This window comes from Capsella rubella, unplaced genomic scaffold (genome assembly GCF_000375325.1).
Source record: "Capsella rubella cultivar Monte Gargano unplaced genomic scaffold, Caprub1_0 scaffold_5, whole genome shotgun sequence".
Classification (NCBI taxonomy): Eukaryota; Viridiplantae; Streptophyta; class Magnoliopsida; order Brassicales; family Brassicaceae; genus Capsella; species Capsella rubella.
This window is the reverse complement of record NW_006238919.1, coordinates 11,758,863-11,819,810: the sequence shown is the minus strand read 5'-3', so window position 1 is coordinate 11,819,810 and position 60,948 is coordinate 11,758,863. Positions and strand designations below refer to the sequence as shown.

The window sequence follows — 60,948 nt, the reverse complement described above, 5'->3', positions numbered from 1 at the left end:
TCATGGTATAGAGTTAAAGTATCAGATCAGTCGTGTTACAACGAAAAAATTGATAGATAAAAGAAAGAAAAAAGGAAAACATATATACAGATAGATACGATTTATTTGGATAGAAGATATGTTGGTTCATTTTATATTTACACGAGTGTTTAACGCATGCATGTGTAATAAGTATGATGATATGATCTAGCCTAGGTCTTAATTAATAGTTAATGGATCCCTAGAAAATTCAAGTGATCCTTTCTAGATCGATAGGACTGATGAGGGAATAACCAATATATAATAATACTATATGCAAGAATGTGGGTGGACATATATAGGAGCAGGTCCACAATTAGAGTATGTAATATACACATAAAATACCATATTCTTCACTAATGGATCCCTTATTGGTAATGGAGAGAAGTTTTTTTTTTTTTTCAACATTACAATTAGCCTTTTGAAGAATTGAAGTATTGAGTCTCCGCTCAACCACTATATCACCACTACTGATCGAGAATTGAGAAAATGCTAAAAATATGACACTTATAAATGTAACAGCAACACATCAAAGTTCTCAACAGAGAAAATTATTTACGAAGCATATAATTTATGTAGATAGAATAATTATTTCTGCTTCAAATTGCTAACTAACTGTTCTAGACGGTTATCAGTAAAAAGTAGAAGGGAAAAAATTGCCTAAAAAGGTGATTACCTCAATTAAGCAGGCTGAGATACATTAGATTATCAGATATGTAAATAGTTGTTAATTTCATGAAAGATGAACACAATTTGTTGATGTATTTCTTTCTTAAATGAATGTGTGATACAAATCAAAATGAATGTGTGATACAAATCAAAATGAATGTGAGACTGTACTTATTTTACTTTTACTATCAAACATTTTAGAAACCAACGTATGGTATATATATAATTTTTTTTTTGTTCACAACTGATTTGTGATGTATATTATAAAAAACATCAATTTAGTAACTTGAGACAGAATCAGTGATGATGAGGATGTCATTTTAAAATGGTAAAAATACTGTTGACCACCAACATAAAGAGTGGGTAAAAATATCTCATGAATTTTTAATAAACGTTGCATATTTTCATTGCCAATCAACTCAAACATTCGTAAATAAATTTGTCTCAAATGTTGGAAGGGTAGGTTAGAAGTTCTAGTCATTTTGTGGAGCCATTAGAAGTTCTAGTCATTTTGTGGAGTCAAGAACAAAATACAAGGTCTATTGTGTCGTGTGTATTCTTTATTGCTTTCTGTTAACCATTTTGGTTTAATCAGTAGAGAAATATACATGTACACGTACATACATTCTGATTCTACTATGCAATATCTTTTTCGCTTTAAAAAAAAAAAAGAAATTATAAATCCAAGCCTGGTTTCTCATAATTAAAAAGAAAAACTAAATCTCTCGTTTTTATGCATACAACAATCCAAAAGGATTGTCAATTTCTTTAACAAGAAAAACAAAATAGTACTAATGCAAAAGGAATGAATAAAAATAAATAATGAGAAGTGTAGACCATTAAGCAGACAAGAAGAAATTAAACAAATATAATATATGTAACCCACCTTCATCTTCACCTTTGCCTTGTTTATAAAATCTCTCTCCTTAAAGCTATACCTCAAGGTTAGATCAAAACCTAATTTCAACAGCAAAACAAACACAGTTAAATCACAAAATTAAACTCGACCTCTTATATATATATATATATATTATCAAGAATCATCACAATACCATATCATCATCATGAGTAGCTCCAGCTCTAGCTCTAGCTCTGGCTCCCCTTGCGGTGCTTGTAAGTTCCTTAGGAGGAAATGTGCAAAAGGATGTGTGTTTGCTCCATACTTTTGTCATGAACAAGGAGCTTCACACTTTGCAGCCATTCACAAGGTCTTTGGAGCTAGCAATGCTTCTAAGTTGCTCTCCCATCTTCCCATCAGCGATCGCTGTGAAGCCGCTATTACAATCTCTTATGAAGCTCAAGCTCGGCTTCAAGATCCCATCTATGGCTGCGTTTCTCATATCTTTGCTCTCCAGCAACAAGTAGTTCCTTTCAAAACCTTAATCATGATTCTTTTACAAAACATATTTAACTAATCAGTAAATATTTTGCCGGCGAATTTTTTGTAATTAGTTATTTTTGTTTGGTTATAGGTTGTGAATCTACAAGCACAACTTGAGATTCTAAAGCAACAGGCAGCACAAAGTATGATTTTTGCTGAATCACCAACATCAGAAAACCCTAATAGTTACTATGGAGACACTACAAAGACTCCTTATCATCATCAAGAACATCAAAATCTTTATCATCATCATCATCAAAATCATCATGATCCGACCCATTTGGTTTACCAAACCGGAAGTTCTGGAACGGTTCACCACGGGGATGCCGCTGAGAATAGTTACCACAATGAAACCTCCTCTGGAGTCATCGGAGAATTTTCTATGTACTCTGACTTGGAACAACGCTTGAACACTTTCAATCAAGATAATCTCAAAGAGCTTCAGTCAGAAGCTTTTGGCTACATCTCCTTCTCGTAATATGGTTTATATATGATCAAAAAATGGGTTGATTCTTATAACTATCAATATCCGATCTCTCTATATATATATATAGAATATATAGCGCTTACATATGTTTCAAGACTTTTTTGATGGGTTTAGTATCGATTGATGATGTTGCCTAGCTCGAAGAACCAGCTTTGTTGTATTCATAAATAAAAAGCACTAGATGCCCTAGAAATATATAAAGATATTGATGATATCCTCAATATCTATATATATATATATATATATGTTTCAATTTTTGCATTTTATATAAAATATATGCACAATAATCATGCTTTGCTTCTCCACTGCGTCCCAATTTTGTCACGATCTTGATATAAAACGACACGAATCCCTAGCTAGCTCGTTAAACTCTGTCTGTCCTGATTCTTTAGATTCTGCTAGTACGTAGGTAGGTACGTACAGTCTCCTGGCACACGCAATCGAGTTGTTTTTCCCTCAATATTGGAGAAAGAGGATTTTTTATCACTAATCATCTTGAAATTTCTAATTCTCTTGAAATGAAATTCTGTTTCAGTATTTATTTAAAATAATTTATTTTGTTCATTGATATATCATTTACGTAAAACGTGGCTCTAGAATTAACTAATTGAGTCCAAAATCATAAAGACGCAACTACATTTTAAGATTTTTATATACAGTAAATTTAACATAGGACTGTATATAAATCATACTTCTTAGTTTTAAAAGTAGCTCATATCTGGATATGATGGATTTAGGGTTCATCTATAATTCATTCACGGAACTCGTACATACTGTATATAATAATATATATTTTGTTATGAAAAGTTGTACTATATGACTATGAGCATACGACAATCCACTTAACAACTAGTTTGAACTACTGATAGAAAAAAATGAATTAAAAGTACAACCCCAGTTTATTATTTTGCCACGAACTTTATCTTAATGTATATCAACTTGTTTAGAATATCATTGGAAAGTGTTTTTATCGGTAGAAGATATACAATACAGGAAAAAAAAAAAAAAAAACTAAATTCATCTCATATGGTCTCAATGATTAATAATCCATAAGAATAAAAAGGTAGAAAAACATTAACCCAATTAGGCCCGTAATATATCTACAATTGGACTTTCTTCTCTAAGCCCAGTAAAATTTAGGGGTTATTTTAATTCGATTTCAGAACTTATAGTAAAACAAATGGGCTTATTTTATTTCGTGCAAATAAAGTTTTGGTTGCACGTGTGAGCTATTTTATTATTCTACGGTCAAAGTATACTAAAGTCGACCTCAGCCGTTTCGCTACTCTTTATGTGCCTTTTCTTTCTTCTTCTTTCTTTTCTTGGTCAAAACTCTTCGTTGTTCTTTTTGTTTAGTCCTTTGATTACAGAAAAATAAAGTAAGAACCGAGAAGAGGACAAGAGAGTTCGTGTTCCATTGGTGTCACTGAGCTAATCAGTTGGGAAATCTGATGAGTGATCTTGTTGGGAAATTCCAAATTGGATTAGATGAGACTAATTCCAAAATGTCCCCTAGCTACACAGATGAGTAATTTAAAGATAATTAAAGTATTTTCAAAGTGATAAAAGAACAAAGTAGTTTAGTACTTGCATCCTATTTAGGGGACATTTTGTCTAAATTATATATATTTATACCAATATCACTATGTATTTCTTAATTATCGTTAGGTAAACATGTTAAATCTTTTGATATATTCTAAGGTTGAATTGAAGTGTGGTCCTCTTATGATTCAAATTAGATATGACGAATAAAGAGATTCGTTTTATTTATTTATTTATCTGCTTCTTCGGAAGACAGAAGACACATTATATATAGGACATTTCGTGCCATCTATGTTGTTGTCATGTCTCTTAGGTAAAACATTGGTTTTATTGTTGTGTGTAAACAAAAGTTTAGAAATCTATCACTTTACAGCATATAATTCGATGTTTAAAGATTTTCCATATCATTTAAAATATCTATATTAATATAATTGTACCTGTTATAGCATTGCATCTTGATTAATTAATATTAGAAGAAGCACATGATTATATTTTTCTCTATGTCTTAATAATTACATTAGTTTCTCATCATCCTAAGAGCCAAGGCTTGAAGCTCTCCAAGATCGGTGTTACAGTAACTCACCGATCTCTTCTTGTTTGGATAACCTTCCTGGTGAAACCCAAACCGACGGCCTGTTTGAATATCTTGCACGCCGGTCGTGACTTGACTACTCGTGTGGCTGTATTCCAACGATTCAGTTGAGCTCACTGGTGACACCGGTTTATTAGGGTTTTCATGACTGTATGGCATGTACGGTATCGTGTAACCACTTGTACGTTGCCACGTCATTTCTGATCTGTTGCTTAGATCCCCGGCGACTGTAAAGATTGTCTGGTGGGCGAGGTTCGCCTTTAGTTGCATCAGTTGTGCTTGTAAGAATGCCACCTACATGTTAAACATTCCTTATGTAAAAGCATAAAGCAAAATGTCAAACAGTCTAATTAAGTCAGAAAGAAAAAGACTGGTGGATATAATCATAGAGTACCGAACGCTACAAATTTCTCTCTAGATTTTGTATCGATTTATTCATTAATTCATTTTTACCTGCTGTTGAAGGGCGAAGACATGAGAGACACAACCATAGACAGGATCATGGAGACGAGCTTCAGCTTGGTAGGCCATTGTGACGACAACCTCATGCCGGTCTTGGATGGGAACGTGGAGCAAGATCTTAGACACGTTACTTGCTCCGAACACCTTGTGAATGGCTGCAAATCTCGCCGGACTTTCTTCTGATGAGAAGTACGGTGCAAAGACGCAATCGAAGACGCATTTTCTCCTCAAAAACTTGCATGCGCCGCATGGTGAACCTGTTCCGGTACCGTTAGATGTCATTGGAACAAAAGAAAGTTTCCTTTGTGTAATACAAAAATATTATTATCTCTGTTTTGCTCTGTATATACACTCTATTACTGAATCTTTATGGACGGTATTGAAACGGTCGATTAAAGAATGGGATCGTAAGAAGTATACACGAGCAAACTAGGAAACGGTTAAAATGTAAAGATTGAGAAGTACTAGAGCAAACACCATACGATGGTGGCAGTTGTTTGGTTTGATTTCCTAATAAATGTTACTTACATATATATATATATATATATATATATATGTGTAGAATTGCACTGTATTCATATGATAGTGTTATCAACTAGTTTGTCTACCATTTGCGTTACCTTTACCCCAAATAAATTATAATAGTTTTAAATGAGTATCATCACTAGAACTTGAATCCTATTTTGTCTTTTAGTCCATAAATAGTATATGATGAAGCAATAATCGTGATTCGAATAAGTTTAGTCTTCTTATAAGCTATATGACGTAAATGGAGTATACTATGTATCTCATTGCCGTGTTCATTGAATCAGGTCTTCGGGTTCATAAAACAAAATTAAGTGATCGACCGACCTGTTGAGATTCTTTGGTAGGCTATATACGAAAATGAACGATTTGTTTGATTAGTGTGTTTTTCTCTTACGTTAGATTTGATTTTCTTAGACATGAAGAAAAATGTGCATTTATTGTCAAAAACTTTTGATTGAAGCAAAAGGGTGCATGCGAATGGGTTGACAATGCAATGTCATTGTGCAGGCTTCTACGGAGACAAATCCATAGTGGGCAAATTCATTTTTATTTGTTCTCTTCTAATTCTATAATTCTTTCTACATAGATGATGTCAAAACGTATGTCGTCGTCGTCAGATTTGTTGTCTCCGTTGAAAGAAAACACATCACGTCTATTATCATTTATCAGTATGCTCTTAACTAAAACTCAAATCGTATTATATATTTTTGATTTTGATAAAACTTGATTTTGTTAAAGGGTTTTGAATGATTAGTCGACTGAACTCGAGTCAAACTGTTAAGACAACTAGCAGTTAATAATAACGTAGACGGCCGATTGATAAAGCTCCAAAACAGAAGTTAGTGTTCTTTTCTTTTTATATAATCTTTGATTTTGACTTATCCCGCCGAACGCCGGACATTAGAAGATGTTGCCGTTTGTCGTGTTCTGGAGGGCCGGGTAAACCGGAAAGTGATCGTTAAAGGTTTACCGACATACGCTGATGCCATGTAGTAATTTCGAATGTGATCAACTCAGTTGAGTACAGTATACTTTTTCATCAAATTGCTTACTAATTATTAGAGTTTACAAAAAACACTTTTTAACTCAATATTAATATTAATGATCGTGCTTTGGTTTTCGTGCTAGAGCTTTGACCGATGTTGCTAAACAACTCTTTTTCTAACACGCATCTTTTCAGTTCCGTAACTACAAGTTTCTTAAAACAATTCAGTCATACGTCTGTATCTATCTATAATCATAGAGAACCAAAATATAGCTCAAAATTTGACCAATGTTGCTAAACAAAACTTTATTTGGATTTGGTTTACAAATATCGGGTTAAGCAATGGAAAGCTTTAATACCCACAGACAATGTATATTAAGTTTTTAACCTTAAACACACAATGACGACAATTATAACAAGTTAATAATAATCGTACATAATGAGTTGTTAAAGTAGCATTTTCGTCTCTCTCTCTCTCTCTAGAAAATGTTTGCTTCCTGCTATAGTTTGTGTTCCTTTTGTTTGTTGGTAAATGGTTGAAGAAGAATGGTTAAGATCATTGAGCATTCTTAGTGAACAAGGGGGTCTTGCGTGAAAAAGAACTGCAAAAAAAGTTAAAATATGGGTCGTTACAGATTCACCGTCCTAAAGTATTCACCAGATATGTGGGCAAGAGTCTGAGATCATAGTGTTTACCTCAAACGATTTTCCCGAATTTTCAAATTCCAACATGCTTAATGCAACTTCACAACTTTGTGCAACAATAGGCTCAGGGTCCCTTGAGAATTCTTGTAGCAATGCAATGCTCTGCTCATCTGAATAGAGCCGAGTATTGTGAAGTAGTTAAGTATAGACAGTCGAATTAAATTGTAGTCATTCAAGCAATGAAGCATATTTTTAGGAAAGATACCTGCAATAGAGCCAAGCGCTTCTGCAGCCTCGTGTCTAACCATTGGGTGCTCGCTCACATCTTTAAGTACTTTGCTCAGAGTGGCTAAAGCAGTTTTATTTTGCAATTGGCCCAAGACATACGCAACCTATGGAAAAATTGCATCAACAAAGCAGCACTTATACGATTTAAGGTTTGAGACCAATAAGGCAGAGATTCAAGGTTAAACATCTTAACAAAACAACTCATTCAAGTTCATGAACATCTTCAACGAGTAAAGTCTCACTAGGAAACAATGATCAAACTGAAAATATGTAATGAAGGAAACTTGACAAACCTCGTGACGAAGAAGAGCACTGTTAGCACCCAAAGAATCAACTATGGCAGAAACCGCTTCCTCCCCACCATGATTCCGTAAGGCAAAAAGTGCAGCATATCTCTCATACATACATTTTGTCTCATCCAAAAGAATTTGCCTATAGTTCAATGATATAAATCAGTAAACTGTGACAAACTGGAAAATAAACTAAAGGATTTTGAATTGGTCAATAGTAGAAGAACCTGAGTTGTTGGACAGAAGAGAAAGAAGCAGCTGGGCCTGCTGGGTCAACAGACATGAAAGGTGATTTATCTGTAGTGGTTGACTGGTTCTCGGCATCAACATTGCCCAACTCTTCAATCCTTTTGAGAGCTAATTCACATGTTTCCCGAACCTCCTGAGCTGGATCCGAACTCAAGCTTTTCTTTAAGATGTCAACATTACCTGCTAAACCAATGGCTCCAAGAGCTTCTGCTGCCTGTTATATAAACAGCGAATCAGAGATTTGAAAGGATAAACAAGCTTATACTAATACAGAGGAAATACAGATGATCTGAGATTAACTCCACCACAAAGATCAAATTGTACTCAACTCATGTCGTACTATTGGATGCAAAGACATATCATTAAGAACCGATTCAAGAGCAGGAATTGCTTCAGCATCTTGCATCTGACCCAATGCAAATGCAGCTTCATGTGCTAACAGATTAGAAGAGTCTCTAGATGCTGCAGGAGAAGGAAAAAAAGATAGACGCGAAGTTAGTCCCAGTGCAATGATCAATAGAAATCTCCCTACTGAAACTAAATAAACATGCTCTTGCTCTTCAGAGTTTCAGAAAATCCAATTGAGAAAATCAACAGTTAAAAATGTCACATATCAAAGCAAGAAACAATCAGCAATGAGAAAGATGGCTCAAAAACCAAATGATGGAAACCACATCCTGATAACCAAAACTCGAATCTATTAATAGTCGCATGGTAAACAATCACAAGCAGCAACAAACCATATCAGCACACAAATTCTGAAGAAATTTCGTCCAATCACTAACTAAAAGGAAAATTTTGAACTTTTGTAGTTCCGGATACAAAATACCTATAAAGTTACAGAGCAAAAGACTTTTAATTTAGCCTTATACACAAGTTTTAAACGAAACACTAATCAAAGAGATAAAGTTTTCACATTTGAAACATTCATCAAGCGCCAAGACATCTTTTAACAACTATAAGAAGTAGGATTATTTTTGGCAAATTCAGTTTTAAGCAAAAAAAAAATAACTCAAATGTTCTTCCTAAAGTACAAATGAAATTTAAAACAAGAAAGAGAAGAACTTGAGAAGCAGAGATTGAAGAACAAACCGAGGATTAGAGCGTTGCGAGGTCCTGGTCCTTTCAAGTTGCGAAGAGAGAAGAGAGCTCTAAATCGCTCCGATATCGGCTGTGACTGGTCAACCAATCGCTCGCAGAGAAACTTCTCCAAGTTAACCGTCGATGAAACTGACCCATTAGATTCCATCTTCACTAAATCAGCTTCGCCGTCGTTTGAAAAAATCTGGTTCCGACAAGAGGACGACGGAGTTAGTAACAGAGCCGACGACGACTAGGTTTTTTTTAAAATAAATACAAAAGAGGAGAGAATCCGATTCGAGAAAAAGGAAAACAACGCGGGACCTAATCTGTTAATAACGTAATTTATTGTTTGGCCCGTAACAATCTTAAAATTATAAATTTGACCGCATAGTTTCGATTATCTAAATATGTACTACTTAGCGTCGACACAGTACGTTGTTGATGATTTAGCTTCTTCTTTCGACATATCAACCGTTTCCTCCCTCAAATTTGCGTTCTGAAACCATAGATCCAGGTAGGTGAACGTTGCTGCGAAATCGAGAAGCCAGGACGATTAGATCGTGTTCTATTCGATTGATCGATGAATCCTAGAAGGTTAGCTCTCTGAGTCTCTTTTTTGCCAACACATGTTTATTTAGAATTTGGGGGTAAAGATCTGAACAAATCTGATGTTGTTTCGATGTCTTCTCACGAGCTCCGTAATTTTTTAGATTAGTTTCATCAGGTGGATCCGAAGAAGCGGTGAATAAATATAGAATAGGACTGTTGCTTTGTGTTGTTGTAGATGTAGATCAGTCCCAATTCAGCTTATAAACTGCAAAATCGGGATCTGGAATTACCAGGCATCTGAGTTATTCATATTTGCTAGTGAGTCATGTTGTTTGTATAGCCTCTGCTTGAGCTTTTAAGGCTTTGGACATTAGTTGCTTTGAGTTCTTTATTGAATCATGAACGAGTGAAAGATGGTGCTGTGTCCTTGCTGAGGTATAATTTTTGTTATCAGGGAGCCGCGTGGTGGTAGAAGTTCTCTCTTTGATGGCATTGAAGAGGGAGGAATTCGAGCTGCTTCTTCTTACTCTCATGAAATCAATGAACATGACAATGAGCGTGCGTTGGAAGGATTGCAAGACAGAGTCATTCTATTAAAACGAGTAAGCTTGCCTGCATCTGGATTCTATTTGAAGACGAGCATAGCATCACATCAAGCATATGATAAATGACATTAAGAATGGGATAGCCACAAACTCTTGCAATACCTCGTTTGTGATTTACCCGTAGCTGTAGTATGGAAACCCGAAACATAGTTTCAAAATTTTCTGCACGACTAGGTTTGTACCAGATTCTGATATGTTTCTTTTGGCATGAACAGCTATCTGGTGATATAAATGAAGAAGTTGATACTCATAACCGGATGCTTGACAGAATGGTATTTCCCACAGTTTTCCGATACTATTATAATTTTTCCTTTCTTTCTCACAGACTTTACTGTTACTGAACATTTTGGATGATTTCTATTTAGGGCAATGATATGGATACATCAAGGGGATTTCTCTCAGGAACCATGGACCGGTTTAAAACGGTAAATCCGAGTAGAAACACTTTCTCAGATTCATTTGGCTTATAGCTTGATTATGTGATGCAAAGTGTATTTGATATGTTGAATCAAATCCTTGCAGGTATTTGAGACAAAGTCTAGCCGAAGAATGCTGACGCTTGTGGCATCCTTCGTGGGTTTATTTCTAGTCATATACTATCTTACTCGGTGAAACTGGCAAAACCCGGAGGATTCCTGAACCATCCATCCATGATCTCATGTTTACCTGTTTCGCTCTCTCTCTATGTTGGCTCTTACAATCTAATATCCCTCATCAGTGTAATGAACGTATGCCTCCAATGTTATAGTGTGATCTAGTGCTTGGGTTGAGGTCAAAAATTACATAAACTTTTATAAGAATATATGATGGATTATATAAACAGTAGTGTTACTTCCTTGATGTGTAAATAGCATATATGAAGTAACAATATACAAAAAGTAATTTTGCATATTGAATATATGGTGCACCAGCCGGGCAGGGTACTATTCTACCACTAGACCACTGGTGCTTGTTGTACAGAAGTTCATAAAAGAAATTATTAACACGTTCTTAACTTAAATTCATGAATATCACACTGCCTTCTTGTTGGAGACAGCAACAGCCTAACGATTTATCTTACTCATGGATCTAAATTGCAGGAAGAAATTAGTTATAACAGGGATCCAAACGCATAATGCGCAATGATGAGGACAAAAGACAGCAAATTAGGAATTCTGGAATTCAGCTACAATTGTATTAGTTGAAGTAACAAACACACATGGAACTTGACATATCTTGATGACTCTACATAGTTCTTGCAGAATTTACTCCTGAGGAATCTACAAAATGAAGTTTGAACTAAGTGTAAACACTAAACAATTGCCCTGTGGTACAACAATGGAGTAAAGAGATTATAAGCACTCCAAATATCTGGTGAAGAGATCAAAACCGTGCTGCATCATCAAAAGTAATCTTCAAAGCCTCCTTCCTTATCACTGTCATAATTCTCTGTTCCTGCAATATTATTGTTCTACAACATGAGAAGAAGGATGATTCAATTAACAATGTATACCTTGTGTAAAATGATTACATTATGGTGGATTTAGAGGCAGGTGTAACAAAGAAACGGAATAGATTGAAGCTATCTTTCTAGGTAAAGAAACTAATCAAGTGTTTCAACTTAACCCACTGAAAACCTAGGGCCCTAGCTCTTATTTCATAGACAAATAACTTGCAATCTTTCATGGGATTTAGTGCTATTACCACTGACCTTTGCCTTCTGTGGTCGAGAGATCCTGAACAATGACTTGCAGCTGATTCGTGTTATACGTCGAGAAATTGTCTGGGGAAGGAGCAGGAAAAGTGAAATCAGAATCGGTTGATGAAGCTTCAGAGTTCTCAGAGCTGTCACCAAGATCATCACGCACAACTGGCGCTGAGGCCATTGTTGAAGTTGACATAGAAGGAGATCTTAAGATGGACTTTAATTGTGAGAATTGGTCCGACATAGAATATAACAACCTGGAATACACTAAACAAGACTTAGCATCAGTAAATGTACAGAGTTTGATACTGAAGCTTTTAACGAAGCAGTCAAAATTGTTTGAAGGAAGATACATCAAAGATAATTCATGGTTGTTAAAATTACGAATCAATAATACCTGTTCAAAGAGTCTTGTAGTTGGTAAACTCTTCTTTCTGTTTCTTCTAATCTTTTACGCCTTCTCTCCCCAAGTTCTCGGGCTTCAGCACATTTTCTTTCGGAAATGTCAGCTCTTTGTTTCTCTACTTGCAACAAGGCCTGAAGAAATATCCAACATTCCAATTTATCCTCCATGCATTTGATGAAGATGATAGCCACAATATATTTTGTTCACGATATAGGGTTGCATATCAGGTAAATAGATCAGTGAACAACTTCCAGAGATAATTAGCATACACATTTCTAAAGCTAGTCACAATGTTGGTGGGTATAGAAACATTACCTTCAGCATCTCAACTTCTGCAGTGAGGGATTCAATTTCTGTGTCACGAATAGGTTCCGTTATTTGGCTAACAACAGAAAACGTGTTGTAAGGCTTCTCTGAATCGAGAACCAAGGACTTCTCATTTCCATCTTCTGCTTGGATGGAATGTTTTGTCTTTCTTTCATGTCCTATCTCTTCATCATCACTTTGATCTGAATGCATTACAAAGGACTTCTCAATTCCATCTTCTGCTTCGATGGAATGTTTTGTCTTTCTTTTATGTCCTGTCTCTTCATCATCACTTTGATCTGAATGCATCACAAAGGACTTCTCAATTCCATCTTCCTCTTCACTGGAATGTTTTTTCTTTCTTTCATGTCGTATCTCTTCATCATCACTTTGATCTGAATGCATTACTAAGGTCTTCTCATTTCCATCTTCTGCTTCGATGGAATGTTTTGTCTTTCTTTCATGCCCTATCTCGTCATCATCACTTGGCTCTGAATGCACTACAAAGGACTTATCACGTCCATCTTCTGCTTCGATGGAATTTTTTGTCTTTCGTTCATGTCCAATCTCTACATCATCACTTTGCTCTTCTGTTCTTTTGGAAAGTTCCACCGTTCTTTCATTTTCTATCTCTTCTTTTGTGTCAGCCTATACCCATGTTTTTACATCAATTAAAGGAAACCAAATATCTTGTTCTACGTAACATGCTGAATAAATTAAAACATCTGATACTCATACAGCATGAAGAGATTGCTTTGCAATACCTGCTTTGACTGTCCTAACTGTTTTCTGGCAATTCTTCCTCTCAGTTTACTTTGATAAACAAGAGAAGCTCTTTTCAATTTCTTGTAGTCAGATATAGCACTGTAACCACGCCAATATGCCTGCAAGTTGAATAGAGTTGAAAATCGTTTCTAGTTCGTGAGATAGAACGATTCCAGGATATTTAAAGTACTATAAGGATAATAAGATAAGGACCTGAATCACAGTTGCTGCTCTAGTCGTTAATTTAAAACGGTATTCATGACGTGCAGCCATTCTGCGGACTCCACTCTGCAAGGTGAGTGCGGAAGATTTGGTCTGTCCGTAATCTTTCTTGGCAATCTGTCTACGTAAGTTTTTCTGGATTTTAATGGCAGCCTCCTCCCTTCTCATGTTATGGGATATCTTTCGTGCAAGATTTCCTAAAAGATGAAAAAGAGACTTTATCGCCGTCCCTAATTTTATCTGCATATCGATAAAACCTTAACACCCAAAAATAAAAATCTAAGGCCCTTACCTCTCCAGTTAGCCTGTATATGAACTGAAGCCCTCCGCATGAGAACAAATCGTTCTCTTGTTAGACGGGTTCTAACTTGTCCCTGTATCATCCTCGCTGATTCGCCAAGCACTCTTATTCTGTGTGCATCTAGCTCGGCCATCTGACCAGCTCTTAGGAAAACTTTATTTTTTCCAATCTGCAAATTAGATTTACATCATCAACATGCACCTAGGGCCCTCGGGGAGTTATGCTATCTGGGGAACTCAACTTCCATAGAATACTGAAAAGACTACACGTATTCGACTTATGCAAAACTGGATTCCTATTAAATTTTTAGTGAACTTCGTAGGAACCTTACCTGGTAACCTGTAAGCCCCTTTTTCTCCAAAATCCATTTGCATGCAACATCTGCTTCATACCTGGTTACATTGTAAGTTTAGGAAGCTGTTACGAATAGAATTAAGGAGCAATAAAGAAAACAAGAGCAGAATATATTGCAAATTTAAAGGTAGAACTGATACATACTCTCCTTTCAGAATTTCCGGTGCAAGAATGACAAATCGATTTAAGAACTCAATGAAAGTCCTATTTGTTGGATATCCAGCGCATTTCACTCTAATGGCCTCAAGAACACCCTGCATAAGACAAAGATCATAAATCACCTCAATACATGAAACATGTTAATATGAAAAATTCAGCAGAAACACTGACCCCAGATCGTAATTGATGCAAGACATTGGCATTGTCAAACACTGTTGGTTGCAACACATTGTTTGGCTTAACACATCTGATGTAGTGGGGTTCCGTAGAGTTCAGTGTCTCCATCAGCTGTTGCAATTGTAGCTGCACCAATTAATTGAACATGTCAGCTCGTACAGATGATGAGTGTGGGATCAAAATTTCAACAATATCATATATGTGCTCCAATCATCCAGTCCTATCAAGTAGTCTTCATGGATTCGCAGGCAAGTCACCTTGAAACGAGTACCAATTGAGGAAAACTTAGATTTGCTACTCTCTTTAGGAAGAGGAGGAAAGAGGCCTGACACAAAGGAGCATTTAGAAGCATATAACAAGTCTTGATGCTCAGCAACAACATAGTCTTTGTTTTTGTCTAAAAATTGATCGGACTGGTATTGAACCTGAAAAGAATAGCATTTAGAAAATAACTTTATCTACTTTTAATACTAAAAGCAACAGAGTATGAGATGCAACTTACATCCCCTGCATAATGAACTAATGTAAAATCTGAACGAGTCAATTTTGGTTTCATGAAGCGCTTATGATCCTTGAATGTGTGATACAGTTTCTCAGAAAATGTTTCAGGAGTTGATTTTGGGAGCATGCTGCAGAGAGAATAAACGCTTATAGCACATAACAATGGTGATGGAAAGTATAGTTACTGTGTCAGAAAATAGTAAATTTTATTATACCATGCTTCATCTAGAAGAGCAATGATACCACCCGGTTTCTGCAAAAGATTGAAATCATATTATCAGGGGAAAAAAATGCAGCATGACGTAATGGAATAACAGACTCCATGAATAAAAAAGCCCCGCTACTCCATGTCTTTTTCAAGCCAGAACAACGTATAGTGAGCCAGGACACCAGAGCAGATTTGAAAACAGATAGAACTCATGCAGCTTTCATGATTATTTAAGGGTGTTCTTATATTTATTAATTATTATATAGTAAAGATATAAAACATGGATTTTCGGGTACAGATGCAAGCATTTTCTGTAAACACATAGGCTGACCTAGTGGGCTGTAGTTTAGATGATGTCACACTGCTATCTAAGAACTTCTACTGTCTACTGTTTGAATTACCCACATTGGTCGCAAATATTAAGGCATGAATCTGTCTTTATACCAGGGAAAACTAGATAATCGGAGAAAAAAAAACCTTTTCAATCAGATCCACAACATCTTGATTATCAACAAACTCCACATAGCTCCAATCTATTTCTTCTTTCTGATATTCACCTTGTTCCATTTTAAATACATGCTGTACAATATTAATGAGTTCAGATTAATTAACAGAATCTTGAGCCAAATCAGCAGCCATAACCTACGACTGACCTCATACCTGGTTGAAATGCTGTTGCAGCTTTTCATTCGTGTAATTAATACAGAATTGTTCAAAACTGCACGGAAAATATTAACAAGTCAGTTTCAACTGAAGTAGAGGTTAGATTAGGTAATATCATAGATATCTCTTTATTCCTGGAAAATGGAAACTTATAAAAAGACATCATTTCTAAGATCGCAATATTAAGGAATATCGAACATAAATAATATCTTTATCATATACATTGTCCTCTTCATACTAAAGTCAAAGGGAAAGAGAAATTGAAAAATAATCTATTAGATGGTAGGACACTGGGTGTGTCTTAACAATTAAGAACTACCCCATGCATGCTCGCAGCCATTACCTGTTGGTTTTGAAGCTCTCAAAACCATAAATGTCAAGGACTCCGATCAAGCGCCTAGAGTGAGAATCTTGCCCAATAGAGATATTTATTTTGTTAACCAACCTGGAAAATAATAATATGTCACCCTCAGTGGCATATGGTAAGAAAGGATGTTTGAACATTGACATAGAAACTTTACCAATCAAAGAGTCTAGAATATATTGTTTTTGCTAAACCATCCCTGCTAACAGCAGCGCCAAGAGGATCAAGACTTCTCTTGATAACTTCTTCTGGGGTGACCATCATACGCTTACACAAAGCATCCTCCAAGGAATGGGGATCACACCTAAAATAACAAGTTATAGTTACATGCAGTTTAAGAATTAGTAAGTTGGAAAAGTAGAAGAGCCATATAATACATGAGCAGTTCTGATGTCATTTCGAGATGAAACATTGACTGTTCATCTTTTAGAGATGATGAATCAGCATCTTCTCCCTTCGAAAATTCAATATTTCCAAGATGGAGGATGGCAGCCACAACTCTGAAAATTGCATCCTGAAGAGACCAAAAAAAAAGAAGTTAAGTTGTTGCTATTAGCAATCAACAGGTGATAGGTAAATTGGCAAATAAATTGCAAACCTGTTCTTTTTCACTTATTCCAACTACATCCATAGCCCTTCTGGTAGCAAGATACTCTTCTGCATCATTTACACCATCAAGTTCGTAGCAGCTAGATTGATTAAGATAGCGAAATGACTTAGGATCTCCCAATTTAAACCTCTCAACATCCTGCAATTTTTAATATCATCTATCAGTTCAAAGATTCATCGGATAGAAGGTATGGAAAACTTAGAAAACCCTACCTCTGGAGGAGCAGCACACAGGAGATAAAAGCAGTGATAGTTACGTTCAGGATCTGAAACTTGGCAAACACGTGACCTCTCCAAAAGGTAAGTTCTGATGGCTGCCCCTGATATTCGGCCCACGTCATCAAATTGAATCTCCACAAATTTCCCAAAACGACTGCAACAAGAAAAGGCATACATATTTATAATCAGCAGTAATAAATCTCAATAATAGTAGGTAAAAGAGACAGGTGGACAAGCAAAGCGAATTAAGGAGAAATGAAAGCACTCGATGATAAGAGCTCTAAGTTTACCTAGAATTGTTGTTCTTAACAGTCTTCGCATTTCCAAATGCCTCGAGAACGGGATTTGACTGTATCATAACCAAATTGACATAAAGAATTAGACCAAAAACCAAAAAAAATGGTATCACATTAACGAGAAAGCTCCAATCTAAGACTATAGGCTCAGGAAAGCTTAACAAACAAAAATGTCTTGTCTGTTGAGCAGATAATTGGATAGAAAGTCTTCGACATAGCCTTCAAATTTATATGATTTAGGCAGCATTTTAAAACCTCTCCCCTCCAGTGTAGGAGGCTCTGTAATTTGAAATACTAAACTAAATCATCACAACTTACTTCTAGAACTTGGTTTTCAACTGTCCTTCCTTCAGCTGCAGTATGCCCTCCAAAGTATGCATGAGCATCTTAGTCGTTTCTGTCTTTCCAGAACCACTTTCACCACTGACCAATATACATTTGTTCCTGCCTTCATTAATCATTTCCCTGTAGCAAATTTTCTCAAACTAATAAATAAACCCTTTTCTGCTATTTTCATAGAAAACAATAATAAAAATGGACAAATAATCACCTATAGGCGATGCCACCAATTGCAAAAACATGAGGACTCAGCTCTTTGCACGAGGCTTCCTTGTACTTTTCCATAACCTCAGCATCATAGAGATGGGGGAGTCCTTGAAAGGGATTGACAGCAATAAGAATGAATCCTGTATAAGTCTGTCATGATGTCAAAATACTATAACAGACTCGGCTATCACTGCATTAACTAATGGTTTTTACCAAGGACCAAAAATGAAAATATTTGGTTCACAACAAGAAATGAAATATTCTTACATAAATTTCATTGAGTTCATATCTGGTTGCCAAATTGTCGAGAACTGCAGGCTCATGCAGATAAGATAATCTAGTCATATCCTCTACTCCCTCTGAAGGACCTTCAGTGTCTTTTGGATAGAGTTTTGATAAGTTAGCAATAATCTGACCAGTAAAAGGAAATGTGAATCAGGAGTAAGGAAGGCAAATCACTAAAAGCTTGAAATGGCATTAGAACTAAAAACAAAGTAAGACAGAGAGCTGTTTGTGAAGATCCAGTTATTGGTTTTTGTATCAAACGACTGAAAGCAATACCAACATTTATAGTACGTCTTAAAGGATGCAATGTATGATGAAAGTCATTAAATATTTAATGTGTAGAACATCTAATTCTGGGAGAAAAAGAATCTCTACAAGGCAGGATAATATATAATCCCATGACTATTTCTCTAACATGACAAAGGACTACAAAAGAACTTTCCTTGAAGATAACTAAGTGATGAATCCTAAACAAATGGAAGCAATATGAGCTACAAGAGCATTAAATAACTGAAGGGAAAAAAAAAAAGTCCTATACCTCTCTGCCATCATTGGTTTTAACCTCTGCTTCATCTCCCTTGATATTAAGTACAACCCCATCAATCCATGCTCTTTCTGGGTCTTCCACCCAAACATGAGAATCCACTATGATGTTTTCAGCCATCCCGTAGATCTTCCTAGCATTTCACCAAACACCAAAAGCTTTAAACAATACTTCAAAAGGCTAATTGAGGTTATAAAATCTTGCTTTCCCAAAAAATCTCTTCCACAATTATTACTAAGGTTCGAAAACCATTCTCCCATTAATGAATCAAGCAAAAGCAAAAAACCCATGAACCGGATTCATTCTTATGACAAAAGAATCGAAGTAGACGGGAAAAACACCTGTGGATGTAATGTAACTCCCGCAATCCCTCTGAGAAACGGGTAAAACTTCAGCAACCCTTGTCGACGGAGCTATAAGACTTTTAGAGAAGACGGTGATTTCGATATTCGTATAGCACCAAAACCGTCGAGGCTCGAATTTCATGGACGTGATAGCTTCTTCTTCTTCTTCTGGGTTCAAAGGCAAATGTGAGAAATGAATTTCGTTTCTCATGGCGTGTGATCGATTTCTGCAGAGTGAGAGGCATAAACTCCCCTTCGATTTCGCCATTCCTGTGGACGCCATTGTCTCTCTCTTTCCCTCCCATTTTTAGCTCAAAGGAGAAAAAACACCAGTCCCCTTCTCACCTTAAAGACCCGGAATTTGACCCGACCCGACAACAAAACCCGATCCAGGATTCGAATCTAAAATTTGTAAATTTTCAGGATTCGAATCTAAAATTTGTAAATTTTCAGGAAAATTATATAAATAAAAACGCAAAATTGCCTTGCCCGGCAAGGTCTGATTGGGTCTTAAAAGTTAAAAGCTTTAAAAAAAAAAAGCCTAAACACCAAGGTAAAACCTTAGTTTTGTCTTCCTCTCATGAGCAAGCCGAAGTCTCTGGTGCAGCAGACCATGGTCATGCCGCTTCTGAAGCTAGGAACCCTAGCTCTACGAACTATCTGCAAACCCATCGCTAATCGCCTCAAAAAGAAGCTGGTGTTAATCCCAAATTCCGTCAATTCATCATCAACATTGCACAGGTATTAATAAAAAACCCAAATTTCCAATCTTTGGTTATGATCATCTATGGAAACGAGTTTACCCGTGTGTGTTTGTTGATCTGATTGCATAAGTTCCTCCTCTGGATATTGTTGGATATAGCCAAATTCCTGATTTTGAATCAAGGGTTTATGAAACTGCTTCTTTAATTGATATGCTTTGTGTTTGCTCAAAACTGTGACAGGCGAATCACAGGTTTACAACAAAGTTACAAAGACGCGCTTCTGGTCGTGTGACTGATGCAGTTATTCGACCCCTAAATGAAGAACGAGCTGTTCAAGCTGCTGCAGATCTTCTAGGGGAACTCTTCGCCTTCACGGTATCTTATTTCTCATGTCTTTTAATAGATTTTGATTGCTTAAGGACTCAAAGGAGAAATTTTGATATCCATCGATCTTCTCATTCTGTTTCTATGAGGTTGTTTTGCATCTGCAATTGGAGTCATTGCATCAATAAGATCACTTGCTTGTCTTAATTAAACTTGTTTTCATCAATTCAATTGGTTATGAAATAGACAAACACGTCTTCTTCTTTTTAGGTTGCAGGGGCTGCTCTTGTCTATGAGGTGCAGAGAAATGCCAGAGGAGAAGCTAAAAAGGAAGAGAAAAGACAACTAGAACTAGCTGTGAGCTCTCCTATTCACACATTTAACAATGTCTCTGAATATCTTGTTTACTGAAAGGTCTCTCTCTGTGTTTACCAGGAAGTCAGACGAAATCATGAGAAGATGGAGAAGGAAATTGAAGAGATGAAACAAAGATACTGCGTGCTTCATGAAGAGCTTTCTAAGCCGCTTACTGCACAGATTAATAAGCCAAAAGGCTTAGCTTGGCTCTTCAACTACATGTGTTTTCAGAATGCTGCTGAGAAGATACAGTAGCAGAGCTAACAACAAGAGCCTCAAAGCTTTTTAAGCTTAACTTGTAGATAAGTTTCAGATAAGATATAACCAAATAGGTTAACTTCAGAAGAGAAGAGATCTGTGTTCGTTTAGGCTTGGACCATTATCTCATAAACCGTACTTCCAAACTCTTCTTACATTGAAATGTTATTTCAATCTTTCTCATTTAAGCCTGTAGACCTTATTAAACCTAGCAATACCAAGATTGTTGTAGATGATTTAATATAACACAACAAAGACTGAGACAACTATTCAAACTTCTCTATACTTTATATGATTACTCTTTTATTCTTTCTTCTTCACTCCGAAAGATTGTGAATTTTCTTTTCTATTTGTGATTTCAGACTGATAGATGATATAGAAAGGAAAAAAAATATAGGTGTTGGAAAAATATCAAGGTGCAATACATGAATTATGAAAACATAAAGCTCAATATGTGGTGACCAAAAAAAAAAAAAAAAGCTCAATATGTAATTTTCATAATTCAGGGAAAGGGGGTATAACAGTAAAATCACAGGATTCAATCCATCAAAAAAATTTCCAAACCTACTGCTACTAATTTCGACACATCATCTCTCTCACTAATCGGAGAATTTCTCCTCTTCTCTTTTCAGCCGCCATTCGCCGCCGCGATTTCCGTCGTCGGGGACTTTTCTCCTCTTCATCGACGGTGATTTGCCGTTAGTATCTGTTTTAACTCTCGGGATTTGGCAACATCTACCAAATATTAAGACGCCATGACCATTTTCTCAGTTCACTCCACTATCTTCAGTCGAGCTTCCGTCGTTCTTCTCTCTACCAATGGCTTCAAACGGTTTTCATTCGCTTCTTCGTTTTCTTCCACCGCCGTGTATTCTCCACCACTGCCTAAAATGAAAAAGCGGCGGTACCCAATCGTCTCTGCTGTTGATATAGGTGGCGTCACAATCGCTAGAAATGGTTCGTTCATAGACTTGATTTTTAAAGTTATTTCATTTTAGCTGAAGCTCATTTTGGGATTCTTATGGTGAACAAGTTAAATCCATCACACATTAGACTTGGTCGAAACGAAGTTAAATTTAACATCTTTTAATACTCTAATGTGTGATCTGTGTACACTTAATTGAAATTACAGATGTGGTGAGAGATGATGATCCTACGAACAATGTACCAGACTCGATTTTCTCTAAACTAGGAATGCAGCTACACAGAAGGGATAAGCATCCGATTGGAATCCTAAAGAATGCTATATACAACTACTTTGATTCCAATTACGCTAAAAAGTTTGAGAAGTTCGAAGACCTTTCCCCAATTGTTACCACAAAGCAAGTAAGTTTGCAGTACTCAAAGATAGTATTTTTTTCCTGAAACATCACTTGGTTTTCTATGTAATTAGTCTTCGTTTGTTTTGGTACCAGAACTTTGATGATGTGCTAGTTCCTGCTGATCATGTAAGCAGAAGTCTGAATGACACATACTATGTAGACTCGCAAACTGTTTTAAGGTGCCATACAAGTGCTCACCAAGCTGAGCTGCTGAGGAAAGGTCATAGTCGTTTCCTTGTTACCGGGGATGTTTATCGTAGAGATTCTATTGATTCTACTCATTATCCAGTTTTCCATCAGGTGTTCTATTCTCGAGGTCCTTCAATTTTGTTTTTAAATTTGCTGTTTTGCTAGACTTCATGTCTTTCTGATACAAGATGTTTATGTCTTCGTTTATCTATTACAGATGGAAGGGTTTTGTGTTTTCTCTCCTGAGGACTGGAACGAGTCTGGCATGGATCCTACGTTATATGCTGCTGAGGATTTAAAGAAATGTCTAGAGGGATTGGCACGTCACTTATTTGGTACATCAAGATCTATTATATAATCTAAATTACATGGAAGATGGTTTATTATAGTAGTTTGGGATTGTTATCTCATTAACTTCAAAAGAAAGTTGGTAAAATATTATGAAACGGTTTAATATGAACTTCATTTTTTGTCCGCCAGGTTCTGTGGAGATGAGATGGGTTGATACATACTTCCCATTTACCAATCCATCTTTTGAGCTTGAGATATATTTTAAGGTAGTTTTCCTATCTGATATAACTATGTTTTAAAGAGTCACACTTCTATTTTTGTATGGTCGTCTTTTCCCAAAAACATATATGTTAATCGCTGGAAATTATAGCATGTAACACAAGCTTTATTTGGTTATTGGTTCAGGACGACTGGTTGGAAGTTTTGGGCTGTGGGGTGACCGAGCAAGGAATTTTGAAACAAAGTGGATTAGAAAATAATGTTGCTTGGGCCTTCGGACTTGGACTTGAGAGACTTGCTATGGTTTTATTTGACATCCCTGATATAAGACTTTTCTGGTCATCAGATGAACGATTCACGTCCCAGGTGATTAATTTGGTGACAACTTAGAATTGGGATGATGAGATTAATCGAATAAGAATATGACTTATTTTCTCACAATGTATTTGATGTTACTTGCAGTTTGGAAAAGGAGAGCTTGGAGTCAAATTCAAGCCATTTTCAAAGGTTAAACATTCAGTCTTCACGTTCATCTCTCGTAGGCTAATAAATATCAGTTCAAGGACCTATTTGTCTTGTAAGTTGTAATGACAACAACCAAAACCTTGTGCTGTAGTATCCTCCTTGTTACAAGGACATCAGTTTCTGGATAAGTGAGTCATTCACGGAGAATAACTTTTGCGAAGTTGTTAGAGGAATTGCTGGGGATCTTGCTGAAGAGGTATATCTTTTTATTGGTTTGGGGAGAATACAAATGTTAGAGGAATCAAATTTAAATTTCAGCTTTACTTGGATCATCGCATTTGTTTGTTTATATAGCCTATACTATTGATGCACAGGTGAAGTTAATTGACAATTTCACAAATAAGAAAGGGATGACGAGTCATTGTTACAGAATCGTGTTCCGTTCCATGGAGCGTTCTCTTACGGACGAAGAGGTCAATGCATTGCAGGTAATCATTTTTGCCTCTGCTTTATTCATTGATCCAGATCATCACAATGGGAAAAGCACATAAAGGAAACGTTAAAATTGTAAACGAGTTAACTTTCATAGATAAAATGTTACTTTCGTAATAACCATAAGACAAATCCTTATAGGAAGGTATTGTGTTGAGATATGCTGTGTGAAAATGTTTTAAAATGGTGACTTTTCCAAATGCAGAGTAAAGTGCGTGATGAGGTTGAGAGGAAGCTAAATGTCGAATTGAGGTGAGAATTTTGAAAAGTAGAGTTGATTTGCATTTCAGGTTTGACATTGTTATTCCTACACAAAATTTATTTACTTCTGGCCGAATTGCATGACCCTCAAATAAAAATATATGTACATTGGTTTTCGTTATTAATGGAAAGAAAAATAAGGTGTTTCTATGTATGCTTCAACTTCGCAAGTTTTTTGTGACTCTGTTTGCATCTGAATTATTAGCAAAGTATTTTTACAACAAAATATATATGCAAAATGCCAAATAAATAATTTGTCAGTGATCCAACAATACAAGCTACAGTGTTTGTTCATAATTCTCTCACCATTGCCTCAGAAAAGAGCTTGTTAGCTAGCTGGGTTGCCTCAAAATCTGACTCAAGGGATAATTCTGTTCAGTGTGTTCGCGTATGTGTAGCTTGAAAACGAAACAAAGAGCTTCCGAAACCTGCACAAAATCACAAACAAACAAATAACAGATATTCATGTTTCAGTTCTTACCATTCATCATGGTTAGAGGTAAGAAAAATATATCATATCTGGTGAAGGCGACATACCAAACCCACTGGCTTAAATGTTGTGCCATTGCTTTGAAGCTTTTCCAAGGCTGCTCGTTTATGATGATTACCTTACTTGGATGTTTTTTGTCGGATAAAATTGACAGCCAAATGTCGACAGGTCCACAGTACTTGCGAAAGATATTAAGGCTTACCTGATTTACAAAAGCATGTAACATTTTAGCTGAATCGAGTTTACAAATGATAGGAGCTTGAGGATACTTTTCAGAGTCGAGAAAATAAAGTAATGACTTACTAGTTCCCAAGCTTTGATATTTTTTCCTGAATTAGTTTGCAAGAAATTCCTGCAAGTATTATAACACACGGATTAGGAAGGATTCTGTGGTTTCATGACTGGGGACTGAAAGAAGTCTTAACGTACAATACTCCACGATGCACATCTCGGTGATTGCAATGACCAGAAACACCATGGTTATCAAATGTTATGATCTGAAAGCAGCTCACAGAGAGTCAGATACAGAAATATTTCTAAGTGGATACCCTGATGAGTGTCTTTATCTAGGTATTAGGAGGCAAGTCATACCGTGTGGATATCGTGTTTAGTGACTTCTTCTTCGATGACTTCTGTTAGCAAATCATGGCTCCATACTTTCCCAAAGCCATCCTGAGAGAGACAATACAACATACGTGTGCCCTCAAATGAGAGGGAATGATAAAAATGTGTACTGGGGAGATATATTTGCACTGACCTGTAAATTTGGATGGTCCAGAACTCTTAACTGTTGAAGCGAAATCTGCATCACGTTCAATATATATATAAGCAAACAACGTTTTACTGCAAGTACAAGACACATGTCAAGAACTCAAGATCCTTTCTAAGTTAAATTGGATTTACCTTGAGCACTGCACAAGCCTGATGCAGCTCATCTTTCCGAATGCTTCCCATACCATCAGCGTTACCTGCAGCATAAAATAATTCATCTAGTGTTCAAAATGAATTCCAAACTGCATCTTAGTAAGCATCCCACTAAAAAAATCCGCAGTTCGACAACTTTCAAAAGGAAACTAATACAGCAACCCGAAAAAAGTATGAGAAAGGCATATTACCAGTAGACAAGCATAACATGTGAAGATTGTATGCATTGGAAGTTAAGTAGTTTATCACTGGAGAAAAGAACCTGTCAAGAAATCAATCTCAAAGACTCATCTCTCAGCAAAACAATAGATAGAAAAATCTTGACAATTCGATCAATCAATATGCGGAGAGACACATTATCAAATATATCTTACATTGACTCATCATCAGGATGTGCAATAACGAACATAATATTTTTCTTGTCAGGGGTATTACTACCTGAAATCAAGTACAATAAAATAAATCAAAATTCTCAAAAGAAACAAGTCTTAACCGGTAAAAAATTTGTCTTTCCGGCTACTTGCCATGACCGATAATAGCAGCTCTGGAGTTAGAGGTTCCTCCGAAGAAAACTTTGCATAAAGAAGCCACCCAGATAACAATCAGAGAAAGAGATACCACAAGCCATGCCATCTGAAGATTGTGAGCAGATCAGAGACTTTTTCAATTTAAAGAATGAACAGAGCCGTCAAGAGAAGAACACTTCCGTCGATGACTCTAATCCCTTTGATCTTTTATTCTCCGGTACTAATGCTCTGAGTTCTCTGCCACCGATGATCATCAGAGCAACATTATCAATAGGTTCTTAGAATTTAATCTTAAAAATAGTTTATTATTAAATTTGAAAAGGTAAGAGTTTTTTGTTTTTAGTTTTGAAGTGTGTTTAATGGTAGACTCTTAATTTGAAATTCTTAGAAAATTTTTATTTTAAAATTAAATTAAATTAAATTTTAATTTTAAAAAAGTTTATAATTCTCTTGGTTTCAGTCATAATGTTGTGTTATGTGACTTGAAGGAGCATGAGCCATTGAAGTATTTATGTTTGGTGGTGAGAATTGTTGGTACTGAGGGAAATCCTGCACATGGATTGGTATCGATGTCTCCGCAGGTTCATATTCAAGCTCATTTTACATAATGTTTTTGAAAGAGTAAACATGAATAACTTTTCAGATCAAATTCAAGAAAAGGAAAAAACCTGCAAGTAGGTAATAATATCAATTGTGGATACTCTAGTTCCTTGTTCTTCTTGTCTCACAACTCATTGGTAAAGTTTCTCCTGTAAAACAAAAAGTCTAATTCATTAGAACAAAAGAACTCAAAACTTCATATTTACAATATCATGAAACGCTATTGAATGATGCCAAGAACGTTGTGCTGCCCCCATAAGGAAGCAACGATCCCTAGTTCATCAATTGAGTTAGTCTGAGTAGAAACAAAAGCAGGCACTTCAAGATCAAAAAGGCCACAACTTTGATCAGTAAGACCACGTATTAGCTTTATATGAAGATTAGGTTCATCTGATAAGAACCAATTCAGAGTGTCTCTCGCTCCATTGATTCAATTAGGACAAACTTAAAGAGATCATATCAGCACAAACAAGACCAAAAAAAACAGAACAACCAAAACATGATATCCATGAGTTAAACAATAACTCTAATCTTGAAATCAAATAGCAACCAAACAAAACACAAGCCTTCAAATTTCAAGGTAGTCAACCAACATCAAACAAGAAAAGTATTCAACTTTTTTTTAATCGAACCCAGAAATAAAAATCAAAACTTGATACAGAATAAGGTAAAGAGAGAGAGAGAGAGAGAATAGACCATGCCGCGACGTTCACCGGCGAGGAAAGAGACGCGTTGGGGGTTCATGGCGTGGGTATAGAGCTGAGAGAGCGAATTAGCAGCACCCCCAAACGCTACATTGTTCGAACAACCTCATCGAGCCGTGTGGCCTCGGATTTTTGTTTCTTCACCTTTAGAGTTCGAACGGATTACACAAACCCTAGATTTGATAAATTAGGGATTCGGAGGATTGAAATTGGTAAACGAAAAAGAAGAAGAAGAAATGATTGATTGTTGATGAAGGGAAGAAAAGAGAGAAGACAGAACGCGAGCCATTGTTTTTTTTTCTCTTCTTTTTCTTCTTTGACCAATACAATAATGTCATGTGTGCGTCTCTTACCCTTGTTTACGTCTTTTAAGCAAGATACGTCTCTTGAGAAAAATCAACATTAAACTTTAAAATTTAATCTTAAAAACCTTAAGAATCACCTAACATCTTACCGATAATGGTCGTCTCAGTAGGGATCCGAACCTTTCCCGGCAACGGCTGGGTTTTTTTTCCGATTTCTCTTTTTTTTTTGTGTGTACCTGTTTCCGTTTTGTAAAGCCCATGGGCTTTTTATGGGGTTTGGCCCTCTTAATATGTGTTTCGATATTGGTGATTGCGTTTAAGTGCCAAAGCCAGATTCTTGTAAAAGAGAAAATGATGAATTCGTCACGAGTAGTTAAGCTAAAACTATACTTTACGATATCAATTAGGAACATAAAAAAAAAAAAAAAGTATATAAGAAATTTCCCCGACAGATCAAACTGCCTTCACGTTACTTATGCTCCCACCTTATTGTATGATATATATATACACAAACTGCCCTTTTTTATATAATTATTCTTTGTGCTCAAGGCTTTTTCTCCAATTCACCAAAACACACAGTAACATGCATAATCATTTGTCACAAGTTGATGAACCTATATTAAAATCCGATGCTTTTCTTTTCTTCATCTTTTTCTATATTATATGGCTGTGAACGCGTAACTTCCGTGTGAATCATTCATCAGTTAATTATGAAACAACTACGATTGATTTTAATAAATAAATATATATATGTTGATTTCACCAAAACAAATGATACGATTAACCAAAACCACTTTATATATATATATTCCAATTAACAGTTTATACCATGTATCTTTGTTGATGTCAGATGTATAAATAGCAGAAAATATCCATATATATATATAATCACTACATATTATTATAAACTTTGTGATTTGGTGGTAATTAAAATAAGAATAGGATCACAAACGATGCAGTCTTGTGATTTGTGACCTTATATGACAGTGAAAAAAAACATGTACGAATCGTTACGGAAGATTCCGTATGTTTTTTTTTTTTCGGTTATCCAATTTTATGGGCTGGAACTACTGATTTCCACATTCTTGTTTTATAACAATTTTATTGTTTTGGTTTGCTTCTGAATCTTATCATGTTACTTGTTGGTATCAGTTTATGATTCGATATAACGTATTTTTGGCTTTCAACGTAAAATCTAATAAAGAGATATTGAAATTGGTTTTGTAGTTTTATTACTCTTCTTACTTACTTACACCCCCGATCGAGTTATAATTAGCAATTTAGGTTATGAGAAGCCTTATAAACCTACATTAATTACTAGTTATATAGTATAACCTATGCTATCGAATAATCTGTCACATTTGATTGGTCTTGTCAGATATTCCGATTCTCAATGCTCAATCATTTTGCTGGTCTCAAGACATTGCTAAGCTAAATGCAATTTTGATATTTGTGCACTTATATTTCCATAATACTTGGAAATATATAAACCCATCTTTTTGTATCCATACATCTGAGTTATTGGTTATATTGGTCTGAGCGACTGTGAAAATAACGTACTTGATTGATTAAAGATTCCTGGAGATGTTATTCCTGTTATCTAGGTTTCTTTGTCAAAATCATGTCCATATTGGAGATGTTAAATTTTCATTTTTAAATATAATAAGATCTTTTTAGGAATCATATTTCAGAAAAGTTTGAAAATAAAATAAATTTGTCATAAAAATTAAGAAAAATAGTTTAGATTTTATGAATAATAATTAATTAGTAAGAGTAAAATAATAATAAAATTAGTCTATATTTAAACTCTTAAGTTATAAACTGTAAAGTATCTCTCTATCTTCACAAACCCTAATTCTTAAACCTTAACCCTAAAATCTATCCAAAGTGGTCCATTTTTCTTAATTCTGACACTTTTAATCTTTGTGATTCATATTTTCTCAATCATCTCATATCTTCTGAAGCTAGTTTCTTGTTTGACTGAAATATAATTTGTGTAACCAAAAATTGCAAAATAAGTATTTGTGAATATATTGTAAACAATAATGACATAATACAAATACCTTACGGACCACAGTATTCATATAAAAGATATGTGAATATATATATATACATGCACATGTGAAGCAGAATTGGGTGGATTAAGAATGAGAAGAGAAGCACATGGAAGCACACTTGCATGAACATGTTTGTATTCATAGGCAAACCACTTTCAGTTTTTATATAATGACTTATTGCAAACATTATTATTACCATGCTCTCTTTTTTTTTTTTGGTAAATCAAACACTAATACTCATATATACTAGTTTATCTCTATTATTGTGTACTTTTTATTTCTATTTTGTGTACCAGAAAATTCTCTTTTTATTAATATGTAAACTTTTTTTCCAGACCAAACATGTTTTTATCTTTTGATACGAAGTTTCCTCTCTAAGTGGAACTTGAATTTGGGTTCAGTTAAACCACACTTTACTTTCCTTTTTATATTTGTTTTTCAATTTCACATATTTAACTTTATTTTTTATTTGGTGATACACTTAATTATCTCCCAGCTAATCGTTCGATTCACCAACACCGTATATGCTACAATTTTCCCACTACTAATTGAAAACTTTTTTTTTTTTTTTTTACATTGGCCAAAGCTGACGTACGACTGCAAACCATTCTTCGTCCAATTATATTTTGATCAAACTGTTATTTCAATTACTAAAAATTCTCTTCGAGTTCCATTTTCCCGTAACTTTTAGATTTTATGTTTGCCGGGCTTGTTGTAGAAATTTTGTAGTTTGGTCTTATGTAGAAAACTAAAGAGAATATCCTTATGAGTACTGTGTTAGAGGACCACCATTGATGTTTGGATTGTTTGGAGTAAAAAGTGTATTGAAAAACATTTAAATTGAATTGTAAGTATCATATGAATAGTGAAACGATATATATATAAACAGTTGGAACATTGAAAACCTATATCTAGAACGAGGAAAATAACTTCATATACGTTTAACTTTTTTTTAGATGCATACAAATTTGGTTTAACAACTTATATATTAATTAACACATGCACATAACACCAGCATTATATTTTTAACCGAATCAAGTTCGTTTTTACATCCTCCTTTTTATTTATTATTATCTCTTTAACTAGCCATCTATTTTATTTTTTATTATCATATATAGAAAACTATGGGGGAATTGGATCAAATAAATGATCTTCTGTTTGATAAACAAATAATCAAATGGATTGGCCTACATGGGGCATTGGTTTGGGGACAAAGCAAAAAAAAAAAAAAAAAAGAGATCGAGAGGTCTCACAAGTCACAAAAGATTTATACAAAAATATTTATAAACAAAAAAAACAAAGCACATGTTCTGACACATGAACATGGTTCCCTTCTTCACTTCTCCTTTTCTTTCAACAGCTCATTTCTCTCTATCTCTCCCACTCTTCCACTACTCTCAGCCTCCCACTCAATTCATTCTTCTCTCTTTTTTTTCTTTTTTGTATTTTTATAATGCTATTTTAATTTCTACCCTTAAATTAGCATTGCAATGTCATAAATTTTCTATATATATATGTTACAACTTACAACTGATGATTGGTTCTCTTGTTATTTGTTTGCTTATAGTATGTATAGTATAGAGAGGGAGTTAATGTTTGATTGCTTATAGTATGCATACACAAGCTAGCTCTCTATAAAACTAAAATTGTACATGTGAAGGACAGAAAGAGAAGTGTGTATTAATTGTATTGGACTATTCTTCTTTGTCATTTGACATAAAAGTGGTCACTCTTATGCTATCAACTCATTTTAATTAATGTCCATACACACTACTGTCATATAACCTTACGTATGATGATCTTTTCATTTAGGTGTAACTGTGAGTCGAACCAAGTAACAATATATAGAAAGTTGTGTTTACTATATAATGACAAAAAAAGAAGATAATGAACATGATGCATTTGGTAACAATATTCAAATCATATACTACTGTACATACCAAATTTGTAATCAAATAGAATTAATAGGGTTAAGAGCATAATCATGTTACCATTATACTGAATGCAAACACTTGGCATTGTCTACTGCGTCATTTATATTTTCATCAGGATGTTTAAGCCGTAGTTAGCGAGCAAAAACTTCTTCAAAAAGATTCCTTCACGGCCTCCATATATAATAAGTCGAGCGTTTCCTATGCTCAATCTTACAAAAGTCAGAAACTAAACTTACAAGTGTTACTCTTCGATCGGTTCGTGGTATTACGCATACCATTTCATATATATGATGATATACTCCGGTAGCATTAGGGCAAGTGTCAGCTCGTCGGACGGTCATAAAACAAGGCGGAGGAAAATGATCAAACGGCGGAGAAAAGAGGAGAGAAAAGAGGAAGCATGTGGAAGAGAGAAACATAAGAATGTTTCCAAAGGATTAAGATAATAATAATATCATATCATACATTGTTTTTAAAAGAGAAAATGAAAAAAAGTCTCTCTAACAAGCAAAAACAAATTAAGGGAGGAGGGGTTCACCAAGAGCACGTGCTGCCTGATTCTCCATTTTGCTCTTGAGAAACCCTCAAAGCTTTTTTTTATTTTGATTATTTTTTTCTAAACGAAACAGCTGTTTCATAGCTGTGTCTGATCTCTCTCTCTCTCTCTCCCTCCCCATGTGACCCTACTCAGAGATATAAACTCTTTGAGATCGAATCCATTTTATATATATATAAATTTTATTTAGCTTTTTCTCTCTATTATAAAATTTATCCCTATCTCTCTATATCTCTTACTTCTGTTTTGTATAACTACTCTTTGTTATACATAGCCATTTTAGTTACTCTGGTTTGTTTCTCATTCCTTTCCTCTCTCTCTCTCTCTCTCTAATGGTTCTTCCTCTGTTTTAAAATCTTTGACGATCTTAAAATTCCAAAATTCTTCTTGATCCGTTTCGTTTCTTTGTTTCTTCTGATTTTGAAAAACATAAAATTGTGGTGTGTGCCATTAAATCTCTCATTAATGGCACAACTCCCTCCAAAAATCCCGACCATGACGACGCCAAATTGGCCTGACTTCTCCTCCCAGAAACTACCTTCCATCGCCGCAACGGCAGCAGCGGCAGCGACCGCCGGACCGCAGCAACAGAACCCTTCTTGGATGGATGAGTTTCTCGACTTCTCAGCGACTCGCCGTGGTACACACCGTCGCTCTATCAGCGACTCCATCGCTTTCCTCGAACCGCCTTCTTCCGGTGTTGGGAACCACCACTTCGACAGGTTCGACGACGAGCAGTTCATGTCCATGTTTAACGACGACGTGCACAGCAGCCACAATCACCACCACCACAACATGAACAACCTCAACGGCAATGTGGGTGCCACACGTTCCTCCTCCAACACCTCCACGCCGTCCGATCACAATAGCCTTAGCGACGACGACAACAAAGAAGCACCACCGTCCGATCACGATCATCACATGGACAATAACAACATAGCCAACCAAAACAACCCCGCCGGTAACAATTACAACGAATCAGACGAGGTCCAAAGCCAGTGCAAGACGGAGCCACAGGATGGTCCCTCGGCGAATCAAAACTCCGGTGGCAGCTCCGGTAACCGGATTCACGATCCTAAAAGGGTAAAAAGGTAATTTCATTGTCTTATTTACTATTTCCAAAAACCCCAAGGAAGGTCATGCATGCACGTACCGTTATGATATAACTGATAACTCCATATATATTATAAACCATTTTTTATAAAAATAGTTGTGTCACATCGATACAATCTAAATGTTTGTTTTTGCTGAAATTTTCTACAGAATTTTAGCAAATAGGCAATCAGCACAGAGATCAAGGGTGAGGAAACTGCAATACATATCAGAGCTTGAACGGAGCGTTACTTCATTGCAGGTATAATTTCACACACAAAATATCATTTAATTACTTATGTTTTGTTAATGTTTGGCATAATCAAAATTAAAATAAAAATAAAAATACTGATCGATCAATACAAATCATTTAAATTGTGGGATATGAAGACTGAAGTGTCAGTGTTATCTCCAAGAGTTGCGTTTTTGGATCACCAGCGATTGCTTCTCAACGTCGACAACAGTGCTATAAAGCAACGAATCGCAGCGTTAGCCCAAGATAAGATTTTCAAAGACGGTAATTTCCTCTCTCTCTCTCTCTTTTTTTTTTTTTTTTACTTCTAATTTTCCATACTTATATCGAATTGTACATATAGAATATTTTTTCCCTTTTGACTACTACTCTACTGTCATGATATTTTTCACTCCATGTAGTTAATACTCACTGACAATATATAGGCCTCGACCAATAATTATTCTTTAGGAAAAATAACTATACAATGAAGTACTTGCGGCAAATGCATGCTTCATGATTCATACACTTACAAAATTTCCATGAATTATAAATGGTTTCCTTGAATAATATAATGTTGGTAGATGTTGTTGTTGTTTTTGTTTTTTTTTTTAAAGGTTTTTTATACATCTCAAGTAATTATTTCCATAATTTGGGTCTTGCTATAGTACAAAATCGTGGATGCTAGTCTGATTAATAAGCTAGAACAACTGTCCATGTGTGCGCATATGACATTATTATAAGTATACGTATATATTAAAATGAAACATGTGACCTTGTGACTACTCATTGGCTTATATATATTGACAGTAGTAATTGTGAATTTAATATTTGCAGCTCATCAAGAAGCTTTGAAGAGAGAAATAGAGAGGCTTCGACAAGTGTATCATCAGCAAAGCATTAAGAAGATGGAGACTAATGTTTCCGATCAATCTCCAGCCGATATCAAACCGTCCGTTGAGAAAGAGCAGCTCCTCAATGTCTAAAGCTGTTCTCTCATTTAAGATCTTATCTCTTTATCATGGCGAAAGGATTCTTGACCATAAAAACCTCTTTGTGTCAAGAAATTAATTTATCAAAGAAGACTTTTTTTTTTCTTATTTAATCTAATCACATTTTTTTTTAAGTTGTGATGAATTTGCTTTTGATGTATCTGATTTTTTTTTCTTTTTTTTTGGTCTTATGGAGTGGGAGGGGGAAAAGTGAGAATGATATGTAAAAAGAATTTAGCTGATTTGTTGTTTATTCCATTTTTTTTGTTGGAGTGTCTAGTATTGTGTACTAATTGATATTTTCCCGAATATTATTTGTTTCCAGCATTTTATTGTCAAATTTAGGTTAACCCAATAGTTAAAGACTTCTTCTTTTACATGGTTCTAATTTTGATATGTGCCATCTCTCCATATATATAAAATATATATATATATATATGTAACAGTTGATATTTCGTTTCTAACTTTCTATTGAAAAAAGAACAATGTTTTGGAACCATGAAAATATTTACGCACATAGTTTCAAGATTTATTTATATTTGAAGTGACTGAAAGCGATTTTCTCATTCCTTAAAAACTCCAACGATATTATTCCATTGTTAAGGAGAAAAATCAATTAATTATGCTGATCTAATAATATGTCTTTATCCATTTCTTTCTGAGAAACAAAAGTGAAAATGTAGGATGTTGTTGTTACTAGCCTATGTAGCCATTTCCTGACGTAGGGACTGGACATGTAGTTGATGTCATATAGAATCTAGATTGGTATATGTTTACAATTACAGACCGTAGAAACAAAAGGGTTAATGAGTTTTATATTTGTGTTGTTATGAATCAAAAACCTTTATGAGAAAATAGGGTCAAAGTGGGTCAAAATCTGAAAAATGTGGGGGTGAAAAAAGGAAAGCGAGAACGTGGAGACATCTGAAGGCTAAGCTGTAAGTTCACGTGCTGTGTTCCTCGGCCTGGACCACTACGGTCTTTGCTACATGATTGGCTTTGTTTCCTCTTTTCTTTTTCTTTATTTATTTTTTATTCTTTAAAAAAAGTCTTCTAATCAAAACGATTTTATCTTTTAAGTAGTGTTTTTTGGGACGGTCAAAGTTAAAATGGACGAAATAGTAAAGTTACAGAGGAAAGCTACAAAGTGTAGCAAGGTTAATAATAATTTAAAAGGATTATTATTATTAAAAAATTAAAAACTGAAGAGGATAAGCTTAAAAAATAAAAATAAAAAGACAAGAAGGTTTAGTGGTCTCGTGTTGGCCCTATTGGGATAATATGCATGAAAGCGAGATATTGTCAGTTTCATTGTTTTTTAACTTATGTCAGTGCCAATACCAACCAATTCGCTCCTCTCATTGGGCCTTTATTATACACCCTTCTTTATACTAAATATATCTACACATACAGTAGTGTACTGAGACAAAAAAAAAAAAAAAAAAAAAAAAAAACAAGAATTAAGTATACAACGAGGTGAGCTTCATATGTATAGAATCAATCAGTAACAAAGTATATCAGACGGAACCAGACCGTTCGTCAAAATTCTTCACACTAAAATCAATTTGACCTCGAATCATTGAATCTATACTAGAGACCGGACACGCACACCGAAAAACCAGTGAATCTCGTAGTTGTTCGATCACAGTATGTTAACGAATCTCAAAGATGATTGAATCTTTACTACTAACTGAAACTTAGCATTGATCACAACCGTTGGTTACATTTTCCTAAGAGAAGATAATACATTCGATCATATCATTGTCTATCATACAAAATGAGGATGCTAAATTCATGTTCTTTCAAACGAGCTTCTTTAAAACCTCCACCGATTTGCAGAAACCTACAGGGAAAATAAATAAAACATTGAGACAAAAATCAGCCATAGTGGGGAACCCGAAGAAAATAAACAATTATTGGTGGGTGGATATTATAAGGAATGACACTAAGAATATTTTGAGATATTTAGATTCTTATGCATATATACTTGAAATTCGAAAATGGCCATTACAAAACTCTACTCATCTCCTAAATCCGTTTTTCTATATTATGTGTCTTACTGCTCATCTAATATAACATCACCACAATATTGATTTTTTATAAATGAAAAGAGCAGATTCAAGATTCCTCCATAATGACTACAGGGAGCGAATATAACGTTCTAGTCACCAATTCAACGAAACAGAGCAAAGTTCTGCTGGAAAATTTTGGTAAAGGAGAGTAACGTACCTTGAGGGCATCTCAAGTTTCTTCTGTAGCAGCAGCAACTTCAGATGTCTCATTTTTCTTGCTATCCGAACGTGTTTCTCTCAAGATCTTCACTTCATTTTCAATCTCGATGAATTTCTCATTTAGCGAGTCTACTGTTTCCATGAGTTCTTCAAATTCTTTAAGCCAGCGACTTCCAAACTCCTCAATCTGTCCCTCATATAGAGCTCGTGCCGTCCTGTCTTCCTCTTCTTGCTTCAATCTCAGCTTTTCAATTTCAGTAGTGCTCAACACCAAACCTCCAGAACCTTTGACATCCTTGTAGACTGGTTTATCATCAAGCAACGGGCAACGTTTTCTGTGCTCTCTTGATGCCTTTTTTGTTACTTTCAAAGCCTTCCTGTAACCCTCTACTACACTTGTCATCATACGAAGCTCACTCTCAAGCTTATAGATCATTATATCTTTCCTCTGTTGCTCCTCAAACTTGGCTCTTTCCAATTCCTGAATCATTGCTGCCTTGCTTTCAAGTTCGTTCATTAGATACTGCTGGTTCATAACAGATTGTTCACGCTCTCGATCTTTTTCAGCACATGACAACCTAGCTTTTTCCATCCAGTATGCCATCTGTTCAAAGCACACGTCACCTGGGGGTTTATCATCCCAAGAGGGTTCTTCGGTCCTCAACCTCTTATTGCTGGGGTTATGAGAGTGATAAGTAATTTCATTCTCGTGTTCAATCTCCCTCTTGTTATTGCCATTCCCAAACAGAGAAGAACTACCTGGACCCATAGCCATATGCATGTCAACCCTAGAACCAAGGAAATCACCACCAATCGAATTGCCATGCATTTGTAACCCGGAGTTATAACCTAACGGAGATGCATCTCCCAACATGAGATTCTCTTGGCCAACTCCATGAAGGGAAACACCATTTGGAAAAAAAGGAAAACCCCCTTCATGCTTTTCTTTATCTTCCTCAGTTTCGTCTTCCCCGACATCTTCAATTGGTTCATCTTCTCCCATTTCCATGGATCCTTCTATATGATTCTCTTCATCTCCCTCCCTAGCACTACTAAGATCGCAACGGCGAAGGAATTGAGAACCAGCATGAGTGTCTTCATTCCATGCCCACCTTTCATCCACTTCTTTCTTATTCTCCTCAATATCCATTGACTGTCCCTCAACAGGACCTCTCTCCTCCTCAGAGACCATTTCTGACACAGTATCTTGCCCGAGATTCAATTCGATCATATGTTCATCCACATACTTGTCTTCTTTTGAGTCAGTGGCACCATCATCCCTACCTGAATCTGCAGCACCAACATCTTCCTCCTTCACCTCCAAACAGTCTTCTTTCGGGGATTTTACCATAAAATCAACCTCCTTTACATCATCATCATCTTCCTCATCCACCTTAGATGTTTCCCTGAGTAAATCTTCTCTCTGTGTTTTGATCAACAGCTGCAGATGAGAAGCAAAAAAACAATCACCAAGTGGAGGCTCAGCTTTCAGTTCTTTCTCAACCATAAACCAGAGCAATTTAGGCCAATCTAACTTTTCCAAATGCTTTTGCTTTATATCCCTAGTCCATTCAACAACCTCTACAGGCATAATCCACATATCATCTCTTTGCAGTAGAATCCAAGTTGAAAGAATCTCATCAATAAACCTTACTGATTCATCATTTTCCAGAAGTTCTCTCTCCTCCTCCGTAAGGTCAAGTTCTTTCTTCTTAGGCAACTTCAACGCTCGAGCCAAATCGGCACGGCTGACATTAATCCTTAGCCCATTTACATAGCTGCATCTACCCTCTGAATTATAATACGCGACAAGGGTCGCCACTAGATCTTGACGGATATTTTGATCAAACTCCAAATGCACAAAATCCCACAGACCTAACATCTTCAATAGCTTCTCGTGCCGAGCAAAATCTAGGGATTTACATGGCACGAAAGCAATCGGCTTCAAGGTTTTCAAAAGTACCTCAAGCTTCTCCTTTGACTTCTCTTGCTGTTTTCGTTTCTTCTGGTTCATTTTCTTCCGCTTCGGCCCACCTCCGCGGCGGTGAATAGGAGAGCTTACGGCTTGCGTTGCGTCCATATCGTCTTCTTCGTTCCTACTTTCCTCAATCGACGCCTCTAATTGCTGATCTCTGGCGTCTGACTCCTCCAGATCCTGCAAATTCTGCGTTTCTTCTTCATGTGTTGATTCTAGATTTAGGGCTTTGTCAACGACGGAATCCGCATTCTCCAGTGAAATGCTTCCTTGCTCTCCTACTAAACTCGGTTTCTCAATCAAACTAGGGTTCCCAGAAAGAGCTGCTTCTGCATCTGGATCTGTGGGATTCGACGGAGAAGAAGCCATGGCTGATTCTTTTCTCGGAAAAGCTAAACTTGAGTCAGTCGTCAATTCGACGGTCGCGAGAGGACATAAACTTCAAAGCATACTCAACTAAACCAACCAATCAAACAATAACACGTCATCAACCTGAGTCGCCGGGTCTCACTAACCTCATTTTCATGGGCCGGATAAGAGGCCCAATTCCAGTAAAACTCCAAATATACCCGAATCTTTGTCTCGCTGACGAGAAAAAGATCCAATAATGGTGTCTCTGACTCTTCGGATTCGTCACTGTTAGATCTCTCTTCCATTTTCCCCGATACCTTTAACGGTAACTTTCACAGTGCTTCACTCAGCGGTTACAAAAAAAAAAAAAAAACCCCCAAAACTTTCTTCCCAACACTCCTTTTGCTTCATCTTCTCTTCTCTTCTCTCTCTCTCTCTCTCTCTCTCTCTCTGAGGAAATGATTATGACTCTCTCACTTCTCGCTGCGACGGCGGCGATGTTAATGATGGTTGCGACTGCGCAGATCGGCGGTCAAGTGTTGCAAGTGGAGTTATGGTGCGTAGCGAAGAACAACGCAGAAGATGCTTCGCTACAGACTGCGATTGAGTGGGCTTGTGGTCAAGGCGGCGCCGATTGTGGTCCGATTCAGCAAGGTGGACCTTGTAACGACCCGACGGATGTTCAGAAAATGGCGTCGTTTGTTTTCAACAATTACTACCTGAAGAACGGCGAGGCCGATGAGGCTTGCAATTTCAACAATAACGCTGCTCTTACTTCACTCAATCCCAGTAAGTAAAAGCCTTCTTCTGTTATCGAAATCTTATATCTGTTAGCGTAGAGGAATCAGGATTATAACGATGATCTCTTGTTTTGAAGTTTAAGTTTTAGATTCAGATTCGAATACATTTTAGCGTCGCTGATGAAGTGATTTTTCCCCAATGTGTGTGTTTTCAGGTCAGGGAACTTGCAAATACCCTTCGAGGTAATCAATTTCAAACTATCTAGAGCAATCTATAAGATTGATGTGAAAGATGGTTTCGTGATTTGAATTATTTAATATCTTATATTGGTAAGAATGAAGCTTATTTCATGTCCATGGAGAGTGGATTTGGTTGTTAGATTGTTCAAAATACATGAATGGATGTCCAAAGTTTGGTTTTACTTCTGATATTCTCTGCGTTGATTGTTCACTGATGATTCACATCTCTATAAAATTATCTCAGTTTGCTCTGTATTCTTATGTCACTCAACAATACTCTCATGACGATGTGCAGTAAGAGAGGAGTGAACAATGGTCGAGTGGCAGATGACACTTCAATGGGAGCAGATATGAGCCGTGGTGGCAGACCGGTTTCCAGCAGTTGGATTGTAACCTTCATCGGTTTCTGCAGCTTATTGACGATGACACAGATAGTTCATCATCTTTAGGCTCACACACGCATGAGAAGGATACCATTTTGATCTCTCCCAGTTTACCTTTGAAGATAAGCCTAATATCTAATTTGTTTTTTTTTGTCTGGCATTTTGATTTTTTATTATCAATCCCACTGTGAGTGATTCAAAATGTTTTGATTGCTTCTATTGGAATTTGTAGTGATATTTCTTTTTTTTTCAACGAACATATAATGATGTAATGTCATCATATGTTAATAGATTCAATGATTGTCTACCGTTGTGAGTTTTCGATTTGGTCACCATCGTCATCCAATTGGTCTACATCGCTTTCGATATGGTCTTCATTGTTATCCAATTGGTCTACTTCGCTTTCGAATTGGCCATTATCTCTTTCGATTTGGTCATCAGCGACAGGGTCTCCTCCAGATGATAGGCTTTCGCAAAGCCATTTTGTACGTACAGGAGGAGGACTTAATGCGATTCCAGGCTGTGCTAAGAGTACTTTGTAGGAGGAGGAAGAGCAAGAGCAAGAACACTGTGTGAGTTCTTCATTGTTGAAGGCAACCTGATCCTCTTAAACGCTTGGAATCAAGGGCAAGCTTTGGTTTTTTAATCTAGTTTTCATATGATTTTGCTCTTGAGGTCAGAACTGCAGAAGACAAGTGATGTATAAAAAGGGTGTTCAAATCGCGAATGGGTATACATATCATTACACAATGATACAGAATCAGTCTATGAAAGAAAGTACAAGAAGAAGAATGATTATTCATGTTGAAGAAAGAACAAGTATGTGTGTGGCTTCTACTGCTATTTAATGGTTTAATTAAAAAGAAAACGTTGGCTTTTCTTTTGTTATTGTAATAAAGCAATTTGCCTCAATTATTTGCAAATATTCTAAACACTTGTAAATTTCAAATAAAAATTGTAGATATTAATAATTTCATTTTCAATATCATAAAAAAAATACTGTATGTATTTTCATTTTTATTAGTTATAACTTTTATTGTTAGTTATTATAGATTTGAAGTGCAAACAGTAAAGAAGATTAAAAAAAAATAAGGGCTGGAGTGGGTGGTAAAGCAAAAAAAGATTTGCATTGCTGAGTCGATCCCGAATAAAGCTAACCGCGTTGCCAAACAAAGTGTCTGGCTTTATCTCCTAAAACCTCCCGGCTCCCTTCGCCGCCGTACACTCGACGGGCTACGAACGACGGGAACCAAATCCTCCGCCGTCAATTTCTATCTCCGCCTGACTCTGGTGAGTCTCTTCTCGCCTTTAGTGCTTTCTATTTTGATGCGTCGTCTTGGTATAAACTGGAATCGCCTCGCCGACGCTGGGGAATTAGGGTTTGTACTACGAATCGAATATTAAATTGTTCGAGGAGGGGACACTTTCATCATCGTAGTATAAGATTTATGGATTCGTAATGCATGTCAAGTGATCGATTCGTTCGGTTTCATGTTTGTATCTGATTCTCGTGTATCAGTTATATGAATGATTTGCCTTAATGTTGGTTCTGTTCACCATGTCCATCGGTTCTGAATTTCTATAGGAACGATGAAAGATGCACATTGATTTAACAGATTAACTCTTGAATCTTGACTTCTGCTGGTTAACTCTATAAGCTTTCTTGCAGAAGATAGTTAGAAAAAAAATGGAGAATACTGGGAGCATTAAGCAAGAAGCACTGTCTCTTCTTCCAGGGATCTTTGAGATACCGGGAGAGCCTGCGGTTGTTATCAACGGTGTGCCTGATGAACCTCAAACAGATTGTATGGTTGCCAAAGACGAACCAGTAACAGCAAGTGGCACTGTAGGAAGCGGCGAATGGCTCGTGGGTAGAGAAGTCCGGAAGTTTTTCTTGGGTCATTACTATTCTGGTGTGGTGACAAAGTTCGACAAACAATCTGGGTGGTACAGAGTTGAATACGAAGATGGGGATTCTGAAGATCTTGACTGGTCTGAGCTAGAAGAAGTACTTCTACCTTTGGATGTTACTGTCCCTTTGAGGTCAGTCTCACTGCAGATCATCAAGAATCGACAAATGCAGGCTCAAACTTATGGATACACGCCACAACGCTAGACCAAGAACTCCAAACACACAACGAGTGGATATGGTGAAGCAGGACAAAGAGGTTGTTACACTCTCATGCCTTAATATTGGAAACAGTTTATCGCTTGAATATAATAGAAGACTAGTGGGAATCATGAAATTGTAGATACGTTAGAGATAAGCAACGTTTTTTGGTACGAATAACGTTTCGTTATAAATAATCATATTTTCAAAATGAGATTAACATATACGTGTCCCCAACTTTTCCTATTTCATATACAACACACAGACTCTGTCTTGACTCTTTTGACAAGAAAAAACATTATCTTTAACTTGATTATCTTAAACCTTAAAAAGAATCATTCCAATATCGATGTAGATCTTGCTTGTTAGCACGACTCCTAAGTCCTCGCTTTGTTTCGTCAACCAAATCAATTATTTATACATTCGTGCTTTTTGCAAATTATAGCTCTGTTTTGTGTATAAATGATGCAAGCACTTCAACGATAACGCAATCACATCTTCACATCTTCACACCTTCACATAGCCTGAAAGATCATTTGAGTTTGTAGCGAGCAACTGACCATCTTAGCCATGGCTAGCCTTCATCTTCTTCTTCTTTCTCTGTTCTCAGCTCTTCTCCTTGCCGCCACCATTACAGAATCCGAAGCATACTCAACAACAGTGAAGGCACCATATCCAGGACATAAACCAGAGAAACTAACCCACCTTCACTTCTACTTCCACGACATTGTCTCCGGAAACAAACCAACGGCTGTGGTAGTCGCTAGAGGTCCTACAACAAACTCCTCTGCAACCAACTTTGGTTGCAATCGCAGACGATCCATTGACGATGGGGCCTTTAATAACCTCTGAGGAAATTGGGAGAGCCCAAGGGATGTATGCATCGGCTGACCAGAACAAGTTTGGTCTGCTAATGGCTTTTAACTTTGTTATCACAAAGGGTGAATTTGCAGGGAGCACCATCTCTATGTATGGCCGCAACCCAATATTGTCGAAGGTGAGAGAGATGCCAATCATCGGAGGTACGGGAGCTTTTAGGTTCGGAAGAGGATATGCACAGGCTAAGACTTTTGTGTTCAATACTATCAGTGGAGATGCTGTGGTCGAGTATAATGTCTATATTTGGCATTAGCCTATTGGCATTTTTATGTGCTTTTCACCACCTTTTTTTTGTTTTTTTTTGTTGAAAATCAAATGAAATAACAACCGTTGGAATAAATGATTTTTTGTTGTTGTTGCGTTGAATTTGATATTGTGACGATCGCGTAATTTATATATTGTCAGAAATTGTTGTAAAAATAAAGTTGTATTCTTATGTGATGAATTCTTCGGAGGATAATGTTAGCTTTTCTCAAAATGGTCGGCCAATAATATTATATTGGTCACATTTTTAAATGTTCTTTAAAACATTACTAATACGTGTTACAACAAGTATCGTTGCTAACACACTCTATATATTACTGCTGTGAGCAAAAAAGGGGTACTTCTACCTTATGGATGTCACTGTCTCTCTGAGGTCAATCTCTTTGAAGATCATCGAGAAACGACAAACACAGGCCCCAAACTTATGGGCGCACGCACACCAAAACGCTAAGACAGAGTGAAAAGTGTTACGCCTGAAAATTGAAAACACTTGAATAGTCTCTTTTGAAAATCTCATCACTTGAAATATATTACACGACTAGTAAAACATTGTAGTAGTTTGTACCGGAACCATATATATATGGAAGAGGTGTTTGTATATATGGAAGAGTTGTTTGTACAACACGATAACCACGAAATGCTAAAATTATTGGTAGATGAACTAACATTTTTATTTATAAACTTTATATATTCAAGATGCAAGAATCGTGTCTTTGACTTTCCCTACTTTAAAAATGAATTCATACAGACATATCGCTATCTTTTTTATTTGGTAAAGTTAACAACATTCTTTTCCAATTGTTTCCTTATGATTTTTTTATTTTATTTTATATATTCATATGATCGATCAATATATAATGGAGATTTGTTTAAAACGAAGACTTTGTCCACATCAATGGAGATTTGTTTGTTAGCACGTCGCCTCGCTAGCTGTAGTATACCAAGCAAATATATCCTCTAAACATTTGTGTGTTTTAATAATCAGTAAACCTGTTTTTGTGTATAAATTAATACGATCACTTCCACAAGAAACACAATCACATTTCTCACACACACGTACGTCCTGAAAGATAAATTGACTCTCTCTCAAACAACGACCATCATCCCCATGGGTAGCCTTGTTCTTTCTCTGTTATCAGCTCTTCTCCTCGCTGCCACCATTACGGAATCCGAAGCTTTCTCAAAAACAGTGAAGAAACCATATCCAGGACAAAAACTAGAGAAGCTAACCCACTTCCACTTCTACTTGCACGACATTGTTACCGCAGACAAACCAACCTCCGTCGTAGTCGCTACAGGCCCCGCCTCAAACTCCTCGGCGACCGCTTTTGGTATGGTTGCAGTTGTTGACGACATATTGACGGTGGGACATGAAATAACCTCAGCGGAAGTCGGGAGAGCCCAAGGAGTGTTTGCATCGACCGACCAGAAAAATTTTAGTCTCCTTATGACTTTGAACTTAGTTTTCACGACGGGTGAATTCTCCGGCAGCACCATCTCATTGTATGGAAGGAATCCGATCATGTCGAAGGTGAGAGAGATGCCGATCGTCGGAGGTACGGGAGCTTTCAGGTTCGGAGGAGGATATGCACAAGCCAAGACTTTTACGTTCAATCTTACGAGTGGAAATGCTGTGATCGAGTATAATGTCTATATTTGGCATTAAATTATTTCGACTTCTTTGGTGCTTTTCCATTTTTACATTGAGAAATAAAAAGTTGGTGGAACTGGAAATAAATGTTTTTTTTAATTGATATTGTGATGTTTGTGTTATTTTCTTATAAGATGTTAGGGTACCAAGAAAAAAAAAGATTGGATGAAAAATGTAACACACTGATTATATTTGATATCGTCGAAAAACCGTATACAAATATATCATATACTTGTGTGCAACAACGTAAATCAGATACACACACTTATTAAAAAAAAAAAAAAAAAAGTTTATAGACTTGTTGTAGGCAGGCGAAGCAAACACGCGGCACCCGCATTGTGGGGAAAATCACTCATTTAATTTGTTTTACAAAATTAATTATTTAATAACCCACGTGTATCATGTGGATGACCATTTCATTTTATTGGGTCTAAGCCCAATATTATTCTTATATAGGCAAAGCCTATTTACCAAATCCAAGGAAAGCGCTGCGTCATGGCTGATAGGGAGCGTTTTTGAAACCCCAACTCGGGGGTTTATTTCACTTTTTTTTTTTTTTTACGTATCATATGAAAACTGGTTTTGCTATTAATTTTCGATAATGTATACTGATGATATTTCAAAACGGTTGGTAGTCATTACATTTAGAATGTCATTTTAGAATTTTAATTATTCTTGTTTCACAATAAGTTTCTTTCTACATTTTCAATGTAACATTTATACTAAATTTCCAAATTTTACCCTCAACCAAGAACTAATTAAACCATTATCCACTAGTTAAATAAAAATATATATGTATAATTTAATTAATGTTTTCTTTATTATATATTCTACATGGTCGATAATCAATTCAATTTAAAAGCGTTTTTTAACTGTGGTTAACCGTAATCTATTTCTAGCATTGTCATTCATATTATAAATGATTTTTCTTTTAGAACAAAATATCAAAAACTAACAAGAGAGGAAAGGATATATATGAAGAAACATGGAATGAGGAAAATAAAATTGACAAGAGGTTGGGAAACATGTATGACATCATAATATCAATAAGAGAAAGCTCCTTTCCCACATACGACGTGATACATGCGCATATGTAACATCGTTAATGCAATATCTAAAAAGATGCTCCCTCCATTTATAGTATACTTATATGAATCCGTGGTCCATATATATATATATATATACTATCTAGCTTTAAGATAAGAAATGTTATCTTCAACCCACTAAAAAATGATAGAAGAATAATTGGTTTGTTCAACTTCAAGTGAACGTTAATATATTCTATAAAGAAAGTTGGATCTATGTATACCACTACAGTGGATCTCACCTGAAACGCCACATACGGAGAAGTTTGGTAAAAAAAAAAAAAAAAAAAAATTGTTGGTTTTATCAATAAAAGTATATACGTTATATATATTAGGGTCTGAGTCTAGTTTGCCAAACTCGTCTATCCGTAATATTCTTAAATTGACATTGATTGTATATAAGTACTGCACCATACTATAGAGAGAGAGGTAGTATCTAGTGTGTGTGTTTAACTCGGAAAGACATTGGTGGGCTCATGTTCTTTAACTGCACTTGCATTTGTTGTCTTTATAAATATCTTCTGTGTTTTTAATCTGCTGCAAATTATTTAGCCTTGTAAAGGTTTACATGCTAGTATTATAAAGTAGGCTATATCATAGCTTGTGAGGTTATAGAAGGGAGAAGCTATGTTTGCTCATCAATTTTTTTAATTCAAACCTAAAATCTTCTTCAAACTAACTTTCATTTACTTACAAATACAGAAACTGCATGTTACTTAGTAATGAGTTAATGTATTGCAATTATTAGCTAACCTAGTCCGGTCCATTCATGACTCATGAGATAAAAAATTCTTCAATTTTTTTTTTTTTATCAAAAAAACATAAAGAGAGGTGGTCCTGTTTGATGAGTTGATCTAAGAAAAGGAAGAGATGAAGCAGCTAGAAAGTGAAAGGTACCTTGGCCCCTTCCCCTAAAGCCATTTAATCTTATGAAGCATAGCATACGACTATGACTTTAATGGCAGCAAAGGTTTTTTGCTTGTTAGGGTTTCTTAGTCTTTGTGGGCTTTTAATGAGGCCCTTGTGGGGTTCAACTCCCTCCCATTCACGGGGTCTACCTTTCCTGTGATTTGATTTGGTTCGGTTCCTATATGTTCCTTTTTCCTGTCGGTTTGTCAAAAAAAAAAAAAAAAAAAAAAAAAAAATACATGTTATTTTCCATCCAACACCATACAAACGAAGAGAGAGAAAAAAAAAGAGAGACTTTATTATGTTTATAACTGTTCAGTTTTATTATATATTATGTTTTATAATATGCCAAAACTTTATTAAACTAAACAAACTTTTAGATGACCCCCCAACCCAACAAATTCTTTGATTTTGCTTTTGGAGAGATATCAGTTTGATTAATAATTGATGTTCGTCGAAGTATATATAAAACTGATTAGACCTTAAAAAAAGCTCTCTAGATCACTGAAAAATTATTCAATATATATCTCTTCACCAACACGTGCCATCTTATAGCTCGACTACTTCACATTGTATTTATTTACGGTTCTCTGCATGCGCGCAGCTACTAATAAGATGGATGCACAATCTATGTTGGTTCTTTTGGATTTTATTAAGCATATATACATACATAATATATTTTGATGTGCTTTCTCTATAGACTTCCTATACATATCTTCTATGTTTGTGCTTTCATAATTTATGTAACTCAATAATTATGTAGACAACCGTAGACATAATTTTTTTTATAGTTAAGTTGAATATTTTTCAACCAAAACTTAAATTTGTTTTTATGGTTGATTTTAAGTTTTATAAAAGTCGAAGTTGCTTTATTTTCTTTATGTTTCCCCAATCATAAAAAGGTTAGTAAATTCATGGAAACTTATACCAACCCAAAGAAGTGTACATTTAAATTTTGTATAGAAATATCATGAATATTATATACTGTTAAAATCATGAAAATATATGATGATGGATTTAATGTATTACGATGATTACAACAAAAGAGCTTTCAGTATATATTTGTTGTCAACAATATTTTTCAATTTTATTTATGACATGAACAAGCAAACAGAAGGATATGGTCCACACAGTCCTCTTCTTATTCTGCATGATGTCTCTAATATCGAGGCACTACTAAACACCATTCGAAGTAAAAGAATATATATGGTCCTTGAGAGATGATATATCTATATATATATAAGATAAGCCGCGTCGACCTTTAAGTAGTAACATCGATCCGGTGTAACATATAAGCACATATGTGATCAAAGAGTACACACCCTAGCTAGCTTCACGTACGCTCGTTCGTATTTGCCGAATTTATTCACCTAGCTAGCTTTTTTTTTAATGCTTTTTAATTTACTTTTTATACCATAAATTTACCATGACCCCATTTCTGCTCCATCTATAATGTTGTATCGATCTGTTTCTCTCAATACGAATTTCGATGCTTATTGAGTTATTGTTAGTTTAAGCAACCATATATATGTTCGTTCAATCCGGAAAAGCTGATATTGGAACTGCATATAAAAACTGTTATATATATAGAGTTGTACTTTAATTGGGTTCATATATCTAGCTGTCGTTTTAGATCCTTTAAAAACTCGAAGGTTAAACCGGCCGGAGCTCAATGCATAAATAAAATTTCATCATCAGACACTTATTAAAAATCAGTATCTCGAAAATAAGACTATACCAAACTATATATTATTATGTCCTCGCTTGATTCGGTTTAAAAGCCAGTACGTAGCTTTTCTTTTAAAATCGAAAAATTGAAAACCTAGCGCTAAATGAAAGTTGGAATTGAATATTCGTAGTGTAAATTAAAGTCCAACATTTGGAGAAGCACTTGTGAGAATTTAATAAGAAACAAAAGTAGATATCACCAGCACATACGGAACAAAATGGTTCTAAAGAATAGTTGTTTGTTGGGGGAAATGAATGTATAAATACAAAAGCTAATTTATTGTATTAAGGGCATATTTCCTAGGTAACCAAGATTGGAAAGAAAAAGAAAGAAAAAAATGACACAGTGGCATTTTCGCAAATTGATTACGTATTTGTCATATATTTATGTTAAATATGATATTCATTGCGGTAAATAAAATATATATATATATATAGTACAAAGTGAACCACCACATTTACAACGATACAGACCAAAAAGGAAATCAAAATAAGCGAAAATACGATATATTTACCGCTATACTACTTAAAAAAAAAAAACAAAAAAAGTGCATTACTACATTTGTTTTTGGGGAACAAACTATAAACTTCAAAGTTCAAACAGTAACTACTATTTTGAAAAGTAAATTATGGAATGCATATAGTTTTTTTTAAGGTGAGGCTTTAAAGTGATGAACATAACTTTTTTTTTTAAGTAAGTGATTATGGATCAGCGTGCCCTAATAGTTCTTAATTCCAACCTTTTTACGGCAAAGAATATTAATTAGTAAGTGATTCTGGATCATCATGCCCTAATAATATATACTTCTTCCAGCCTTAATCAACCAAATTAAGTTGATAATCTTCATCGGACGACAATCTAATCTAACTCAACTTATTGGACATGATCATGATCAGTCTTCAGATAACACGCATGGATGGATAAGCTATCGACCTTTCTTTGGCTCTGATATTTAGAAGTTTAGAAGTTATCATCAACCTTCTGACAAACAGCAAATATAGAAATTATAATGAATTGCCATAAAAAATGGGAACCAACCAGTTTTATATATATAAACGTCGTCTATCTCTCTGAAGAAGTCAGCCTAATCACTCATTATTCCTCTCTCCCTCTTTCTTTCTCTCTCCTCTTGCTCGCTCTCTCTCTCTCTCTCTTTCTCTCTCTCTCTCTTTTTTTCTCTATGGACGAGGCTACTGGAGAAACAGAAACTCAAGATTTCATGAACGTCGAATCCTTCTCTCAGCTTCCTTTCATCCGCCGCCCTAAAGATAAGAACCCTAAACCCATTCGTGTCTTCGGCAAAGATTTCACCGATGGAGATCTCTCCGGCACCACCCGTCAAGAATACTACCCCGATCCCTCCCAGAACAAAAACAAAGAAGAAGAAGACCAAACCGGAGATAACGACAAGGACAATACTAGCATCAGCAACAACAGGAGATACGAGTGTCACTATTGCTTTAGAAACTTCCCTACTTCACAAGCCCTAGGTGGACACCAAAACGCTCACAAACGCGAACGCCAGCTTGCCAAACGCGGTGTTTCCTCATACTTTCATCATCCTGACACTAGCCTTTACACTAGTTACCGTCACTACCCGTCCTGGAGTAGCAGCCCATTTACCGCGGCTAGATCCTATGGAAGACACTTTTCTAGCCTCCAGTCTTCGGCGTATTACACACGACGACCGAGCTACGGGAGCCCGTTAGGACTGTGGCGTCGACCACGGACTTCTCCCTCTGGCCTTCAAAGCATTTATAGCTCAAACGCAACGTTTACTGGCAGTAACTTTTCGTCTAACTCAACTTTATCGTTGTTGGCCGGCTCTCAGCCCCAACCACCGTTACAGCTGGGTGGCCCTAGATCTCATCAGATCCGAACTTCGTCTTACCGCTACGGCTTGAGTCCTAATGTTCAAGATCATGTGAGTCTCGATCTTCATCTTTAACGATTCCCAAAACAACAAATTAAAAATTTTCAATCAAACTTGTTATAACCTATTCCTTACCCTCCTTTGATTGAGTGTTAAGTAACTTCGTGAAAAAGCAAAATGATGCGGTGTTGATGTTTCTGAATGAGAAACGGCACGATGTGTGAGAGATATTCACGTAATTTATTTCGTTTAATGTTATATTTTTTTCACCACACGTGCTTCAATGAAGGAAAGGAATTTATCATTTTACGTGTCCATCATATTTATCATGGCTTTCGAGTCTTAGCTTCGAACACTATTGTTTCAGGAAATTGTCAGTCGGAGTAATAATATTGTACGTTAGTTACTACTGAGTATTTAATTTAAACCACACAGTGACTCAGATAGAATTATTAAGATTTTTCTCAGATAGAATCTTTACTGTGCGTAACAAATACGAAAAAAAAATAAAAATTAAACGTCTTTGAGTATAAAATTTTCTAGTAGGTTTTTAAACAAATCTAATGCACACTGGACACATTAATTACCATGTCCGGGAATCAAGTAAAACTCAAAATGGGTAATTATAAGCTGATCAGATGATGGTGATGATGATAATTTGGTGCGTGTGGATAAGTGAAGACAATGGACACGCCAAAAGGGTAGAGAGAGAGAGACAAAGTGAGTGAAATGGTCCATAAATACACAAATGTAGAGTTTGCGATAGAACTTTCTCGTCTGTCCTTAATGTTACTGTTCTCTCTCAACTTGCAATTTCTTGTAAAAAAACATAAAGACGAAGCTATAGCAAAGCAAAATTCCTCAAGCTTTCTACTTTTGTGTTTATTTCTTGTCATTCCCTTTAAGGCAATCCAAAGGAATTAATCAACAACCTATATATATATCACAATCAATGAACCTAGAAAAAGTTGTGATTGGAATACGGTAGACTCCACATGATAATATGACAACGTAGTTTTGTTATGTTAATTGTAAACTATCAAATCACAACATCTATATATAGATATGACAACGTCGTAGCTAGAATTTTGTTTAGGCCATTGATCCAGAAGAGCTTACGAGTTTCCATATTTGGCAAGCCTTTAGTATAAATATCATTAGCATTGATTGATTCACACCCTACACCAGTAAAATGATGTGTGCTACTATTAGGATATTTGGTATTAGCTCAATCCGGTTATTGACATTTGATTAATCGGTTTAATGTGGCTTGATATTGTAAGGTTGATTAGCATATATAAGCTGATTAATCACAAATATAATGTGAACGTGAAGCGTTTGTAATAGACTTTTTACACAATTAATAAAAGGTGTTTTTCTCTCCTTTTCTCCGATCTAGTATCTTCGATGTCGAGCTTTAATAGCTACAACTCGTGATGGTTACATACAATATATATAAGACTTTTTTTTTGAGAAGTAAGCTAATCTGATCCAATCAAGTCTCCTAGGAAAGGAATTGGAAAAGGCTATGCCAAAACGACATCTTTGGACAGTACTCTATTACAAAACGGCCGTCGAAGCAACATCCCAAAGACTCTTCCTTGAAAATTTTGTTGGCTTGTAATTTTTCTCTAACCAATACTATATGTCTTTAATTTAACATTGTAGCATGATGCTAATTAAGATGCAACTAACATATCACTACAAATTCAATATCAGTGACACTAACCTAAAGCTATATATAAGTTCGAGAGGCTGCAGAAAGTGACATTGCGATTTTCCTGACGTCAAGAATTAGTCACGGAACAGTTTCCACCAGTTGAACAGGGGAAGGGACCGGATGGTGCACCTTCAGCCTGTAGATTCAAAAGTGAAGTGATAAGTTTTATCAGATCCATTTTAGGGACACGTTTCAACACTACAACTTTTGCAGTAAGATTAGTAAAAATACAAAAGTAGAAAGAATGAAAAGACGTATCGCCCTCCCAAGACAGTTCCTCAGCTACAAATATAGTTCTAGTTAAGAATTACATCTATGTGATAATAGGAAGTTTAAGGAAATATTGTCAAAAGAGTTTAACATCAGTAGCAGCAAAAAGGGGACCTACTAGTTACTGCAAGTAAGAGGGAAGCATGTGATAAGAGTACAAGGTGGTAAAAAAAAGTTGTATGAATTCACTCAGAGTACCACTTTTTGTGCTCAGTTGTTTTCTTAAGATGTGCAAAGAACTTGGTAGAATCTGAAGAACAGTGGCACATACCCCTATGGAAAAAAAAGTTGCTAAACTGAGGATGATAGTTCGAACAGTACACATCTCAGAGCACTAGCTGACGGTTTTGGTAGTAAAGTTAAAGGCTAAAGCAAAGAAACATGTGGTTGTATAATTGAGATGACTGTTTCCTTCTGATTTCTAAGTTACAACATCTCATGAATGCTTTTTATGCTCAACTTTTGGTGATGCAACATCATTCGTAAAAAAACTATTATCAGAACTGTATAACACATTATCAACCGTAGTAACCATAACTGAATATGTAGGTAAAGGTATCTACCGGAGCTCATGACTGAATTTAACTTAGCCCATACAGTAGTGTATCAAACAGTTGCAGCATTAAGAGATTTGAATAGGGTAAAGACACAGTGTTATAGAGACAATGGATTTATGATATATACATATAGAAAAGAAAAAAAAGAGATCTGAAGAGATTAAAAACTTTGCAAGCTGGATATAATTAAACATCCACAATTATGGTGCATATATATATATATATATAGCATAATGCAGCTGGTAGATATATTTTAGTTTACTTTGCAACCTCATCATGAATTTTTTTTTTTTCATCATAATGAATTTACTTTAGCTAATCTATATGAAATTTATAAGAAGCGAGTGTATATATATAAACTCCATGATATGACTAGCCTGCAGAGCAGTCCATTATTGTGAAGCCCTTGAAAGAGGCACTGATTTGAGGTGATTGTTAGTTGGGAAAGCTTTGAAAAATTGTCTAGCCTACTAAATTCCAGAGTCAGAGAAAAAGTTATTGTAAGGATTCAGGTGATTTCTAGCTAAAAAAAAATGACGTCTACAGAAAATGAAAACACTAACATATGTTAGCTTAGCAGCTAATACCAACAAGCAAGCAACCACCATTTATCAAAAGGAATTTATAATCGCAATATGTCTAAACAGAGACAAAATTAATGAATCAGGTGGGAAATGTGCAATGATATTAATTATTATGTGAGTAAATTAGCTAATCACTTCCATGTACAAAAGGGTAATAGGTGTAGCTCTACAGTATATGGCAGACTATAATTTTGCATTAACAGTAAAATTGTGAAAAATGAACATGCATGGTTCTTCATCAATATTATTAGTTAAAGTGAAGATGAGCAACAAAATTCAAATTCAACCGTCTAGTAAGTCTGAATATATATGACAAAAAAATAAAATAAATATTATTAGCTTGGAAACGTTTTTAAGCATGATTGATCGTATCCATCATCAATGTTTCTTACACAAGAAAACGTGGCTGAGGCTGAGCATATCATCAGCAAAGTTAACTTCAGCATGTTCTATCGAATACTTCATAGAAACAGAGAATTCGATGCAAAGACAGAATAATTTGAGATGATCTTCCTGTCTTCTTTACCTTCTTGGCTTCGATGGCTCACACCTTGTCTATAACGATCGATGTCGGATCTTATGAAAAAAGATAAGATGCTTTTGGAACAAGAATCTCAAGTTTGGCAAGTTGACCCTCGAATGAAAAGCAATCAAATGAGATAAATCTCACATCCATCTGAATGAAAACACATGAAGCCAGAGAAAGGAGCTTTAGGCGTCAAATCTCAATACAAAAGACAATTCACAATTACATTAGTTTTCTATATATCCCTTATCACTATCACGATGTATTGGTGATTTATATCACGGTGGTTTAATAACTATGCCCTGTGTGACTCTGTGAGAATAGAATCCAAAAGTTTCTTGGATTGCTGATGGGGAAGGCTCTATAGTAGCTTAGCTTGTTTAATTACTGATAACAGTGAGCACTCAGAGTTCAGGGGGATGACTCAAATAAGAAATCCTCATAAAAAGAAAACAAGAGATCGATAGATTTAATTGCACAGCAATAATGTGATGATAGCCTTGCATGCATGCTTGCACAAGAAACAAATTTGACCTAGAGGATTTTTTATTCGATATTTTAACCGGCCGGTTCTATCAAGAAGGCTCGTTCCGTGAATTTCGAACCCGGACCGAATAAACAATTTGGCCGGTTGAATTGACCGTTCCGCGTTCACCATCCCTTGCCAAAAATTTGAATGATCTGCGAAACCGGCTTGATAATAAATAACCCATATAGGCCAATAAAGCCCAATTATTATGTTATGTTATTTGGGCCTATGGCCTACTTAACAATCTGATTTTATCCGATTCAAGGTAATACCTGTTCACGATGATTTGGAAGCTATATACTATCCTAAGTGAAGTACATATATATCTTTTTCAAGATCATGTACATTTTAATTCCAGGATCATGGATTCATGGTGGACGACATATTAACTTTTCTGGTGATAAAATTTATATGCTCGATATTAATAAATAGCCTGTTGAACAAATGGAAAAAAAAGATGTATATTCACGTAAAGCCAATAAGCTATCTTTTATGATAGAAAGGTAATGGCTACGTACTGGCTACTGCATCGATGATGATGAGTGCATCAATAGCATCAAGTTGGATGGATTCGAATCGAACCAAGTATTTTCTATAACTTTGTCTTATGCTATTTATTACAAAATAACGTTTTCTCTATCCTTTTTTTGTCTCTTCTCTACTGAAATTTGTCGAGATTTTACAGAACTCCTTATACGATGCATTCACACCCATACTTTTAATTTACTGTATGAGTTTAAATCTATGTATATCCCACAGTTGAACAACTAATTATTTGAGTTTTTTTTTTTTTTGGTGAGGAATAATTTGAGTTTTTATGAAAGTAGGGTTTTGGTACTTAAGTATAACTTCTATTTTCTAATATGTGAAAACATCATTTCCTATATTTTCATTTACAACACCTTAGATAAAAAAAAAAAAAAAATTTTGAAAATACTCAAGCGATCATTAGTTATAGTTTTTGAAATACTTTTTTTTTTTTTTTTGTGATTGACATTCGTCGTCCCAACCAAGTCATATTTATCGAGATTAACAGTTCTCTAGTCACTAAAATTTAACATTTATCAAAATTAAATCATTTTTTTTTTTTTTTCACGATTAGAATTGTGCGGATTTTAGATTGACAGCAAATTGTATTTAGAATATATCTTTCTAAAAAATCAAATATAAATTCAGTGGCACACATTACAATGTTTCAAAAATATTATCTAGAGAAGATTTTTGGCGGACTAGACATTGTAATTCGGAAATTCAATGAAATTTGAACGCATTGTAGTATGGACTATGGGGTGCAGACAAACATTCACCGATTTCCTTAGCCATATGTTACTTCAATGGAATCGCCTCAAATCCACTGATATTCTTAGCAAAGGAGGAAAAGCAAAATTCCATTGTTAGTTTGGTGGTTCTTTCAATATTGACCATGCATGGCTCACATGTTAGTTCTTCATAATGGTAGACCGATTTACAATTATTTATTCGAAGACTATACTTATATTTGTTTGACGAACGTACAAAAACAGAAGATTGGACTTTTGGGCAGAGTTGATATTTAAGTATTTGTCTATATATAATAGGGCTTCGTCAATTTATTTATGTGGCTCATATATTTCTATAAAGTATATATATATCATCCGTACATATTATCGATCAAGAATGATGAATCACCCTCGCATCATTATGAATTTATGAGTCATGAGTCATGACTCAAGCATGATAATAAATTAAATCATGTTTTAGATCTTTGAGATAAAGAATTCAAAGTTATGTAACTGCATTTACCTAAATGGTGGTGACAAATCGAATTATAAGTAATCAAGAAATTATCTTCTGTAACGCATACAAGACTAAATTTTGTATTCTCTAAGTGAAGTACATGAATACATCTTTCAGGTATTGCAATCATGTATACATAAGCTGTTTTAGTGTTGTATAATGGAAGATATAATATAAATAATGATGGTAGCCAATATGTCCTTTTAGAAACACGTACGCATTGATATATATACTATATGACCTTGAAAATAAAACTGAATAAAGTTTTAGCCTGCATGATTCTATTGTAGTTTCAATGAAAGACAAAAAAAAGACAAAAAATCATGATACAAAATCATTAAGCTTCCGGGAATGTTCCTAAAAGTCTTCTGATGGGATATAATTTAATTTTGATCCCATAGTTATAAAAATGTCCGTAATTAATTAATAATCACATTCACATCCCCTGAGAGAAAGAGATATTATGTATTCTGACCACTCTCTCCCTCTACTGCCTCCGACCCTGACTATGAATATAAAGAAACCAACCAATAGGTTACAGAGTGTTTAACTGCATGTAGAGACACCTCTACCAATAAGTCATAGATCATTTGTAACTTTAAATTGGGGAAACTAACATTTTTAAGAAATTATGAATGTAAATTTTTTTTTTTTGATAAAAAATAAAGAAAATATGAAAATAGATAAATGTGATATATAGCTAGAGTGTGTAGCTGTAAATTTGGAAAATAATCTATAAATTCAATTTATATAATTTTTCTCTATATAAATAAATAAATCTACCAATAATTCATAGACTATATTAATAGTAAATTTGGATTTAATGAATTTTATTTAATATATTGAAATTTAATAAACTCCAGAAAAGTAAACTTCTTCATATATATATATCTTACCCATATATGTGTTTGGGGGTTTTCTGTTTTCTCCTTTCATTGTTGATTTTCCAAGGAATCACAGCCCACAGTTCTATGACTTAAATTTCCGACTCCTTTTGGATAGAAGAATTTTCAAATCAAAGAAGTTTTTGGAAGTTCACATCAGGTAATTTATCAATATTGTGGAACGTTTATATTAGCTATCTATGTCAATGTATAAATCACCAGTCAAACATGATTAAAGATATATCTTTTGATTTATGTTATGTAGTGAATAGTTTTGTAAATGTGGGTAAATTTAATTTGTTTATATGTGATATCCTGCAAAAATATTTTTTCAATAATAGATAATTATAAATCCCAATGTGTTAATCAGACAATAATACTTAGTTTGAATAATATATCTAAAAGATGTTGACTTAATATTTTATATAATTTTCTTTGGGCTCTTCTATTTTCAACGCTCATTAATTTGTCACTATAAAAAAAAAAAAATTTGGATTGCTCTTACCAAATGTTAACTCCTGGTCAAGTAAAAAAGGTTTCGAATATTTGATAATTTTTAGTGAGATTAATTTCAGTTAATTTGTATATAAAGTTTATTATGTTATTGTCGAAAAAGTACTCAAGTGAGCGAGCAGTATCCAAATTAAAACTAGGGTTCCGAGAGTCAAGATTTGTGCTTCGAAATAACAAGTTTGTAAATTACACGTGTCGTTTAACAAATAAGAAATTGATGACAATGTCGTCGTCATGTATATGTCCGTCCAAAAGAAAAAATCGTCACGGAACAAGAGAAGCTCCTGATTAAGGCATGGATCAGACAAGCCTTGTTGATGCTTGTGCATGTGGGCAAGTACCACGGCTGTCTCTATCATCATCCTCACCATGACACCATTTTCTTATACCATACATACAATAAATCTATTAGTATTAGTTAACTAACCCCAAAAATTCATTGAACACACATATATATTATCTATAAAAACCAACATCTCTGTACAATCCTTTATCTTTTCTTTTTTTTTTTCCTTTGTTCATCATCTGAAAGCATAAAAGTTCCTCTAGCTAGATATCATCTGGTATAATTTTATTTTCCATTAAATAGTTTATTTATTAATTATCAATGCTTTTATATGCTATATGATTTGTTTTATAACATTTTCTAGAAATGGAAGTCATCATCAATAGTCCGGAAACACCGTTGCTTTCGTCAAACGATCATGAGGCTGTTGATCACAAACCCAAGTTAACCGGTATGGTTTCTTCGATGAAATCGAATTTCTTCACTGATTTGCCTCAAAAACTTCGATCCAAGATCGATCCGGAGAACCCTTTTCATCTTGATGTCTCCAAAGCCGCAGGCCTCAAAGGAGGTATGTCTTTAATTTGTCTTACTTTATAAGTTAGATATATAATAATAATTAATTTGTCACAATTACCACTATCTACTTAATTATGTTGTTGAAATAAATATCACATTTCTTAAGATGAAAAGGAGTACTACCAAAGACAATTGGCAACATTGAAATCCTTTGAGGAAGTAGAAAGTTTCATAGCTCGATCTGATGATTACATCATCGATGAAAAAGAAGAAGAAGAAGATCGAGCTGAGAGAGCTGCACAAGAGCTTGCCATGCAAATCTCCAACTGGGCTAACATCTTCTTACTTGCTCTAAAGGTGTGACTTTATCTAATACTGAATCATTTCTAACATTGTTTTTTTTTTGTTTTTTTCTTCTTATTGTTTCTTTTTTTTTTTCTTTTTTTTTTTTTTTTTATCAAATGTCTTCAATGTGTAAGATATATGCTACGGTAAAGAGTGGATCCATAGCGATTGCAGCATCGACACTCGACTCATTGCTTGACCTTATGGCCGGAGGAATACTTTGGTTCACACATTTGTCAATGAAGAACGTCAATATCTACAAATATCCCATTGGAAAGCTTAGGGTGCAACCCGTTGGAATCATCATTTTCGCCGCTGTTATGGCCACTCTTGGTATATATATATCCTTTTCCCAAATTTTTATGAAACTCAGAAGTCAGAACTATATATTATAACTGCTTAGTCTGCTTTGATGAAAATGTAATGCTAAATTAACCATACATAATGTGTAGGGTTCCAAGTGCTGCTTGTGGCAGCTGAGCAATTGATTTCAAATGAACCTTCAGATAAAATGAATCATGACCAACTGGTTTGGTTATATTCAATCATGCTGAGTGCAACCGCTATTAAACTCGTCTTATGGATCTACTGCAAAAGCTCTAGAAATCATATTGTTCGTGCATACGCAAAGGTAGACATTTGTGCTTATACTCTTAATTACAGTTTCATGTAAAATGAGGACTAATTAAGTGATGAATTGTGTGGTATATATAGGATCATCACTTTGATGTGGTGACAAATGTTCTTGGATTGGTCGCCGCCGTTCTGGCTAATGCCTTTTATTGGTGGCTAGATCCGTCTGGTGCTATTCTCTTAGCCATCTACACTATTGTCAACTGGTCCGGGACCGTTATGGAAAATGCAGGTGAGTTTGTCTTTAGAAATTGTCGTATATATTGTTCGATTTAGTCACAATTATTGAGATTTTGACTATGTTTTTTGTTTTGTTTAATATAGTTTCACTGATCGGACAATCAGCTCCTCCAGAAGTATTACAGAAACTGACATACTTAGTGTTGCGACAAGGCGGGGATAACATCAAACATGTGGATACTGTCCGTGCCTATACCTTTGGTGTTCTTTATTTTGTTGAGGTTCGTCTACATATATATATTTTCATTGTCTCAATCATATAATTACAAACACATATATCACATAATTAAGTTGGAAATCAATTCCTACTTACATTTGACCATTGCATAATTCATCCCAAAATATTTGGCGATCATGTGATCAGAAAATTGTAATTACTAATGGAGATCAAAGATAAACTTTTGCTAGGTGCTTACACTTGATAAGATTTATTTAACAAACTTAAGTTAATTATTGTTATATATATGTGTGTATTGGTAGGTGGATATAGAACTGCCAGAGGATTTGCCACTGAAGGAAGCTCAT

At 35.3% G+C, this 60,948-nt stretch overlaps 16 protein-coding genes across 16 annotated transcripts in view; 11 read left to right on the top strand and 5 right to left on the bottom strand.

Annotated features, from left to right (window-relative positions):
* Positions 1–1,751: 1,751 nt before the first annotated feature.
* LOC17887328 (LOB domain-containing protein 29) lies at positions 1,752–2,637 on the top strand. The gene is made up of 2 exons (XM_006292911.2): positions 1,752–2,048; positions 2,160–2,637. The coding sequence occupies exons 1-2, from the start codon at positions 1,752–1,754 to the stop codon at positions 2,544–2,546; spliced, it is 684 nt and encodes a 227-aa protein (XP_006292973.1). The 3' UTR covers positions 2,547–2,637.
* A 1,977-nt stretch (positions 2,638–4,614) lies between these two features.
* On the bottom strand, positions 4,615–5,433 carry LOC17885527 (LOB domain-containing protein 16). Its single transcript, XM_006292345.1, has 2 exons — positions 5,143–5,433; positions 4,615–4,983 (listed from the first exon to the last, which is right to left on the bottom strand). The coding sequence occupies exons 1-2, from the start codon at positions 5,431–5,433 to the stop codon at positions 4,615–4,617; spliced, it is 660 nt and encodes a 219-aa protein (XP_006292407.1).
* Positions 5,434–6,944: 1,511 nt separating this feature from the next.
* LOC17886718 (deoxyhypusine hydroxylase) lies at positions 6,945–9,496 on the bottom strand. Its single transcript, XM_023783536.1, has 7 exons — positions 9,229–9,496; positions 8,465–8,598; positions 8,115–8,350; positions 7,891–8,029; positions 7,575–7,701; positions 7,361–7,479; positions 6,945–7,266 (listed from the first exon to the last, which is right to left on the bottom strand). The coding sequence occupies exons 1-7, from the start codon at positions 9,383–9,385 to the stop codon at positions 7,234–7,236; spliced, it is 945 nt and encodes a 314-aa protein (XP_023639304.1). The 5' UTR covers positions 9,386–9,496; the 3' UTR covers positions 6,945–7,233.
* A 157-nt stretch (positions 9,497–9,653) lies between these two features.
* On the top strand, positions 9,654–11,269 carry LOC17884818 (bet1-like SNARE 1-1). Its single transcript, XM_006291990.2, has 5 exons — positions 9,654–9,813; positions 10,223–10,370; positions 10,589–10,645; positions 10,739–10,798; positions 10,896–11,269. The coding sequence occupies exons 1-5, from the start codon at positions 9,800–9,802 to the stop codon at positions 10,983–10,985; spliced, it is 369 nt and encodes a 122-aa protein (XP_006292052.1). The 5' UTR covers positions 9,654–9,799; the 3' UTR covers positions 10,986–11,269.
* A 226-nt stretch (positions 11,270–11,495) lies between these two features.
* Positions 11,496–19,686, bottom strand: LOC17886208 (myosin-16). Its single transcript, XM_023783535.1, is given in 27 exon segments — positions 11,496–11,807; positions 12,064–12,314; positions 12,455–12,594; positions 12,779–13,417; positions 13,534–13,653; positions 13,748–13,953; positions 14,049–14,226; positions 14,389–14,449; positions 14,556–14,665; positions 14,742–14,873; positions 15,005–15,172; positions 15,250–15,376; positions 15,464–15,501; positions 15,934–16,035; positions 16,117–16,174; positions 16,463–16,564; positions 16,641–16,787; positions 16,861–16,997; positions 17,082–17,231; positions 17,306–17,465; positions 17,602–17,660; positions 17,926–17,984; positions 17,987–18,072; positions 18,158–18,303; positions 18,421–18,564; positions 18,977–19,115; positions 19,324–19,686. Coding segments are annotated over 26 exon segments (3,699 nt in total). The 5' UTR covers positions 19,103–19,115; positions 19,324–19,686; the 3' UTR covers positions 11,496–11,754.
* Positions 19,687–19,835: 149 nt separating this feature from the next.
* On the top strand, positions 19,836–21,202 carry LOC17884918 (OPA3-like protein). The gene is given in 5 exon segments (XM_006292926.2): positions 19,836–20,009; positions 20,012–20,067; positions 20,271–20,405; positions 20,625–20,711; positions 20,790–21,202. Coding segments are annotated over 5 exon segments (558 nt in total). The 5' UTR covers positions 19,836–19,906; the 3' UTR covers positions 20,967–21,202.
* Positions 21,203–21,562: 360 nt separating this feature from the next.
* Positions 21,563–24,360, top strand: LOC17884850 (phenylalanine--tRNA ligase, chloroplastic/mitochondrial). Its single transcript, XM_006291115.2, has 10 exons — positions 21,563–21,926; positions 22,102–22,295; positions 22,385–22,591; positions 22,698–22,815; positions 22,961–23,037; positions 23,177–23,356; positions 23,453–23,497; positions 23,607–23,711; positions 23,830–23,943; positions 24,153–24,360. The coding sequence occupies exons 1-10, from the start codon at positions 21,725–21,727 to the stop codon at positions 24,201–24,203; spliced, it is 1,293 nt and encodes a 430-aa protein (XP_006291177.1). The 5' UTR covers positions 21,563–21,724; the 3' UTR covers positions 24,204–24,360.
* LOC17885041 (probable N-acetylglucosaminyl-phosphatidylinositol de-N-acetylase) lies at positions 24,361–27,971 on the bottom strand. The gene is made up of 13 exons (XM_023782687.1): positions 27,908–27,971; positions 27,446–27,626; positions 26,818–26,898; positions 26,147–26,386; positions 25,997–26,060; positions 25,814–25,884; positions 25,602–25,666; positions 25,456–25,500; positions 25,290–25,370; positions 25,128–25,195; positions 25,002–25,050; positions 24,746–24,900; positions 24,361–24,636 (listed from the first exon to the last, which is right to left on the bottom strand). Exons 4-13 carry the CDS (start codon positions 26,253–26,255, stop codon positions 24,567–24,569), a joined length of 777 nt encoding a protein of 258 aa, XP_023638455.1. The 5' UTR covers positions 26,256–26,386; positions 26,818–26,898; positions 27,446–27,626; positions 27,908–27,971; the 3' UTR covers positions 24,361–24,566.
* A 4,587-nt stretch (positions 27,972–32,558) lies between these two features.
* Positions 32,559–34,948, top strand: LOC17886298 (basic leucine zipper 61). The gene is made up of 4 exons (XM_006291420.2): positions 32,559–33,396; positions 33,569–33,659; positions 33,788–33,914; positions 34,467–34,948. The coding sequence occupies exons 1-4, from the start codon at positions 32,771–32,773 to the stop codon at positions 34,613–34,615; spliced, it is 993 nt and encodes a 330-aa protein (XP_006291482.1). The 5' UTR covers positions 32,559–32,770; the 3' UTR covers positions 34,616–34,948.
* Positions 34,949–36,273: 1,325 nt separating this feature from the next.
* Positions 36,274–39,267, bottom strand: LOC17886446. Its single transcript, XM_006290564.2, has 2 exons — positions 36,851–39,267; positions 36,274–36,464 (listed from the first exon to the last, which is right to left on the bottom strand). Exon 1 carries the CDS (start codon positions 39,194–39,196, stop codon positions 36,863–36,865), a length of 2,334 nt encoding a protein of 777 aa, XP_006290626.1. The 5' UTR covers positions 39,197–39,267; the 3' UTR covers positions 36,274–36,464; positions 36,851–36,862.
* Positions 39,268–39,507: 240 nt separating this feature from the next.
* On the top strand, positions 39,508–40,850 carry LOC17886808 (PLASMODESMATA CALLOSE-BINDING PROTEIN 5; the record flags this gene model as incomplete). Its single annotated transcript, XM_006292836.2, has 3 exons — positions 39,508–39,967; positions 40,134–40,161; positions 40,454–40,850. Coding segments are annotated over 3 exons (642 nt in total), but the record flags the coding sequence as incomplete, so codon positions are not given.
* A 788-nt stretch (positions 40,851–41,638) lies between these two features.
* On the top strand, positions 41,639–42,875 carry LOC17887058 (dirigent protein 17). The gene is made up of 2 exons (XM_023783543.1): positions 41,639–41,831; positions 42,211–42,875. The coding sequence occupies exon 2, from the start codon at positions 42,229–42,231 to the stop codon at positions 42,655–42,657; it is 429 nt and encodes a 142-aa protein (XP_023639311.1). The 5' UTR covers positions 41,639–41,831; positions 42,211–42,228; the 3' UTR covers positions 42,658–42,875.
* A 158-nt stretch (positions 42,876–43,033) lies between these two features.
* On the top strand, positions 43,034–43,910 carry LOC111830763 (dirigent protein 21-like). Its single transcript, XM_023783542.1, is given in 2 exon segments — positions 43,034–43,454; positions 43,456–43,910. Coding segments are annotated over 2 exon segments (561 nt in total). The 5' UTR covers positions 43,034–43,221; the 3' UTR covers positions 43,784–43,910.
* Positions 43,911–44,845: 935 nt separating this feature from the next.
* Positions 44,846–45,636, top strand: LOC17886278 (dirigent protein 21). Its single transcript, XM_006292878.2, has one exon. It carries the CDS (start codon positions 44,903–44,905, stop codon positions 45,458–45,460), a length of 558 nt encoding a protein of 185 aa, XP_006292940.1. The 5' UTR covers positions 44,846–44,902; the 3' UTR covers positions 45,461–45,636.
* Positions 45,637–50,348: 4,712 nt separating this feature from the next.
* Positions 50,349–51,116, top strand: LOC17886082 (zinc finger protein GIS). Its single transcript, XM_006292488.1, has one exon. It carries the CDS (start codon positions 50,349–50,351, stop codon positions 51,114–51,116), a length of 768 nt encoding a protein of 255 aa, XP_006292550.1.
* A 7,719-nt stretch (positions 51,117–58,835) lies between these two features.
* LOC17885318 (putative metal tolerance protein C3) overlaps positions 58,836–60,948 on the top strand; it is a 2,397-nt gene continuing 284 nt past the window's right edge. Inside the window, exons 1-8 of the mRNA XM_006291157.2 lie at positions 58,836–58,963; positions 59,051–59,257; positions 59,372–59,562; positions 59,685–59,883; positions 60,003–60,181; positions 60,265–60,415; positions 60,508–60,644; positions 60,904–60,948. The exon at positions 60,904–60,948 is cut by the window's right edge and continues 284 nt beyond it. Coding sequence (XP_006291219.1) covers positions 59,053–59,257; positions 59,372–59,562; positions 59,685–59,883; positions 60,003–60,181; positions 60,265–60,415; positions 60,508–60,644; positions 60,904–60,948 — 1,107 coding nt within the window. The 5' untranslated portion in view covers positions 58,836–58,963; positions 59,051–59,052. The remainder of the gene's footprint in view (positions 58,964–59,050; positions 59,258–59,371; positions 59,563–59,684; positions 59,884–60,002; positions 60,182–60,264; positions 60,416–60,507; positions 60,645–60,903) is intronic.

Bases quoted from the DNA above. Each gene is read 5' to 3' on its own strand.
- LOC17886446 (XM_006290564.2), bottom strand. From the start codon at position 39,196: ATGGCTTCTTCTCCGTCGAATCCCACAGATCCAGATGCAGAAGCAGCT.
- LOC17885527 (XM_006292345.1), bottom strand. From the start codon at position 5,433: ATGACATCTAACGGTACCGGAACAGGTTCACCATGCGGCGCATGCAAG. The intron at 4,984-5,142 runs GTAAAAATGAAT...TTTAACATGTAG, and splicing joins TCTTCGCCCTTCAACAGCAG to GTGGCATTCTTACAAGCACA.
- LOC17887058 (XM_023783543.1), top strand. From the start codon at position 42,229: ATGGAGAATACTGGGAGCATTAAGCAAGAAGCACTGTCTCTTCTTCCA.
- LOC17886278 (XM_006292878.2), top strand. From the start codon at position 44,903: ATGGGTAGCCTTGTTCTTTCTCTGTTATCAGCTCTTCTCCTCGCTGCC.
- LOC17886718 (XM_023783536.1), bottom strand. From the start codon at position 9,385: ATGGAATCTAATGGGTCAGTTTCATCGACGGTTAACTTGGAGAAGTTT. The intron at 8,351-8,464 runs TTGAGTACAATT...TTTATATAACAG, and splicing joins ATCCAATAGTACGACATGAG to GCAGCAGAAGCTCTTGGAGC. The intron at 8,030-8,114 runs GTTCTTCTACTA...ATTGAACTATAG, and splicing joins TCTTCTGTCCAACAACTCAG to GCAAATTCTTTTGGATGAGA.
- LOC17886298 (XM_006291420.2), top strand. From the start codon at position 32,771: ATGGCACAACTCCCTCCAAAAATCCCGACCATGACGACGCCAAATTGG. The intron at 33,397-33,568 runs GTAATTTCATTG...AATTTTCTACAG, and splicing joins GATCCTAAAAGGGTAAAAAG to AATTTTAGCAAATAGGCAAT. The intron at 33,660-33,787 runs GTATAATTTCAC...TGGGATATGAAG, and splicing joins GGAGCGTTACTTCATTGCAG to ACTGAAGTGTCAGTGTTATC.
- LOC17885041 (XM_023782687.1), bottom strand. From the start codon at position 26,255: ATGGCATGGCTTGTGGTATCTCTTTCTCTGATTGTTATCTGGGTGGCT. The intron at 25,371-25,455 runs GTCAGTGCAAAT...TGTCTCTCTCAG, and splicing joins TGGACCATCCAAATTTACAG to GATGGCTTTGGGAAAGTATG. The intron at 25,196-25,289 runs GTATGACTTGCC...AGCTGCTTTCAG, and splicing joins CTAAACACGATATCCACACG to ATCATAACATTTGATAACCA.
- LOC17884818 (XM_006291990.2), top strand. The intron at 10,646-10,738 runs GTATTTCCCACA...ATTTCTATTTAG, and splicing joins ACCGGATGCTTGACAGAATG to GGCAATGATATGGATACATC. The intron at 10,799-10,895 runs GTAAATCCGAGT...AAATCCTTGCAG, and splicing joins CCATGGACCGGTTTAAAACG to GTATTTGAGACAAAGTCTAG.
- LOC17887328 (XM_006292911.2), top strand. From the start codon at position 1,752: ATGAGTAGCTCCAGCTCTAGCTCTAGCTCTGGCTCCCCTTGCGGTGCT. The intron at 2,049-2,159 runs GTAGTTCCTTTC...GTTTGGTTATAG, and splicing joins TCTTTGCTCTCCAGCAACAA to GTTGTGAATCTACAAGCACA.
- LOC17884850 (XM_006291115.2), top strand. From the start codon at position 21,725: ATGACCATTTTCTCAGTTCACTCCACTATCTTCAGTCGAGCTTCCGTC. The intron at 21,927-22,101 runs GTTCGTTCATAG...TTGAAATTACAG, and splicing joins CGTCACAATCGCTAGAAATG to ATGTGGTGAGAGATGATGAT. The intron at 23,357-23,452 runs GTGATTAATTTG...TGTTACTTGCAG, and splicing joins ATGAACGATTCACGTCCCAG to TTTGGAAAAGGAGAGCTTGG.
- LOC17886082 (XM_006292488.1), top strand. From the start codon at position 50,349: ATGGACGAGGCTACTGGAGAAACAGAAACTCAAGATTTCATGAACGTC.